This window comes from Sitophilus oryzae, unplaced genomic scaffold (genome assembly GCF_002938485.1).
Source record: "Sitophilus oryzae breed Bouriz unplaced genomic scaffold, Soryzae_2.0 scaffold_170_pilon_pilon, whole genome shotgun sequence".
Taxonomy (NCBI): domain Eukaryota; kingdom Metazoa; phylum Arthropoda; class Insecta; order Coleoptera; family Curculionidae; genus Sitophilus; species Sitophilus oryzae.
Genome location: NW_022146402.1, coordinates 409543 through 481631, shown reverse-complemented (window position 1 = coordinate 481631; position 72089 = coordinate 409543). Strand labels below are relative to the sequence as shown.

General features: G+C 32.4%; 3 protein-coding genes across 3 annotated transcripts; all 3 read left to right on the top strand.

Moving 5' to 3' along the window:
- Window positions 1-1229: 1229 nt before the first annotated feature.
- LOC115881255 lies at window positions 1230-2174 on the top strand. Its single transcript, XM_030898672.1, has one exon. It carries the CDS (start codon window positions 1230-1232, stop codon window positions 2172-2174), a length of 945 nt encoding a protein of 314 aa, XP_030754532.1.
- Window positions 2175-20065: 17891 nt separating this feature from the next.
- On the top strand, window positions 20066-47521 carry LOC115881236 (neutral alpha-glucosidase C-like). Its single transcript, XM_030898653.1, has 14 exons — window positions 20066-20213; window positions 21197-21313; window positions 23425-23649; window positions 30400-30553; window positions 32998-33215; window positions 33480-33666; window positions 36557-37129; window positions 39188-39445; window positions 44078-44327; window positions 44462-44619; window positions 44839-44949; window positions 46915-47036; window positions 47225-47298; window positions 47368-47521. The coding sequence occupies exons 1-14, from the start codon at window positions 20206-20208 to the stop codon at window positions 47460-47462; spliced, it is 2550 nt and encodes an 849-aa protein (XP_030754513.1). The 5' UTR covers window positions 20066-20205; the 3' UTR covers window positions 47463-47521.
- Window positions 47522-53861: 6340 nt separating this feature from the next.
- On the top strand, window positions 53862-54443 carry LOC115881254. Its single transcript, XM_030898671.1, has one exon. It carries the CDS (start codon window positions 53862-53864, stop codon window positions 54441-54443), a length of 582 nt encoding a protein of 193 aa, XP_030754531.1.
- Window positions 54444-72089: the final 17646 nt, after the last annotated feature.

Here is a 72089-nt window from a genome sequence, read left to right as displayed (position 1 = left end):
GACTATAACCACATGCGCAAACGGACGAAATTACTTCTAGGTTATGTTCATAGATAAAAGAAAATAATCTTCTATTAAGATAGATATGAAACTTAATAGTAAAATTTTGGGTCAAAGCGCCCCTGCGTGTTCTTAGTAGAGACTACTTTTAACCCAGCGCCTTCGCCTTTCCTGCTGTAAATATTTTTTATGTTTATATTTGATTTCAAAGGATTTAGTTTTAAAGTTACACTGATATATTAATATATCAGAGTAACTTTAATAAAACATAAGAATATATATATTTTACAGTTTATTAAATATACATTTTGACTACAAGGTAGAAAGTAAATCACAATATTTGATAAAACTTATCAGTATACCATTTTTACAGTTAATAAATAATAAAACTATTTCTGACAATGATATTTAAAATTTAGATAGATAGAATATTAAAAAACATACCGGTATTTGCAGACGCAGGCCCAAATTCAATAAAAACCAAAATTTTTCTTGCGAAAATCGGGCCTTTTTTCACAGAAAAGGTATTTTTTGATTTATCAACAATCATTGTCAAGTTGACAATATACAGGGTGTTTTCTAATTAGTCTAAAAAATTGTGGTGTGATTCCTCACGTGTTCTTAAAACAATTTTTATATAACCATTAGGTCTAAAGTACTTCCTTTCTGATCTACAGGGTGTTAAATTAAAAAAAATCGATTTTTTTGCTTAACATAAATGGTACACATGGTTTTTTTGCTTAACATAAATGGTACATATGGTTTTTTAAAGAAAATACATTTTTTTCTTGACTGGCCATCCTGTTTCAACAAAATTGATCTTTTGAGTTTTTCTTGTTCATCAAACGGTTGCCGAGAAAAAAATGAATATACTTATTAAGAGCCCGCCTTAAGCCGTTTCCTAACGATTTTTTATTTTTTAGATTAATTAGGAAACACCCTGTATATGCATATCACAGGCAACCAAATAAACTAGTAACCTCTAAAAATTATTTTTCCTACCACTAGCGACATACCGTGTTTTTAGTGAGTACTAAATTATTTTATCAAAATTTCATCATATAAGTTTCCAGGCAATGGTTATGTTCAATGCGTATTTTAACTTTCGCTGACATTTCCCCAGTATCGGACAGTCGCATTGCCCAGTACCGGACAAAAAATAATTGATCGTAATAGGCAGATTATAGCCGTCATTATTACTATTATTTGTTGTTTCAGGCATATTAATCATGCCAAATAAACAAAAGGGAAAGTGGGATGAAACGAGCATGAAAAAGGCTGTGGACCATGTACTGTCAGGGAAATATAGCATTAGGGAGGCAGCGTTCCACTTCTCTGTTCCTAAAAGTTCTTTAGGAGACAGGGTCGCGACTCTCCGAAAAGGAAATGCCGTTAAAATGACACCTGCATTAGGAAGATTTGAAAATACATTTAATGTTGACTTAGAAAATGAACTAGTGGGACACCTTAAGGATTTGGATAATCGTTTTTTACCAGTCAACAAAAAGGAATTTTTAACGTTAGCATATGATCTCGCTGAGCATTTCAAATTACAGCATCAATTTAGTAAAACAAAAAAGACAACAGGAAATAAATTTTATCGTGGGTTTATAAACCGGCATCCAGAATATTTGTTGCGTTCTGCCCAATCAACTAGCCTTCAGAGAGCGCAAGGATTTAACAAGCAACAAGTGGAGGCCTTTTTTGAGAAGCTGGAGAACCTGATGAAGAAATATTCCTTTTCCCCAAGTAGGATTTTTAACTGCGATGAAACCGGCGTGTCTGTGGTACATTCTAACGCACTAAAAGTTTTGTTATTAAAGGGAAAAAAACAGGTCAGCAAACTAACATCTGGTGAAAGAGGGAAAAATATAACTGTAATGCTTTGTATAAATGCTGCAGGAGACCAATTTATACCACCTTTATTTGTTTTTCCAAGGGAAAGAATGGATGTTAAACTTACGAAAGATGCACCGGTTGGAAGCATTTTTGTCGCTCATCCAACTGGATGGATAACCGCCCAAGGATTTTTAAAATTGTTAAATGCATTCGTGGATCGAGTTAATCCGACTGAGGAAAACCCAATTCTTTTAATATTGGACGGCCATAGCACACATAAAGATCTGCAAGTTGCATATAAAAATATGCAAAAGAACACCACGTTCACATCCTAATTTTCCCCCCTCACACGACACACAAAATGCAGTCTTTGGACAGAGCTATTATGAAACCGTTTAAAGGTGCATTTAATGCAGCATGTGAGGTCTGGATGAGCAAATACGGAAGACTAGGCTTAAAAATAACTGTCCAAGAAATCAGTGGTTTAGTTGGAATTGCATTTTCAAAAATTTGTAGAATGGAATTGGCACAATCTGCATTTCAATGTACAGGGATATATCCCTTAAACAAAAATATCTTTACAGAACTAGATTTTCTTCCTGCTTCAAACACTACGAAAATATTAGAAGCCGACAACCAAGAGAACCATGAACCTAAAAATCATTCACTAACCCCTTCTACTAGCTTAAACTTCGGATCTCTAAACCAGTCTTCATTTGACAAAATAGTTCCCTCCGTTTCCACAAGTAAATCAACGGAACTTCTAACTTCTTCTGGTGGTTTTACCGTAAGTTTGACGCCCCGATCTCCTAATAAAGAAACAAATATTTCATCTTCAACCATTGATGGGTTGATTCCCGCCATACCTGAAGTTAACAATGAAAAAAGTGGAAATCTCCACATTTACCGACAAAACAATGAACTTCTTTCAATCAGTCGACAATGAGGCAATTCCCTCCACATCAACAGCCTTCCAAAATGCCATCTGTTAGATTTTTCCAGTTACTGATGATCTACAGAGAAAAATAATTTCAAGGAAAAGGAAAGGAGAAAAAAGCGAAATATTAACTTCTACGCCATATAACAAAATGCTTGAAGACAAAGCAGAAGTAAAAGAGCAGGTTGAGTTAAAAAAACAGGAGAAAGCAAAGCAACAAAGTATAACAAAATAGAGTCGAAGAAACAATGAAAAACACAAAATCAATACCAAATCTGAAAAGTTTCTATCTGTTAAACGAACGCTAATAGACGAAGCTGAAGAAAAGAAAACAGACGAAAAGGCTTCTAACAAAACCGAGTGCATCATTTGCGGTGAAACTTTTGAGGAGGACTGGGTCCAATGTTCAAGATGTGATGGGTGGGCTCATGTAGAGTGTTCTTTCTGATAATGATAATATCCTTTAGTTTGTTTGTGACCATTGCATACATTAACTTATTAAGAAGTATGAATTCGTAAGAGTAGAATATTTCTTGTAATCTGTCCGTTTATCTGTTCTAATAAAAGCTTTGTAAATTTATTTATCTGGTTTAATATTCAAAATATATATTGTCCGGTACTGGGAACAGTTTTTTTTACAAAGTGATTAGCAGTACTGCCGTAAATTTATAATTTCACTGTCTATATGAATTCATATCGGTTTAAATTTACTACCATATATTAATTAAGTTTTCTTTTATCAGTGGCAGTCTAAGTTTTTGTAATCGACTTTTTTTCAAAAAAATAAAAGGGAAAGAGCTTAGGTGTCGGGCACTGGGACAATCTCCCCTATAACTTATGTATTTTTATTAGAATTGTATATTTTTATAACAATTTTAACTACCAACATTTATTCACAACGTAAAATAAAACAACAATTATTATCCTACATCATATTTTTATACGTTTTAAATAAAATTAGAACGGCATTGATAAACCGGAATTTAAGTCGGACATTTTAGGAGCCCGTCGCGGTCAATCTAAGATTTTTGATATGCTCCTTCCTTAATCTTTTATTCAAATAATAAAGTAAAAAAATATCGAGCATGCCATTTAAAAATCAAGTCATTTCCGGTGAAATATCAAATAATCGAAAACAATTGAATATGTCCATCGATTCTGATTTATGTCATGTACTAACATACCAAATCTTGTTTATTTATCTGAAAAAATAAAAAAATTATAGGAGCGAGCCAGTTTTGAGAAACACCAGGTATATACCCAACGCCACTCTCACTATATGGCCAGTCTGACCCTGGTTGTAACTTTGATTAATATGTTTTCCAACAATGCTCAATTTTAGTTGGTACCTGGAGCCATCGTGCTTATACTGCTTATTGAATCTAATACCACAAGATGTTTCGGGATTACCGAATAATATTTTTACCTGACACGAAATGCGTTACCCTATTGCGCAACACTACTCTTCCTTCGGAGTCGTAATGTTGCCGGCATCGCATTGAGTGTCAGGCAAAAGTATTAGGTAACCCCGAAACGTCCAGTTGTATTCAAAAGATTATACAACGAAATAAAGTACATATATCCTTCTTATCTTAACGATTTTTATTATAATAATTATTAAGAATTGACGGGATATTTTGTGGAACTGATAGAAATGACTTCTGAAGAAGAAGAAGAAGAAGAAAACATTTAGATTTCAAGCCGCATCAGCATCAAAGGCTATTTAGCGGCGTATCACCTGCTATTTTAGTTCTGTACAATATTTGACATTTTACTAAGCAACACGTTTATAGACAGATTGTATATGTTAACAGTACAGACATTGATTTTGTAAAAATAAAAAGTAAATGGTACCTGACAACATAGAATAAAACAATAAAACGTAAAAATATGTACAATTGAATTAGTAATTGGTTACTTTAAACCAAAATGTAGCTTTTTAGATACCTACCTATGTTTTAGATACCTATATTATTTTTATATATCATGATCTTTCCAGAAAATCAAGAAGTTTTGGTTGCTCACTTGTAGAAAAAATAACTGACATGTCTGACGAAAGATTGCATGCCTCTCTTAGGTTAATTAACTGACTACATTTGTACTGTTTGACAGTTAAAGGATTATTACATTTATCACATAGAGGCGGTGGTTGGCCCTTAAGCAAAAATTGATGAGAAAACTTACAATGTCCTAACATGAGTCTGTTAATTACTACGGCTTTGCGACGATCATAACTCGATGTGGAGAAACCACAGAAGAATGTCTTTTTGACATTCCAGAGTTTGTTAGGTTCCTCCAGAAGATCCCACTCCAATTGAACCAGGGATTTGCACAGTCATACTTGACTAGGTATTTCTCTGTGGACAAAAGCACAACCAGTGTGAACACTTGTTACTGAACCATCAGTATAAATTATGTTTTCAGGATTGTATTTGTATGATATTTGAGCAAATTTGATTCTCATAAATAAGCCAGGTACAGAGCGTTTGTCATGTACTAACAAAGATTTGCATACTACGGGAGGAGGAATAATCCGGAAATAATAATAATAGGCGGATTATTTGGAGGATTTCGATACATCCTTCTATATAGGAAAAATATACATATAATAGACTTGTATAATCATAGAAAGAAGACATTTTTTTATAATTTGTGGCTATTTTTCTTGCCTGTTTTATACTCCTCTAGTGTTTTTTAGGGTTCCCAAGTGGTAAAAACGTACCCAAAGGGTAAAAACGGAAACCCTATTGACTTCCCTGTCCGCCCGTCTGTCACAAAGATCTATCTTATAAACCGTTATAGCTAGACAGTGGAAATTTTTACAGATAATGTATCTATGTTGCCGCTATTAGAACAAATACTAAAAACAGAATTAAATAAATGTTTATAAATAAAAAAGTACTTTCACTAAACATTATCTTTTAAGTAAGAATTTTACATAGAATCTTTCAAGTCCTCGGTGGCCGCGTGGTTTAAAGCGTTAGGACTTTATGCTGCTATGACGTTGGAGCCGCAGGTTCGAATTCGTCAAGATGATTTTTTTTAATCGTTTTTTTTTATTTTCACATATTTTTATATATTTATTTTTACTTTTTACATATTTATTATTGATTAATACAATTTTTAGTAATGCGGTTCTTCATTTTTTTTAAAAAATTACTTATACGCGCATTCAAAATTTCAGCTAAATCGGAAAAAAAGTTTATAATAATATAGTGTCTAATGTTGTCTAGATAATGAATGGTACGGAACCCTTCGTGCGCGAGTCCGACTCGCACTTGATCAATTTTTTATAATACCTCTAATGCATGTAATCTGCGTTATGGTTAAGTATAATTTCATAGGAATACTGATAATAAAGCCTCGTTGTCTTCTAAGACTAACCTGTTGAATGTCATTAAGCGATAATTGTGAATGTGTTTCAAGTGATGCATTAAATATCTCTCGAACTTTAGTCATAGTACCGGTTTATTGTTTCCCTACAACGTGATGTGGCAAATTCGCAGTTAGTTCATTTGGTTTCATTATCTTTTCTCGCATGATCACTTGTGTAAAAATTATAATATGTACTTAATCTTTTTACAAATGATAATTTTTTATCAATATTTAGGAATCACTTCATAGCTATCAATTGAGAATTACTTAACTTGGAATTCTTGACAGTGAATGGAATTTTTCTATGAAATTACTTGCATGACCTCGTATGATACTTTAGGATTATTTCCTATTTAATTTTCTTAAGAAAAAAGTAGGTATGTGTTTTGATTATCGTCCAAACTGACCATAAAATGCCGAAAAAAAAAGAGTTGTTTTTAAATATACAGGGTGGCCCTTTAGTGCGTTAAATCCCGCCAGTGGCGGATCTAGGGTAAAATACGTCGTGGGCAAAGACAAAATTCGGCGGCCCCACAACATAAATAAAAACAAAACAGAAACAAAAGAACATAAATATTTAGTACTTATGTCTTAAAAACCATGCGCAGATCACGAAAATATCTGCTTACTACAAAATAATGCACGAAATTGCGCTTAAAATTTGACTTTTCTAGCCTTTACAGAAGCCATTTCATCTATCACTTTATTAAAGTTAATTTTTCGGCTATTTCATACTCTATACTTAATATTCCCAAGTCAGTCATTCTCTCCTGTGTCATAGTTGAACGCCTAATATCTTTAATTAATTTAAGTTTACTAAACGACCGCTCACATGACACAGAAGTGACTGGCATGGTCAGAAATATTCGCAGCGCGGTCTGCATGTTCGGATAATTCGGAATTCAGCAATATTTTTCTAGCATATTAAGAATATCTAAACAGCTAGCTGCTTCCAAGTTTGGAAGCAACAAGCTTGCGTGATTCTTGAAATTTTCCAGTTCAAGATACAGCTCTGTTGCATCCAAGTCGTTAGCATATTTAATTGCTAAATCTGCAGCATGTTTTTTTATTTCTTCTACTGGTAATGATGCCAGTGATTTTCCAGAAAGAAAATAAAAATCTTCGACAACACCTTCCATAGCATTAAACCTTCAGGAAATTTGCTCATTTATTTTATCCAATGATTCAAAAATTTGAATTTTGAGTTGTTGTTCTTGGGTTAATGTAGCATTCTCGTCATCAGCGTTTTCATCGAAAAATCTTTTTACTTTTCTTGTCCGTTTTTCTGGGAGAACAGGCACAATATTGCTTGCCTCTGCAAGGATCTTTGCTTCTTTAAAGCAATCGTCGACTTTGTCTCTAAAATCAGCTAAGAAACTCTGTAATGAATTAAGCAATTTAGATGCCTCGGCGATCGAAAGCGTTGGCCTCTTTAAAGCAGTGTTTACATTTTCGATGTTCCTTAAATTTTTTTCCCAAAATACCGGCGCGGCGGCTGGGGAGAAATATCATCTGAAATGTTAAGCCTTCTTTTTGTAATAGTGTTTACAAAAAATAATCTTTTTATTTCTGTTGCGAAATAACCAGGGTTTTTTCAAAACGTTTTCTATGGTGTTGGAACAATCCTTTTGTTTACCGAATTGTTTTTTGAAACTCCAATGAAAACCATCCTTTTTGTTACTTTATGTCAATCACATTGTATAAATAGAAAGTAAATATATTGCTTTAATTTGAACGCTTACATCTGGTCTATAACCTTGGATACATTGTTCCGTATTTTTAAATACATGCTAATCGTAGCCAAATAAATTGTGAAATATGAATAACTGATATCATAGCTTCGTTCCAACACAGAAATTTGTAAGGTTTTGGAACGGTAATTAGTATTGCCGGCATCGAACTTGTGCGCATGTGCATGTGGCACTTGGACAGTTCTGTTACGATACCAAAATTAAATGCGGAACGGTTTGTGAACCGATTCTTGAATAGCCCTTTGCAGGCAGCTGTAGCCTAACACTTAAATTCAATTCATAACCTTATTATTTCTTGTTATTATTATTGGTTAGATAGATTTTTATTAGATATTTATTATCTAAGGGATTCAGAATGAGTAATATATTAGGAAGTAAGTACGATATGATGAAAAAAATAGCATTATCTATGGCTATTAAACAAAGATCTCTGTCGTTTAATATGTAAAATTATATAGGGAATCTTATCGATTAACATTTCTAAGCCAACTGGACGCTATAAGACAACATCACTCACTTCAAAACAACTCACTATCATCTTCATCTCATCTTTTTCCTCAACCCGGATTCATCCACTCCTGGATATAGGTCTCTTCTATCTTTTTCCATGTCTCCCTGTTTTGTGATGTATTTATTCACCGCTTACTCACCTGCCACTTCCCTAATTTCATCCACCCAACGTTTCTGTGGACATTTTTTCAGATATTTTAAGAACCGTTATTCCGATTTGAATGAGATTTTGGGTGTCTATGTTATGTTACGTGCTCTAACATTTGACTTTCACAAAAATCAAGAAAAAGAACGGGAAGGGTGAAAACTACCTCCACCCCTACATCAATTTTAGTATAAATATTTTTCAACTCCACCGACGGTGGATATTTTTTTTCTTAAAAAGGTCCGTCTAAAAAAACGCCATCGTCCATACTTCATGAGGAAAAAAATATTCTTTCAAAGTTGACTTTCAAAAAATGTTTTTTGTCACATCAAGCTATGGAGGCGTATAAAATCTATTATGCTCTAATAATCTAGTTGGCGTAAATATGGAATTTTATGTTAGTATCACAAATTGTATTCAATAATAAGCTTTATAAAAAGCTTAAAAAAATAATTTAAATTAACAACCTAATTAACGTTCGGACTTATTTTTGATTCATGCCCTCTAACGGACAAACAAAGCACTTTTGTATAAATGTAAATTATGTGCAATTAATTTATTTTGATCCAAAAAATACGTAGTTGTTTTATGTTCACAGAATATTGGAACTTCCTGTATATTTTGTAGGTCTGCTTTGAACAAAAAAAATTCTCCAAAAAAAAATTCCCAAAAAATACACGATGTCGCGATGTAGCGTTTTTTTACAAGAGTCACAAAATGTAGTAAATACTAGAGGGACCATTTTACAAAAATAAAATCTTGTCAGTGGATTTAGAAAATATTTATACTAAAATTTATATAGGAGTGAGGGTATTTTTTTATAAATAACATTTTGACTGTTTATCTTAAAACATTTTCTTTTCTAGTTTATGGCGTTTTAATTTATAGTACTTTTATATTAAGTCCTTTCTTTTACTTTATATTATAGGATAAGCTGTAGTTTGTTGGAATTTCAATATTTTTTAACAATCTTTCGCATCCTTTTTAGGCACTTAATACTTAATGTAGAGAATATCAAGGCGGACTCTGACGACTCGTGTACTTGACAAACATTTGTTATTGGCATATACTTGCCATGTTGTGTGAGTGGTTTACTTGTGCGATTATTTGTCATTCGTCGCGCCGCGTGAGCGCCAAGCTTGTTGACTACAAATCCAAAAAATGTTTATAAAGATAGTATACTTGCCAAGTACACAAATATTGGTGTACTTGCCAAGTACACGAGTCGTCAGAGTCCGCCTTGACTCGGGTACTTGGCAAGTACAACAATATTTTCGTACTTGGCAAGTATACTATCTTTGTAAACAACATCTTTTTGCAACAAGCTCGTGGTTCACGCGGCTCGGCGAGTGACAAATGGTTGCACAAGATAACCACTCATACAACATGGCAAGTATATCCCAATAACAAATGTTTACGTGAGTGTACACGAGTCCGTCTTTAAAAAAATAGTCTCATGCACACTCAAATATTAAACAAATATATGTCAATATGTGACTATATAGTTTTCAAGTAAAAAGTACTTAACCAAATTATTAATTTAAAGTAAAGTATCTCCTTATGATAATATTGATATTATTTTGAATAATTAACGTAAATGATATCAGTACTTCACTGAATCATATTCAAATTTAATAGAATTTTTTTATCTAAGTAGTAGTTTTATAAGATTAAGTTTTCCTATATTTTACTTAGTTTATCTATCTTTGTCAGGAAATAGCTCAGGAATTGAGCTGGTCAGTTCATATTTATTTTTTATTACGATGTTAATATGATATAAAAAATTCAACGTAATAACAATATCTTTTTAACTACTGGTATAGGAAGTAAATACTTTAATATTATTTTTTAAATATTAAAAATCCGATTGTTTAAACATAGTTTTGTGTTGTTATAAATGTCCATTCAGAAAAGGTACTACTTGTACAAACATTTGTTATTGGTATATACTTGCCATGTCGTGTGAGCGGTTTACTTGTGCAAATATTTGTCAATCGTCGCGCCACGTCAGCGCCAAGCTTGTTTTAAAAAAAATTTTGTTTACAAAAATAGTATACTTGCCAAGTACGCAAATATTGGCGTACTTGCCAAGTACACGAGTCGTCAGAATCCGCCTTAATATTAACGCAATTATTGTGTTTATTCTTAATGCGGATTCTGACGACTCGTGTACTTAGCGAATACGTCAATATTTGCGTACTTGGCAAATATACTATCTTTGTAAACTACATTTTTTTGCAACTAGCTTGGCGCTCACGCTGGGCGACGGGTGATAATTGCACAAGTAAACCGTTTACAAGACATGGCAAGTATATGCCAATAACAAATGATTGTACAAGTACACGAGTCGTAAGAGTCCGCCTTAATAAAAATATATTTCGCAGAACTTGGCTTCTTTTATAAAGTCTAGTTTAATATCAATATTTGATATTAAAATTAATACTTTTGTTTTAGCAAATTATTACCTAGAAAAGATATATGGAAAAACAAAACTAGATCATTTTTTTGATTTTGGCGTCTTGTCAAAGTTATAGACGAACAATATCATCATAACTCATATCAAGACGGGAAGACTTGTGAAGAAAGTGAAATGAATTTATTATCATTATAATACATGGCCCGGCAATAATGCGTCGTACATCTGTAGTTCTTAGAATAAAAACTTGGGAATTTTGTTTAAGTGCAAATCTAAAGTACTAGTACGTATTAAAAACAAATTTTAACTTCTATAGAGTGGCCTAAAAAGTGTGAGTAGATTGATAGGTTTTCTTTAAATGGGACACACTGTATATCATTGCATTTTTGGCTTCCTTTCAGATTACTTTACATAATCCTAAGATGACTAAATATATTTCAACAGTTTCAGTGATATTAATAATTAAATAATAATATATATTTTTCAGACTTTCTTAAAAAATATATTAAAAATATAGGAACTGTCTTGAAATTTAAACGGTTTTTTGTATTTAGAGTTTATCACATAGCATTTTCCACAGTTAATCTTCGTATTTTTACCGTTGAAAGAGTTAATTTTTAGTTAAAATATCTTCATAATATGGCAACAATATGTAGTAAATTAAATTTACAAAAAAAAGAAAACCCAGAAAACCTTCAGTGGTTCACAAAATTTTAGCGAAAAATCATTTTTTTTATTATTATTAAAGTAAAATCTCTCGGTTATTTTGGACTTATTTGAAAAACGGTAAACAGAAAATATGTATCTTTTATAGAGCTCTGCCCTTATCGAGCCCTAAAAATATTTGAACTTATTTAAGACTCACCCTGTTTAGTTTTAAAGTACTAGAATAATTTAAAAATTATAATTTTAGGAAAAATATCTTTATGTGATAGCAACTTAATATTTTTTGAACAATAATTAGTAAAATCGATATCAGCACTTGAGTGAAGAACAAAAAATATAGAGTTATTGCACAAGAATAATGTTGCAATACCGACCAATGCACAGGGTGTCCCATTTTAGAGTGTTTTATAATGTTTTTAGGTTATGAATACAAAGATGCGGTTTTCACACCACTATACTATTTTTTTATGAAATTAATGTTGCTTTACATAGATTTCTCCTAGCCCCCTTGGTTTCTAAAATACAGCGCGAATTTGAAAATGTTGCATTTTTCGACCGTCTTCGTATCTCGGTTAAATTATAACTCATCGAAAAGTTAAAAAAGAACTGAGTTCCATAGAGTTTTTCACGTAGAACTCAGTAACTAGTTCTCAGGGAGCTCTCAGTCTTGAAATATGACTCAAACTTATATTTTTTAAATGGAATGTCCTGTATATCATTTTTTTATTTTATTTGTCTAGATATAAGTTTTCTAAAAATACAGTATGCTCTATATTTATTTTCATAAATAAGGTAAAAAAATTGGCGCCGGGGGGCACGTATAGCTGCCTATACTAAAATATGTTAATAAAAAGTTGGTAGGCAGTTCTTTTTGTTTCAAAGTAAGGGAATTTTTCCAATTTTGGTCCGCGGTTATTTCGCCTATCCGCCACCTGGGGTCGCGTCCGATGGGAGTTTGGAGTTCTCCACACGGATTTTCTCAAAAACGGACTACGGAAACACGGAATATATCAAAAACTGCGACTTTGACTGATTTTGATGTTATTACAAATTTTGTTGCAAATATTATTCCTAATCTTAAATTGAAAACCGCGTTTCGCTAGCTAGTGTAATTTTGGAGTTACGATTTTTTAAAATTTTTAACCCCCTCCTATACCCCCTTACCAACCCCCACTCCCACCAAAAACTAATGGCCAGATTCTAGGATGCCACAGTATTTTTGTGCCAAATTTGGTTAAAATCGGTTTAGCGGTTTTTGAGTTATCGTGTTACAGACGGACACACACCATGAAAATATTTTGTATTTAGGTCATTTAATATAGTCTATGAAATGAATAACTTTGAATTTTGACCGTTATTTTTTACCAACATGGTAAATATAAAATTCCTCTGTCAAAAAAGTTACTGATATTCTTTAAATTGAGTGCCTGAACGAATCAGATAGGTAACTCTTTTTACTTTCGTGAAATAGAAAAGGAAAATAATAAAACAAGTGACAGTTCTTCCTCTTCTTACAAAAATCAACAGAATTGTCAAAAGTAAAATGTCATCAGCTTTTGACATTTCTAAATATCAGACCAATAATGCCGTCTCTAATAGAACAGCCTCGGAGCGAGATTTATGACGTCACGCTAGTTAGATACTACGGATTAATAAATATGTTGTAGAATACATGGAAAACATAATAATTCCTCGTATTTTTGGTTTGTATTTTAAAAATGATATAGTTTACATGAAATATACATAATATACAGTTAATAAATACAATATATATATATACCTATTTATAGTAATAAATAACTTTGGCAAATAAATTATGAACCATACAAATGCATCAAATGTTTTACAATATACAAATAATGAATAGGTACATAAGATAATGGGTAAAATGTAAAATATATTTTAAATTTTGGGGTTTGAAAATCGATCTAATTTAACAAAAAACATTCAATATCTACTAATAGTGATGTATTATTATTTGCATTCAAAAATGTATATGTATATTTTGCAAGTATCAATGTTCGAAAAATTATATTTGCAAATAATACAATATCATAGAAAAAAGGCTGCAGCGATGGCTATAAAATAAAGATCGCTGTCATTTTGTATGTAAAATTATTCTAAAATTTTGTATTTTCTTGGGATTTAGGTTCGGGAAAAACGCTGATTAAGTTTTTCATTTGTTTTTCATTATTTTTTTTGGTTAAAAAACGTTTCGGCTAACATCATAGCCTTCATCAGTGTTGTGTCATATGAAAAAAATAGTGTCGAATATAATCCAAAAATTACATATAAAATATTCACACCACATAAGGTTTACTGCAATTAATTAACTAATATAAACTTGTCAAAAGATGACCACGTATTTTTTAAATTATTATTCTTAACACTAAAACTATCTACATTGACTATGGAATACGATTTCAGCCATAGTAAGTAGTAGATATTGAATGTTGTTTGTTAAATTAGATCAATTTTCAAACCCCAAAATTTAAAATATATTTTACATTTTACCCATTATCTTATGTACCTATTCATTATTTGTATATTGTAAAACATTTGCTGCATTTGTATGGTTCATAGTTTATTTGGTTTATTTGCGAAAGTTATTTATTACTATAAATAGGTATATATATTGTATTTACTAACTGTATATTATGTATATTTCATGTAAACTATATAATTTTTAAAATACATACCAAAAATACGAGGAATTATTATGTTTTCCATGTATTCTACAACATATTTATTAATCCGTAGTATTTAACTAGCGTGACATCATAAATCTCGCTTCGAGGCTGTTTTATTAGAGACGGCATTGCGTCAGCATGGCCGCAAGTTGCTAACCTAATAAAATTAACACTAGAGAAGCCCGCGGGAACTGTCAAATTTATAGTTATTCGTTTCACAGACTATACCCAAATAACTCATTTTGAGTGAAATTAAAAAAACTTTTTTTGCCGGTCTTAAATAATAAAAATGCAATATTTAGTAGCGATGGGAAAAACCAATTAATTTCGATAATCGAGTACTCGAGTATAAAGCGATTGCAATAATCGAGTGATCACTTTAGCGAAATATCGCTCGTATTTAAAAGTACCGTTTTTTTGTCCGTCACATGTTGTAAGTACTCGTTAACGCCAAGCGCCAAACAGTAAGCTGCGTGCGCAGGACACATATTCTTTCGGCTTTCGGTAATGAACGGCAAGTAGTAAGCGCCGAGCGATTCGCTGTTCGCATGATCGCTTGGTTTAGTTTATTTCGAAGCATTGTCGATGTAGGTCGTAAAATTTTGTCCCTCAGATACGCAACGGATAATATACCGGGTGCGTCTCAAAAGTGGCTCACCCCTATAACTTTTTTAATTTTTCAGCTAAAACAACGAGATTTGGTATGTTAGTATATCACATAAATTAGGACTGATTGACATATTCAATTGTTTTCGGTCACTTCCGGTTTCACCGGAAATGACTACAACTTTTGATTTTTAAATCGCACTCTCGGTATTTTTTTACTTTATTCGGTAGAAAATGACACTCTGAATAGAATGACATATCACATGTCAACTTTTGACATTTTCGCATATGATATATTTGAAATTGAATTTGAATTTGTAACATGTGGTTCATAAAGACAATTTAACTCGAAGTACCAAGTGTGTGGTATCAAATTATTCGTAAAAAAATCTTTTTTGAAATATGCTAATGAGCCACCCTGGTTCCATTTAAAAAAAATTGAGATATGATCAAAAATACGATTTGGGCATCTTTTAACCGGCCAGGGCAAGACACTAAAAACATTCGACGATCAAATATATTTTTCCAAGGCTTCTTGATTAGAAATTAGTGTTTTTAACACAGTCATGGCACTCTAGATTGAAATTTGAAATACAATTTGTTTTTAAGCGAATATGTCAAAAGTTGACATATGATACGTCATTCTATTTAGAATGTCATTTTCTATCGGATAAAGTAAAAAAATACCGAGGGTGCCATTTAGAAATCAAAAATTGTAGTCATTTCCGGTGAAACAGGAAGTGACAGAAAACAATTGAATACGTCAGTCAATCCTAATTTATGTCATATACTAACATACCAAATCTAATTTTTTTTATCTAAAAAAATAAAAAAGTTATACACTTTTGAGACGGATCCGGTATATACGGCGTCGTATAAATTTGCTACCTGTAATGTATGTAGAAAATTCGCTCGGCTTTTTATCGAGTATGTCACATTAAAATCGGATTTCAATTTATTTCATTCTAGGATCGCTTGCGTTCGTCGCTTGGTACTCGTCACTTGCATCGTTCGTTCATAATCGAGCGATGTCGGTTATTTCAATAATCGAGTACTCGAGCAAATATTCGCTCGAGTTATCCTATCACTAATATTTAGCTTTTTAATATAGGCGGTCGGTTTAAATTAGATAATCAAAATAATCAAATAACTAATTCGACGTCAAATTTTGGTTATTGATTATTCTACGCTAGTTTCTATGTGTAGAATTAGTGTACAAGTGTATCAAAAATATCAACAATTCTAATAATTGGTAGGGTCTTTTTCGATGAAAACACGACGGAAAGCAAAATTATCTGTTTAAATCAAATAAAATAAAATAATAATACTCTACTAATGAATTCGGGCATTGCAGATTATGGGTGGTCCAAGCAACATAACATAAAAGGGTATGGAAATTTCAACAATATGGTAACCAATCATAAAACGCTCTAATTCTTGGTGGACCACTTCATGCTTGTCTGCACCCAACCAAAGACCCAACTAGTTCACGGGTGAATGCTCGGATCTAGTATATTAGCTCAGTAGTTTTAGGATTTAGATTAGTTCACACTTGATGAAGGTCAGTGATACTTCTGAGTGAAACGTTGTGTAAGCAAAATAAAGAATAATCGCCACCCTGACTATATGGCCAGTCCGACCCTGAACCAGAAGCACAAGAACATGATCATATCAATCAGCTGTTTTTACAAAAAAAAAACCTTGAACACTGTATTTACATTTTTCCTAATCTTCTTTTTCGGGTTCCATCTCCTAATGGAGGTTGGAAATCATCATGGCAACTCTAACTTTGTTAACGGCTGCTCTGAATAACTGGTTTGAAGTCATTCCAAACCATCCTCTCAAATTCTTGAGCCATGATGTTCTTCTTCTTCCTTGGCTCATTCTGCCCTTTATCTTTCCTTCTATTATGTTCTGCAGCAGGGCATATTTAGGTCCTCTCATTATGTGTTCAAAGTACTCAAGTTTTCTCTTTTTAAGGGTGTTAATCACCTCTTCGTCCTTCTGGATTCTGCGTCGCAGTTCTACATTTGTAACCTTGTCAGTCCATGCAATCCTCAGCATACGCCGATAACACCATCTTTCGAATGCCTCAAGTTTCTCCATTTTGGCCTTTTTAAGTGTCCAAGCCTCTGAACCATAGAGTAGAGTTGCAAATATGTAACCCCTTAGCATTCTTAATCTAAGCTTTAAGTTGATGTCTCCACTGCAGGGACATTTTTTGAGTTTTAAAAAGGATGCTCTGGCTATTTCTATTCGAGCTTTTATTTCTGCTGATTGATCCAAGTTTTCGGTCAACCAACTGCCTAGATTTATATTTTTGTACCCTCTCCATAGGTGTATATCATCTATTAGAACATTGACTTGGACATTTTCTCTCTTAGTGATTATCATAAATTTAGTTTCCTTAGGGTTCATTTCTATTTTTCCTAATAAACAGTCTTAAACAAGGGCAACTGTAAATCAAGGGACAAAGGAGACCCCCAAGTCACTTATTTTGTCAGGTGTAAGTACTAATTTTTTAACAAGTATACCACGTAACGAGTTTGTTTGTCAATACAATTTGAAGATTATTTACAAGGCTCAGCTAAAGATAATAATTATCAATAAGTCTACAGAGTCAAGAAGGTATTGGTCTCCAAAACATTAAAAATGTTAATGTGTTAATTTAAAAAGTTTTTTGAAAATATATATTCGATGTTATTTTATTATTTATAATAACTAAGTTTTGTTTAAAACTAATAATCCATGAAACTTATAAAGAGGCATTGTACTGTCACCTTTATTCTTAATTACTTAATGATATTTTTCTGTAAATTAAGACTTGGTAAATTAAAAATAAAAAATGGTATGGTTACTTGAGAATACAGTGGATCCTTGAAATTGGTAGACAATAATAAATTATGAATTAAAATATCTTGTTGGACTGACAATGAAATCAATTTTGAAATTACTATAACGTTTACATTCGGTTAGTCCAACGAAGACAATGTCAGTCCAAATTACAGTCGATTATTTTGTAACAATTGTAATAGTATATTACATTAAAGTAATAGTAAAAACTTAAAATGAAAATAATAAATACTCGGCACTCCTCGGGTCGTATCTAGGGTTCCCAACTTGAGCATCGGCGATTCCGGGACAATTATTTTTTAGCTTTTAAATAATTGAAGCAAGACATTAAATATTAGAAAATAAAATATATTATGTGTGTAGTACATACATTTTTTTAGTTTCCAGGTCCCGGCCAAGGCAAAACTTTTGCCGGGACAAACTTTCTGATTCCTGGTTAATCTCGGCTAAACCGGGACGGTTGGGAACCCTAGTCGTATCCCTAGTGTCACGACCGACCCGTCCAAGCACAACTGCAACTGCGTACTGCCTGACCAGCCGACTAGCCGGCAGTGAATCTCTAGTACGAAGGCAAATCGGGTAAACGAACCTTCGTCAGAAGTGTCTAGTTCTAGCAGTCAACTATTAAGCTTGACCAATCAGGTTGGTTAGCGTGGTTATTTGGAGTGTGTTAATTCATTTGTGTTTGTCAAAAACTCTAACGTGATTGGTCGGGCTTAACAGTTGCCTGCTAGGGCTAGACACAAGTCCTTCGTCCGGCAACTTGCTATGTTACTAGTAGCCTGGTCTTCTCTGTATATGCTTCATCAGGCATTTACTTGAAAGATTGTTCAAACTGTACCATCAACATTTATAACAAATGTTTCATGTTTTTATAATTATTATCAATAGAACAGTTTATTTGTATTTAGTAGGTATTTAGTGCAAAATAAATGTTTTACAAATTTTTTTTTTCTTTAGTAGTAGTCATCTAAACAAGGAGTGCGGTAATGAAAATGCGTGAGTTAAGAAGCTCTTAACTCACTCAAAATGCGTGAGTTAAGAGCAGTTGAGAGTATTCTATTATAATTGTTTCGTTTAAAGAAAATCCTTACCATGACAAATATTCAAACTTTGTAATATCAATAATTAAATTTTACGTGCTAAATTTCTAAAATTAACATAATAACGAAATTCTTGAAATGAGACTATAATAATAGAGTTATTAATTTTTAAATAGCTCTAATACGAAACCGGAAGGTTTAACTATAGGCACATAAAATACCGTTCAAAAGCAATTTTATTAGCCTTTTGATTTTTTAAATAATATACATAGTGTTGATTTTAAAGTAACAAAGATTTGAGCAGTTTTACAACAAACGGAATTAAATAATATTTTGCTCTCCCTGTGTAATATCCTCGGTAATATCCAATATCCAATATGTTTCGTATTAATTATTTTACTAATGCTTATTGACCGTGAAGCCATGTAATGCTTATTCACGATCATGTTTTTGTCAATTTTACACATGTTTTATTTTTATAGGTTAGTAAAATAGAAAAATGTTAAAAAAGAGACGATGAAAAATGTAATAATATACTGAGTGTTCCGTTTAAAATAAGAAAAATGCAACTACTTTTCAAATGATGCGGCAAAACTGTAATGCCGAAAATACTTAAAAAATATGGGGAAGTTGCCCTTATGTAAAAATTCAAATTTTCTAACAAATTCTATCACCGGTTAGATCCGGTATCCATAAACGTCCATTGCCGTGAATCACCCTATATATTTTACCTAAATTTCAAATTAATACGATAAAAATCACTGAAATAGCAGTCCACCCAATGATTTAGTTATCACCCGGTATATCCACTAAATAAATACACTTATTTTAGCAGTTTCACATGTCATGACCACGATCTTGTCCTTGGCCTGTGTCTGCAATTGCAAAGCTTATATAGTTGATTATTTAATATGTTAGATATTATTGTGTTTATTTGCTGTGGTATACTTATTCATTTAAGGTTGTTTTTTTGTTTTACACTATTCGGTTTCTTGTATAAACACATTATTATCCATTCTTATCGCATTGCATTTTTCTTGATCACTGGTTTGCAAGTTAGTATACCCAATAAAAAGTAATTTTCATTTTGTGTTTTATTAAAAAAAAAAGAAATCATATACATTGTGTAAAACAACTATTGACTTATTATTGTCCAAAAAAGAATGTTTCATTTAAACAGAGCATGGCACTTAAAAGCAATACGATTATTCAGATGAAATAATACAGGTAGTAACCTCCTTGAGTGTTTTGTTTTTGTTTATCGGGTTCAAGTAGGTTTATCGCTGATTAAATACACCCCAGTATAAAATGGGAAGACATTTGTAAGCCGGACGTCAAGTGAGCATTAGTTGTTGTTGTTACCTTGTGCCTAACATGCTAAGGTAAGGAAAATTTCGCAATTTTGTAGTTTTTATTATATAGTTTTAACCCATTAGAATACAAAAAAACTCTTATTTTACTTAATATGTCAATTTTAACAATATTAATTTTGATATTTTTTTTTATTTTTAATTTCAATTTTTAAAGGATTACATGCATTGCATATTTTATTTATTATGATTTTGATTAATTTTGTTCCACAAATAAATATACATACAGTATGTCTCTGGATTGTCTTTACAAGAGGAAAAACATTTTTATTATTGCCATTTGAGAAAAGGCATTCTTCATAAAAATGTCTGCTTCTTCTAAAATGGTTAATTCCGTTTATATTTTTCCAGATTACCATACCCTTTTAGAGAAAATTAAGAAAAAACATCCTAAAAAACAAAAAGCGTTTTTATGGTAATATCAATTCGATTTCATTATTTGTTAGATGGTTATTATTAATTTTGATTAACGCCTTTGCTGTTGTTAAAGCATCAAATTTTCCGATAACTCTCATCACTCTTTCCGTAGCATTAAACTAAATAAATTTTGTGCTTCTTGAACATTTTAAAACATCCAAAAATATTACGTTAATTAAAATTCTATGAATAACAATTTATCAAAGAATGAAAACCCTACCCTAGATCATGTATACTTATGAAAACCAAGTTATATTATATCATAGAAACGCGTTTTGATATTTAGGATTTTCAAAAATTCTACTATATTTTCATGTTTTTCTTAATTTTCTCTACAACGGTAAGGAAATTTCGAAAAGTATAAACGGGATTATCCATTTTAGAACAAGCAAAACGTTTTATGAAGAATGCATTTTTCTGAAAATGTCAACAATAAAAAAGTTTTTCCTCCTATAAAGACAGTCCGGGGACATACTGTAGATCTAAGTATATTTTTCTGTTATGTAAATTGTTTTATTTATTAATTTGTTACTTACTAATCTAAAATAGATAGTTTAATTATGTTTTTAATATTGTAGGTACGCATTAGCAGTGGTAGCAGGCCTATTTTTGGCCTCTACTGTGACAGTAGTCGTAGCTGACAGAAATCTTGACATACCTTTTCCATTCAACTGTTCTACAAAGACACTTTGCTCGTAAGTATATGATTATATATATTTCATAGAAAAAATAGTCATTTATGTATCGGTAATTATAAGGTGTCAACTATCGTCTACAAAGTTTCTGTCACTGACAATCATTATCCGAGGTTATTCACATCTTATAATTCCCGTGGTACATAGATAATTTTATTTCTTACTGAATTTAGTATATTTTCCCCATTTTAAAACGACACAAATATTGCAGTTATTAATCTTCGGTATATTTTTATTAACGCTGGTATTACGAACTTTGTTTATTGCCAGGTTACTATTGTATTAAATGACCTGTTTATAAAAGATGGTTATTTTCTTTTATCTGTGTTTATAAATTGACGGTTATTGTCAATCGAGTTCAGTTTTTGTCAAAAAAAGCCTTTCGCATGAATTTGGCACACGTTCGAGTACGTTTTCATTAAAAAATTAAAAAGGAGAAAACATAAAAAAAATGAAGAAGCACGGCAAGCGTTATTTCCAATCAAAAGTGAATTATTCTTTACCAATTTATTTAACAAAAGAAATATAAAAAATACCTTCAGTAAAATACCTTCGTAAAAAAATAAAGTCTTGGTATGCACCACTGAAAATTACAAAATATTTTAGGTATTTTTTAAGATTATTTAATTCAATAGCTGTTGGTTTATTGAATAAGTTTTACATTAAAAAACGGCGTCAAAGTGATATTTCTAATGACGATCGTTCGGTTGAAAATTTTCCTCTTAGACCTCTAGATATCAATTATTAAATGTTGACATACATTTTTTTTAAACTAATACTATTGTTTAAAAAAGTTTCATTGTTAAATGTTTTTTAGTTGGCTCAAATAAAACAATTTTCAAATTTTTTTTTTGCAATTTTCCTAAATAAACCATTCCTACTCGATACACATTATATTTTTTCTATATTAAAACATAATTTTAATTCCAGTTTATGTGTCAATTTAATTAAAGTCCAATTCAGTGATGAGGTGTTTTGGTGTTTCCTCATTTTCCCCACAGAATCTGTATTCGCCGTTATTTCTTAGCTACAATCTACTGAGGTGTTATTTAGGAGACAGGGTCCTGTTAAAAACCGCGACAATGCGAATATTGTTCTTAAACCAAGACTTAAATCAACCAAAAACTTAAATCAAGAAAAATCTTTGATTTTTCTCGGTCGTAAGTTCTGAGAAATTTCTTTGAGTGTCTTAGACGGTTGGAGGATTCACACTCCAGGTTACGGATGGAGTTTTCCAGGTTCTTGAATTCAGTTTTAAGTTGCTTTTCACTTGAAAAACAGAACGGTTCTGGTAGAGTTAGTGGAGTGTTTGCTCATTTTCTAGCTAGATCGTTTGCTTGTTCATTGCCTATTATCCCTTGATGAGCCGGCACTTAGAGTACGAGGACTTTATTATCTTTGCCCAATTTGTCCAGCTTCTATATGCATTCTTTGATCAACTTTGAATTGATGGTTACTGACTTGATCGCTTTTAGTGCTGCGTGACTATCGGGTAAGATGGCTATTTCCTGCTTTCGATAGTTCCTATCTAAGATAAATTGTACGCATGTTTCAATAGCCTAGATTTCTGCCTGGGGTAGGTACCCATTAGTTCGGAGTATTTAGTTTTCGAACCAAAAACTCTTATCTTTGTAACCGCTTTGGTTTTGGAAGCATCAATATACCACGTTATGATATGGACTTTTACATGTTGAGCAAACGTTTCTCTCTTCCAATCCTCTTATTGCCCAATGCTACAGTGAGGTGTTTCTCAAAGTTGTATATTCCTGGCAAGTCATCCACCGGGAGCTCTAGGAGTGGAATTTTCTTTTTGAGGGTGTTTCAAGCCCATGATCTAACAATTCTCATTAGTACTGCTTCCGCCCAAAAAAAAATAAATACTTAAACATATCTTCCAATACTCAAACATAATCCACATTTGAGTGCATCAGATTGAAAAGTTTTAGAAATTAATTTTAATGTTCTTTATATTCAAATCCAAATTAATTATTCAATAATATTATTAATAATTAAATTAATTATTCAATACTAATTATTCAAATCAAAATAAATTTAACGAAATATAATAAAATTGTGTTAACAATAACATTTATATATAATTTTGTTTACAGGGATTTGAGAATAAAACTTCCCAACGAAAATGAAGAATATAACGCAGTATACCTTGGACTGACTGATGGAGCACTGAACTTCAATTTGTCGAATAAAGCCGGCAACGAGTTGATTTTGTTCCTTGGTGGAATCGAAAACAACAGGTTCCGTGTCATTGTTGAAGAACCAGATCGTCACAGATACAAATTGGAACATTCTCTTGAAAAGGAACCTACAACCACTCCGTAAGCGTCTTTTTTAAATCAGTTTAAAACATTCGAAAATAATATATTCCAAAGCTATAGTAATCTATCCAGCAGCAGAATACATGATAGACAGAAAACATAAAAAAATGACAGATATACACAACGATTTCTTGAGTTGATAGACTATTGAGCACGAAAAACCGACACCTTAAAATTTTGAAGTATTTTAAAGTTTAATATACAGGGTGGTCCGAACTGTATTCCGGAAACTTCAGCGGCATATTCTGCAGATAAAAATAAGTAAAAAAGTTCGTATAAATGTATGTCCTAAAATGCTTAGTTTCGGAGATGCAGGGTGTAGAAGTTTCATTTTTATTTTGATTTTTTCCATATAATTTCTGCAGCAACGTCAATATTTGGATGAAGATTGGTGTCTGGGAGTTTTTTGACACGAGAAATTTGATTTTCATGTCAATATGACTCCTACTAGTAGAGGGCGCCACCTACATATTTTTTTACTGGTTTGAAGAGTAATAACTTTTCGTCCGTACCTGTCAACTACCGAGTAAAAAATATACATTTACGACATTTTTTACGTAAAAAATGTCTCTTGGTAAAAATTGCTACCAGTATTGTTTTTCGAAATATTTGGAATCGAAGTTATCGATACCTTAATATATTTATATTAATTTATTTATAACATAAATTAAACATGTTGACTAAATAGTTATTAGACTGAGATCATAAATTTGAAAGTATTTGTGCCAGAAACTATGTTATCATCATTTTTTTGCAGAAAAATTTATGATTAATTTAAAAAAATAAAAATTTTCCAAACTTATTATTTCAGTGAAATAACTATCTACTCAACGTGTTTATTTTTCGTCAATATACAGGGTCCGGCAATAGTGCGTCGGGCATCTGTAGCTCCTAGAATAAAAAACTTGGGAATTTTGTTTAAGTGAAAACCTAAAGTATGAATGAGGATGTATTTCGGAAAAATATTTTAACTTCTATAGGGTGGCTCAAAAAAGTGTGAGTGCATCGGGATGATTTTTTTTAAATGGAACACCCTGTATATTATTGCATTTTTGGCTTTCTTTCAGATCACTTTACATAATCCTAAGATATGAGTAAATCTATTTCTATAGTTTCAGAGATATTAAAAAATAAATCAAAAATATATATTTTTCAATCCTTCTTAAAAAAATATATTAAAAATACAAGAACTGTTCTGAACTCAAAACTGTATTAGATATTTACTTTAGATAGTCTGTTCTTACTTTGTTATAAATATGGTAATCGTAAATCACACAGGATGTTCAACATTTTACGCCAAACTTTCAAAAATATAAAATAACTTTTCTTCGTTTTTTTAAATGGAACACCCTGTATATTATTTTTTTATTTGATGGAGAATTAAAAAATGAACATTTTTTGTATTTAAAGTATTTTAAAATTTTTAATACTTTTCCGGATTTCATATGGCGCTTTCAATGGTAAAATACGAGGGAAAAATCATTGGGTGGCTTTGATAAAAATTTACTGTGGAAAATGCCATATGAGATACAACTTGGAATATCTGCAAAACCGTTAAAAATTTTGAAATACTCTAAATACAAAAAAATGTTCATTTTTTAATTTTCCATCTATTGAAAAAATAATATACAGGGTATTCCATTTAAAAAAATAAAGAAAAATTATTTTATATTTTAGAAACTTTGGCGTAGAATTTTAAACATCCTGTATGATTTACGATTTCCATATTTATAACAAAGTAAGTACAGACCATCTAAAGTAAATATCTATTATAGTTTTGATTTCAGGACAGTTCTTGTATTATTAATTAATTTTTTAAGAAAGGCTGAAAAATATATAATTTTTATTTATTTATTAATATCTCTGAAATTATCGAAATATATTTACTCATGTCTTAGGATTATGTAAAGTGATCTGAAAGGAAGCCAAAAATGCAATAATATACAGGGTGTTCCATTTAAAAAAAAATCATCCCGATCCACTCACACTTTTTTTAAGCCACTCTATAGAAGTCAAAATATTTTCCTGAAATACATCCTAGTACATACTTTAGGTTTGCACTTAAACAAAATTCCCAAGTTTTTTATTTTATGAGCTACAGATGCCCGACGCACTATTGCCGGACCCTGTATAATGACATGTATTGACTATTTCCATTCTAAATATCTTGAGAACGGTTGGTCGTAGCGATTTTTACAAAGAGATATTTTTTACGTAAAAAATCACAGAGATGTATATTTTTTCCCTCGGTAGTTTTATACAAGTACGAACAAAAAGTTATTACGCTTCAAAACAGTTAAAGCACATGTAGGTGGCGCCCTCTACCTGTAGGAGTCATATTGACATCAAAATCAAATTTCTCATGTTAAAAAACTCCTAGACACCTATTTTCATCCAAATATTGACGTTACTTCAAAAATTACTTGGAAAAAATCGAAATAAAAATGAAACTTCTACACCCTGTATCTCTGAAACTAAGCATTTTAGGACATACATTTATAAGAACTTTTTTACTTATTTTTATCTGCAGAATATGCTGTCGAAGTTTCCGGAATACAGTTCGGACCACCCTGTAATTTGTTTTAGTTGGCAAATCAAAATCGGATGATTTTTTAAGCAATATGTGGTTAAATCATTTGCTTTTCAGTATATCTTTCTAAATTAAAACTTACGTTTCCATCTGTCAATTACACGAGGGAACACCAAATGTTGATATTTTGGTGAAAGTTTGCAACACCCTGTGGAATATGATAGACAGACAGCAAGGAATTTAAAAAGCTTTTTGTGATCTGGATACATCCTTTCTCAATAGTTTTTTTTTGCTTCATCTCAATAGCTTTATTTTTTGTTGGAGATACTCGCTTTTGAGGAAGATGCTAACCTTTCTTCGTAATTTTTACATTAAAACTATGCCTTTGCTTTTGGTCCCAGTCAACAGACCTAGTAAGCTGTGTGTTGTTATGTACGTTCATGTACGTTCCTTAGGTGCAATTCATTATAAATTTGAAAAGCTGGCAAACGGCGGTTTCTTAGCGATAACCTTACAATAAGCCGATTGTCTTAATTCGAAGTTCTCATACGAAGGTTCCTGGACGTCTAGCATATGAACTTGTTTCGAGGAAGTAACTGCACCGCACTTCGTGCACGCCTAAATCTGTTAGACATAATTTTGATCTTTATCATCTTGAATTAAAGCAACTATAGCGGATACAAGTTTTGGCCTTACAACTATCTCTGCTAGAGCAACTGCCCAACAGCCAACAAACAATAATAATATGATTTTTCAATAACAGTGACATTACATAAATTATAAACATTAATTCATAGGTTTGTTGACTGGGACCAAAAGCAAAAGCAGGGTTTAAATGTAAAAATTACGAAAAAGTGTTAGTGTCTTCTTTAAAAGTGAATATCTCCAAAAAAATGAAGCTATTGAAAATGCTATAAAAATACTCTATCGAGAAAAGATGTACTTAGATGATAAACTGGCTTTCAAATGCCTTGCTTTTTTAACATATTCCACAGCGTGTTCCAAACTCTGGGTTCCAAACTCCCATGGTAACTTTCATTTTTAATTTAGAAAGTGATAAGTACTATATAAACTATATAACTTTATAATTAAAAAGTAAAATAATTTAGCTATAAATTGCTTAAAAAATCTTCAAAATCGACCTACTAGAACAAAATATAAACTCATCGGCAAAAAAAACCGGCCACTAATAACTAGCTACTAACTAACAATTTCAAAGTTGGATTTCTCGCGAACCACTCATTAGATTTTGATGATTTTTCTTTTTAATTCTAAATTAATTCCTTCTTAACGGATGCTATGTTAGAAATTTTTATTCCGAATTTATTTTGAGCATATACAGGGCACAACAATAAGACGAAGTTTTTTGCCCGAACTTTGTAACACCCTGTAGGGTGCAGCATAGTAGCGGCTCGTGACCATTAGAACTGATGAGGCGACGCAAACGCGGACGAAAACAAAAAGACGGGGGAGGGGGGTCTAAGCTGCAACAAGTTTATTTTTTTTCCTCAGATATAATATGTTTGAAGGTTTAACCTATAAAAAATGTCATAAGAACTTTTTTTGTTTTTATGTGTTTATTTTCTTTTTGTTTTTTTTAAGCAGCTAAGCAACAATAAGCTAGAGATTTTTTGGCTCCTCAGATATAATAAGTTTCTAAGCATAACTTATTAAAAAAGTCATCATCGGAACTGTTTCTTTATTTTTTTGTTATATTAGGTATTAGATAACTAGTCTAATGATCGTAATATAACAGCTCTAATTTGAGGTTTTCGTTCGGTTAGTAAGACGAAATTTGTCACATCAAGCTCTACGACGCACGACGCGACGACATAAATAAGAAACAAACAGGTAAAAAATAGTTAAAAAATGTAATTGTATAAGAATTATTCCTTGTAGGTTAAGTTTATTCGTCTGTCTTTAAGAATACCAAATTTATCAATTATGTCATCATAAAACTTCCCTTCGTTCTCACTAAGGGTAACCAACAGCTCCTTTTCAATTGAAAATAAAGACAAAGCTGAAAGTCTATCTTGTAACATTGTATTTCTTAAGTAAGATTTTATCCGTCTTAGACAAGAAAAATCCCGCTCGGCTTGAACACTTGTAATCGGGATCGTTAATTTGTCTTTTTATCATTTGTTATAACACTTATCTGGGGAGTAGCTCTGTTTCCCTATAAGACCTCTCGCTTTTCATCCTCCTGTCTTCTGGAAAATGGGGTTTCTAGAAGGGACATCACAATGTCATGTACATGATTCATTTTAAAGTCTGATTATTACAAAATAAATTACTAAACTCTAAAAAATTACGGCTAGATCACACTACTTGCTACTCACAAAACAAACCGACCGAACAGACGTGACGTTTAGTAATTCCCTGAAATATCTAAAGTTAATTATTTTGACCAGTATTGCGTGGATGCCAAGAGTTCATATTATTCAAATTTATTCTATACTCTCTTTGATATACGATATTATTTCCATAATTATTGATGGGGTCGTAAAGATCACTTAATATATTAATTTCAATTACAAAGAGCATTATAATATCGCATTATCCAGCCATATCAAGCACGAACTATTTTTGAACTTAACAATCAAGTTTGTAAAGAATGGATTTTTTTCATTAATCTGGCAACAGCGTTGTACTTAAGCGATTTGGCTGTCGCCTCTGCAGCAGCTAATTTCACGCTTTCCCTCCGCTTCCCCGACCCACTGATTTCAATGTGTGACGTTTTAGTTCATTGATAAAAAAAGGTCGGCAGAGGCGGCAAAAATTACGCCTCAGTAACGTAGACCGAAAAGATGCATTGTAGTCCAGTTAAAACAGAAACGATATGGGGCGATCGGTTGGTTTAGACCGGTCGAAAAGTAAAAAGCTTGGTATATTTTAATAAAATTATTCAATATTAATATTGCTATAATATAAATATACGATTAGCTGGAAATAAATTTCGCTTGGTATATTTTAATAAAATTATTCAATATTAATATTGCTATAATATAAATATACGATTAGCTGGAAATAAATTTGTGTACTACTAAAGGCTAGAATTTCGAGGTGAGGCGGCGCCTCAGTTGCCTCACCTGACGGGCCGCCACTGGTGCAGCAGCTGTAGTAGCTATTGCTAAATCAAATCACATTGTACCCTCATTTCCTGAGTATTTTATTTTTTTAATCACGATATTATTTCTGTTTGTATTGGAGATACGCTGCTTTAAAACGAACGTCTCGGAAAAATGCTTCATAGGCAGAAAGTTTTATCTGTAAATAATCACGGCAACATAGGCGAAAACAGATTTATGAGTATTTGCAATATGACAACAACGGTTGTCAAATTAAAAAATGCCATTATCTGTGACAGATGTTGCTCGTATTGTGACTTTAATTGAGGATGGCCGAAGTCAACGTTATGAGTCCGATACCCTAGGTATACCTCGAGGGGTATTAGGCCGGTAATACTCCCTGGGTATTAGGCGAGTGGGTTCCGGAATAAAACGGAAGACAAATGCAATTAACGACCGCTTTATTGTCCTGAATACTTTACGAAATCGTAGAATTACAGCGCTTCAGAATCAACATCTGCTATAAGCCGTGCGTAGAACTCAAGTTAGTGAGAGAAAAATCCGTCGAATATTAAAAGAAAACAGCTTGTCTCCAAGGAGGTCTGTCACAGGACCCCAGCTACTTTCAAGACATCGTTGAGCACGTCTTCAGTTTGTGCGTTTACATGTGAATTCGGATATTGAGCAATAGACTAAAGCTTTTTTCGAGGCGTTTGTTTTAAAGCAGCCTATCTCCAATACAAACAGAGATAATGTCGTGATTAAAAAAACAAAATGCTCAGAAATGATGAGGCTACAATGTGATTTGATTTAGCAATAGCTGCTACAGCTGCTGCACCCTCCAGGTGTTACAAAGTTCGGGCAAAAAACTTCGTCTTATTGTTGTGCCCTGTATATGCTCAAAATAAGTTCGGAATATAAATTTCTGACGTAGCATCCATTAAAAAGGAATTAATTTAGAATTCAAAAGAAACATCATCAAAATCTAATGAGTGGTTCGCGAGAAATCCAACTTTGAAATTGGGACTAGTTTTTAGTGGCCGGATTTTTTTGCCGGTGAGTGTATTAAATTTTAAAATACATCAAAATTTTAAGGTGCCCGTTTTTCGTGCCGGTGAGGGTAGGAGATAATAATAAAAGATGATATTTCAGACTAACCGTGGACTCAGTTGAAGATTCAGCTGTGACAGCTTCAGATGGTAATGGAAATAAAGCGATTGTCCGTTTAACTCCATTGAGTATCGAATTCTACCATAATGACGTATTGGAATCCGTTTTTGAGGGCAACAGAATCATTTTCCAGAATGTAAGTGATTAAAAATGAGAATTGACTTAAATAAAAATAAGTCCCAAAAATCAATATGCATTTTTGTATCATTATTTTACAAAATTTTCATAATTTTACATTATTTTAATAAATTAGAGTATTAGCACGTTCTTTTAATAATCTTCAGATTTTTACTCAGTTTCTTATTAGTGAGCAGAAATGGAAATACCGGGTGTCTCAAAAGTGGCTCACCCCTATAACTTTTTTTTAATTTTGTATGTTAGTATATGGCACAAATTTGGATTGATTGACGTATTCAATTGTTTTCGGTCACTTCCTGTTTCACCGGAAATTAGTATAACTTTTGATTTTTAAATGGTACCGTAATTATTTTGTTACTTTATTTGATAAAAAATGACACTCTGAATATAATGACATATCATATGTCAACTTTTGACATTTTCTCTTAAAGCAAAATTGTATTTTAAGTTTCAATCTAGAGTGCCTTGACTGTGTTAAAAACACTATTTTTTAATCAAGGAGACTTGGAAAAATATATTTGATCGTTTAATGTTATATACATATCTCAATTTTTTCAAATGGAACGAGGGTGGCTCATTAGTATATTTAGAAAAAGCATTTTTTACGAATAATTTGGTACCACACACTTGGTATTTCTGTCAACTTATCGTTATGAATCGCATGTTGCAATTTCAAATAAACCATATTTGAAATGATATCTCATTCTATTCAGAGTGTCATTTTCTATCGAATAAAGTAACAAAATAATTACGGTACCATTTAAAAATCAAAAGTTATACTAATTTCCGGTGAAACAGGAAGTGACCGAAAACAATTGAATACGTCAACCAATCCAAATTTGTGCCATATACTAACATACCAAATCTCGACTTTTTATCTGAAAAAATAAAAAAGTTATAGGGGTGAGCCACTATTTTAAGACGCACCCGGTATAGTGTATATATTTTTTTCATATTTACTTTATATGGCTGACTGAATTTACTTTATGGCTACTTTATGACTGAATTATTGTTTTGTTAATTAATCTAGTTTTAAGGATATTTATTTAAATAAATACTTATACTGTGCATTCATTATACAGGGTTCGGCAGTAATGCGTCGGGCATCTGTAGCTCCTAGAATAAGGAACTTGAGAATTTTCTTTAAGTGCAGAAATGAAGTATGTACGAGGATGTATTTTAGGAAAATATTTTAACTTCTATAGGGTGGCTCAAAAAAGTGTGAGTGGATCGAGATAAAAAAAGTAAATATATTTCGATAGTTTCAGAGATATTAATAAATAAATAAAAAAATATATTTTTTAATCTTTCTTAAAAAATATTACATATACAAGAACTGTCCTGAAATCAAACTATATTAGATATTAATTTTAGATGGTATATTCTTACTTTGCTATGAATATCGCAACCTTAAATCATACAAGGTGTTTAAAATTCCACGCCAAACTTTCTAAAATATAAAATAATTTTTCTTTGCTTTTTTTTAATGGAACACCCTGTATGTTATTTTATTATTAGACGGAGAATTCAAAAATGAACATTTTTTGTATTTAAGGTATATCGCAGGTTGCAGATACACGCAGTATTATTTCATTTTATGACTCTTTTAACGGCGAAATACGAGATCAAAAATCATTGGGTGGCTTTCATCAAAATTTACTGTGGAAACTGCCATATGAAATATAAAACCGCGAATATCTGCAAACCTTTAAAAAATTTGAAATGCTCAAAATACAAAAAAATGTAATTTTTTCAATTCTCCATCTATTAAAAAAATAATATACAGGGTGTTTCATAAAAAAAAACGAAGAAAAATTATTTTACATTTTAATAAGTTTGTCGTTGAATTTTGAACATCCTGTATGATTTACGATTACCATTATTTATAGCAAAGTAAGTACATACCATCTAAAGTAAATTTGTACCTAATATAGTTTTGATTTCTGGGACAGTTCAGTTATTTCATTCAGAGCACAGGACAGTTCTGGTTTTTTTAATAATTTTTTAAGAAATTCTGAAAAATATACATTTTTTATTTATTTATTAATATCACTTAAACTATCGAAATATATTTAATCATATCTTAGGATTTTACATAATCCTAACGTCCGAGAGATAAGTGATCCGAAAGGAAGCCAAAAATGCAATAATATACAGGGAGTTCCATTTAAAAAAAGCCATTTACCCTTTTTTGAGCCACCCTATAAAAGTTAAAATATTATCCTGAAATACATTCTAGCACATACTTCAGGTTTGCACTTCCCTAGTTTTTATACTAGGATGGTGGTGTTGAATGACTGGCCGGAGCAGATTTTTTGCAGATATTATTTTTCTCTCTTAAAGAAGATTATTTGAATGCAATTCCGAAAATCACAATCCATTACATATTCAAGAAAAAAATGGGATACAGTATATGTATTAAATTATTATTTTTTGTTACAGACTGAAGATAACCAAGATTTCACGTTCTCCGTCAGATTCGTTGATGCTGATCGTCTGTTGGGTCTACACGAGCACGCTGCTGACCTAGCTTTAAAACACACAGTAGATTTACGTACCGATCCTTACAGACTTAGAAATACCGATTATGGTACTACAAGATACGACCTGAACTCAACGGAATCGATGTACGGATCCGTTCCAGTCATTTATGGTTTTGGGTAAGAATATCTTTTGATATACATTCTAAATAACATAATAGATAAATTTCCTTTAGTGTTTTTAAGTCTTGTTTTCAAGTTCTTCACTTTTTTTCTTTCCTTTTGTTTTTTTGCTTTTTTGATTATTTTATTAATTTATTTTATTTTTAATATTTCTCATTTTTTTTTCGATTTTCTCTCTTGGTGTGGAATTGCAAAACTCTCTTAAGAACCGCATAACATTGGGTTTATGTAATATAATTAACAAAAATATATGTATTTTAGAGCTAACACTTCTGGAATCTTTGTTCACAATGCCGCTGAAATGTTTATTGATATAGATAACAACAGAAAATCCGCTTATTTTATGGTTAACGGAGGTACTTTGGACGTATTTTTCTTGTTGGGACCTTCCTTAAAAGAGAGTGTCAGACAATACATAGATTTGACTGGAAAACCCCATTTGCCTCAAGTAAGTGTTCAGTAACATAGATTATTATTTATAAGTATTGTAGATTATAAATAAAACTTCTGAAGTTTTATGATCTAGTTTGTCTTGGACGTTGAAAACATTATATTCCCGATCAAATTATAATGAAATTTGCTATTAGAATTATTTAAAATCTTCCAAACTTGGTTTATCGTAAACTTAATAACAATTCGAACAACACAAAACTCTGTATGTGGGACCACGAATACAAATGTTTTATTGACTATTCATCATCATTATCATCATCAAAATTTTCAGCTTATTCAACCATTTCATATATTTAGATACTCTCTTCGTAAATGGGCCAAAATGGGCCCATTGCTGTCTATTGTTAGCTATGCGGGCCCAAGTTATCCCTGCTAATTTCCTAATATCGTGGTCCCATCTCAGGTTCGGTCTTCTTTTAGGTTTCTTAATTCCTCGTGGGTGCCATGCTGTAATTTTTGTGGTCCATCTGTTATCCGTTTTTCTTTCCAGGTATCCTGCCCATTCCCCTTGAGATATTTGATTCTGTTGATAACATTTATTACCTGGGTCTTTTGCGCTATCCACTTTATTCTTTTACGGTCTTTCTTGGTTATTCCCAGCATATTTCGTTCCATTGACCGTTGTGCGACCTGCAGTTTCCTTATAATGTCCGTTTTAAGTGTCCAGGTTTCGCATGCATAGATCATGAATGGTAGTATACATTGGTCGAATGTTTCTTTCTTTAGATAAAGTGCCAGAATTCCTTCCATAAATACCCCATGCTAACTTAATTCTTCTGTTGATTTCTGATAGTAGAGATCCTAGTAGTCATTATTTAATTTAGCTGAAATTACCACTTTTGAAGTATTGAACCAAATTACTAATTGAAGCAAACCAGATACTTTTTGCTATATTTTGGTGTATATTTTGTGGAAGAGAAAGTGACCAAGTCCATTAGTAACAAATGTTTTATTTATGTGTATTTTTTTCGTTTTTTACATATGTATTTTAACAATTGTGTAATGTCACATTGTGGAGTTTATGAACAAAAAAATGGAGTCGGTTTTTTTTTGTAAAAATATATGGCGTTTTAAATATTATATTTAAAAAAAAATGAAACACACGAAAATTTGGACTTGGTCGCTATCTCTTGTATACCGACGATTTATCTTTTCCTGTTGTCAGTAGTAAACTATGACTACACAACAGGTTGGTAAAAAAACATAATTGTGCAGTGGATCATACAGGGTGGCGCCTCTCATACGCCGCGGAGGCTCCACGGAGAACGACAGTGTGTATTGAAATGAAATTTTGTGAGCACTTTTTAAAAATATAGAGAGTTCTACAGAATTTACCCGGTACAACCTCATATGTAGTTAAATTAACTATTGTACTTTGAATCAAATTAAAAATTGATCCAAAAATTTATACAGGGTGGGATAAAATTAATATTGAACATTGGTCACCTTTAAAAGCATGTTACTCTTTTATTTTAAATGGAACACCCAGTATATTATTCCGATATTCCATGGAGAATTCATGTCTCTTCAAAATACTATTAAGGCTTGACCCTCAAACAAAAATTTTCCTAGATATTTTCATTTACATGATTTGATCTGAGTAGATCTTTATTATTTGATAAAATCTAGGTGGTTGTGATATGTCTGACATTACTTCAACATAGCTGTCTAATTAGTCCAACTTTAACAACTAGTTATCATTTTGTGTCAGTTAAAACAAAAAAAAATTCTCAGAAATTTGCCGAAAATGCAAACTTATCCTACATCAGAAAGAATTAATATGATTCTATTAGTTGGCGAATGCAGTGTGCCAAACCTAACAGAATACTTAGATGCTCCTGATTTTATCTAGTCTGTTTTTTTTTATGGGGATATGTTAAAGAGAGTGTTTACAAAACTCGACCAACTATTGTCGACAACATAAGAGAAATTATTGTAGCTGCTTTTCGAGGTAGAACTCCACATATGTCTTTTAAAATGAAAATATCCTTTTGAAAAGACAATGATTTTATGCAGTTAACAAGAAAGGAAGCATTTTGAGCATTTGATTCCAATCTAGTTAATTTTTGTCACATAATTATAGGTTTATATCTAGTTTTAATTCTGTAATAATTAAAATATGTTTTAAACGTGGATCTTTTTTACCGTTGAGTATTTTACTCTACATTCTTTAATTTTTGTTAAAGTAACAAAAGGTATATCACAGCCCACCCTAGATTTTTCAAATAATAAAGATCTAGTGACGCAAAATCATGAAAATTAAAATATCTACGAAAATCTTTGCCTGAGGGGTACGCAACCTTAATAATACTTTGAAGATATATAAATTCCCCATTGAACACCGGGATATTATACTGGGTGTTCCATTTAAAATAAAGGAGTAACTTGTTTTTACAAGTGAGTAATGTTCCATATTAATTTTCTCTCACCCTGTATAATTTTTCGGGTCAAATTTCAATTTGGTTTAACATAGATAGATAGATAGATAGATAGATAGATAGATAGATAGATAGATCATGGTTACTGTAATTAAATATCAGACTCTACAAGGTCAACTAAAATTTAGGTAGCTGTTATCGAAATTTAAAATTTACTCTTCATTTTCACAAAATGTTAAATATTGTCAAAATTCCTAGAATCCGAAATCAATTAATATAGAGGGTGTTCCATTAGAAAAAAAAACACAACTTTGATGTGTAACTTTTTTTAAGGACATCCTGTATAATTCTATATATTCTTATTAAAATTTTTCAGTTAACCTACATATGCTGCCAAAATTTCATTTCGATATAAACTACCATTCTCCTTGGAGCTTCCGCGGCGTATGAGAGGCGGCACCCTGTATATTATTATAAATAATTATTATAATTTTTTCTATAATATAGATCTGGGCTTTGGGTTACCACCAATGCAGATGGGCCTACAACACCACCGAAGACGTTAAAGACACCATCGGCAACTTCGACAAATACGAATTTCCACTGGACGTGCTCTGGCTGGACATCGAATACACCTCAGAACGTAGATGGTTCACCTGGAACGCCACCAGCTTCCCCGATCCCGTCGACCTATTGAACTGGGTCGATTCCCAAGGCCACCGTAAACTGGTCCCCATTTCCGATCCCCATATCAAGATCGACCTCAACTACTCCATCTACACCGATTTGCTGAACAACAGCTACTTCGTCAATAGTCCGAACGGATCTGCGTTCGAGTCTGAATGCTGGCCTGGTGAAACCAGCTGGATCGATTATTTGAACCCCGGTGCAAGGGATTACTATGCCAATTTGCACTTGTACTCTAACTTCCCGTCCACGCCGGCTCTTGGCGGTTTCTGGAACGACATGAACGAGCCTACTTTGTTTGATAATCTGTACGAAAGGTCGTTGCCTTATGATACTTTGCATTATGGTAACGTTAAACATAGGGATGTGCACAATATCTATGGTTTGCTTCAGGTGAGATACTTTAATAATATTATTAATTAATTTAGAGTAAGGATCTATATTCAGTTTTTAATTTTAACATTATTCACTACTTCATTCTTTGCCTTTAATGGCAGTTTAGACTATCAGTTAATTTGTGCAAACTGAACTTCAACAGTCACAAACTGTCTTTGAACAGCACCGGCTGTAATGCAAAAAAAAATCTAGCTGTGAGCAGCAATTAAAAAGAAAATAATAGGTATTTGCAACGAGAGATGCAGAATTTTATAGCAATTTAAACTATATTTAACAACATCAACAGATTTAAACTATATCCAATCACAATAAAAATAAATAGCGAACCAAGACTTGAGATTTTCCTACAGGTGTTCGACATGTCGACAGTTTTCTGTTATGGACAGACGAGACCGTTTTTCAACATTTCTCGCGGAATTCATTAACTCAGTGAAGGTGAAAAATACCTTACCGTTAATTACTTCTAATTGTCTAGATTATACGGGCAATTTTAAAATAAAAGAACCTTTATTCTTCTCTAAACATAAAAATCCATAGGCGCTAAATCCGAACGCCTAGACGGCCAACGGCTGAGATTTCGGTTAGATATTCAATTATTCTCGAAATTGGCCATAAAAATTTGAAGCGGTGACTCGTCTTGCTGGAAAAATATGTTTTCGAGTTCCATGGGACAGATCATCAATAAGGGGTCCAAAGGCTACTAGTTAAAAGTGGCAAAATTTTAAAAATTCTGTATTTCGAAGGGGATTATAACAAAATATCAAGTGTGTTATATTTTTGGAAAGGTAATTTTAAGAGTTCTTCTCAGTTAATTAGTAGTAGTAGCTATTGAGCTAGACTGCGCCGGGTCGAGGCACTGAAATTTTCGTACATGTTTACTTTTTTCTTCTATGTATTTGTTTTCTTTTCTTTCAACAAAGGCATTTATTAATATTATTAATTAATTAAATATCTCCAGGGCCGGGCGTTCCAAATCAAAAATACATATAACTAAAATATAGATTATTAATTTTAAAAGAATTATACTTAAACCATTTAATTATCTATATCTTTAATTTGATTTTCTATGGTTTTTAAAAAATAAATGTTTTCATAAAAATACAACATTTTTCATAGCAAAAGAGTTACAGCGATTTTTTAAAAATGCAGATTTTTGAAAAACACCCTGTAAAAGGGTGTTTCCCTTTAAAAGCGTCCAATTTAACCCACCTTGTGCACCAGTGTGATAAATTTTAATAATAAATTTCATTAAATAAATAATTTATTAATTTTGTTTTTATTTCAATTTTATGAATTGTTATTATTAAAATTGCTTTTATCTCATCGAGATCGAAATGGACAAAATAACAAGATACAACTTTTAATCAGCAATAAATTTCCTACACACTTTTGCTAATAAGACGAAAAACGTCAGTGGCGCATATGTTTTTTTAGAAAAATATTCCAGTGATAACCCTAGTGACGCAACTAGATACCAACTTTTAGGGTGATTCAAGTCTTTTGGGGGGGGCTTAGGTATTGATATGAGGTAAACCCAAGTTTATACGATCCGCACCAGACATCTGGGGGTCTCAGGCCCCCTTGCTCACCACCCCCTAGTTGCGCCACTGGATAACCCATATGCACGTCCCTGGTAAATCTGTCGGACATTTTTTTTTAGAATTAAAATAAGTAGTACTCATAGTAAATTTTACCCTTCAAATTTCATTCGAATCGCTAAAAACACTTGGAAGAAAATTAAAATAAATCGAAAAAAAAATGAAAACTTTAGCCTCCTGTAGCCTCAAAACAAAGCAGAATCGGACCCAAGTTGCTATGAAAAATAAATCTTATTTTTACGTGAGGATTCTCCCCACGAGAGGTGGCACATGGTTTTTGAAACACACTGTATTTCTGAAAACTTATTTTTAAAAGGTGTGCTACTATTATCTACATACATATTTGGCAATAAAGATTGAAGTACATGGTATTTGTTGTTGCATGATTAATCTGAATAAAATTAGTTACGTCTGTGATATTCATTTTTGCTAGAATTTAATAAATTTTGTTTTGTAGACTTTGTCAACTCACCAAGGTCTTATTGCTCGTGACGAGGGAAAACTCAGACCTTTCATTCTCTCCCGTTCGTACTTCGCTGGATCCCAAAGGTACGCTAATAAATGGAGCGGTGATAACTGGGGTTACTTCGAAGATTTGAGATACAGCGTACCTATGGCCTTAACCTCCAACTTGGTAGGAGTAGCCTTCTACGGAGCTGATATTCCCGGATTCTTCGGAACCGCCACCGAGGAATTGCTCATCAAATGGTACCAGGTACGATTACTACACTTATTATTTAGTTTCCTAATTTAGGTATTTTTAGTGATGGGCAAAACTGTTACTTTTAGAAAACAGTTGAAACTGTTATAGTTATTTATAAAAAACAGCTTAAAATACCAGCTTAAAAATAACAGGTTTCTTTATTTGTTTGCTAAATATCTGAAAGAGTATGAGGCGGTCACCGCCAGGTGTATTAACGCAGTTGCAAGTTGCAACAATGACGTGCTCGGTGGTAGTATTTCCAGGGTGTCAAAACATTTCTAAATATCGAGCAGTTTAAGCAGAATCGTGGTTAATCAATTACTCAACTTTTTGGAACACCCTGTATGATTTTTTAAAAAATTTCAAAATATGTAAAAAACAAAATAAATTATGCGTGTCCAAGCGTTTTCCCGAAAGACTAAGCGTTTTTGAAATAAGAAATATTGTAATATTTGAGAGGCGTTTTCACCCTCTTGGAATTTGAGATTCGGGAAACCCCTCCTTATCGAACCTCTACACCCCACAGTCAATCCGTTTGCCAAAAATCAGCTTTAAACGTCAAGCAGTTTAAGCAGAATCGTAATTACTCAATGGTCATATTTTACGAAACACCCTGTATATTTTTTTAAAAATCTTAAAATACGTAAAACAACAAAGTAAAATATACGTGTTTAAGAGTTATTTCGAAAAACTCACCGGTTTTTAAATAAAAAATATTCTAATGTTTGAGGGTGGTTTCACCCCTTAGAATTCGAGTTTGGAAAAATCCCTTCTTATCGAACCTCTACACCCTAAAGTCAATCCGTTTTCCAAAAATCAGCTTTTTATGTGAAGGGCTTTAAGCAGAATCGTGATTAATCAATGACCAGATTTTTCAAAACACCCTGTATACATTTTTAAAAAATCTTAAAATATTATTCTGAAAATTTTTCAGAATAACTAAATACCTAAATATTGAAACTTAATAACGTACTGAAACATACAGCGCCATAATATCTCGACCTCCGCCCGTTATGCTCGTAACAGGTTGAAAAACACTGTATCTAAAACAACTGATGCGTTATTCTCCAACCCGTTGCGAGCCTCCATCGACAATCGACCGATGCAGCAGCGTTCCTTTCCCACTCCTGTTATCTCGACCGCCAGGCGTTATACCCGCAACTGTTTCAAAAAAGCTGCTTCTTTTATATCCTATTATTTTTAAGCTGTTGCAAGCCCAACACGACCATCGACGGCATCGACCGATGCAGCTACGTTCGCTATAATGCATACCCCACTCCGTTGTCCATTGTATCTCGCCGCCTGTATCGATGGTTGTCGAAATAACATGTTTTCCATCCATACTAGTTGTTTTTTGGAATTGCTTCGAGCAGCATCGAATTTCGTGGCGGTGCAGAGCGCCGACTTCGTTTCATGAACGGTCGATCTCTGCGTGCCGGTATTTTATATCTGTTATTTTTTAAAGGTAGTAATGGTTGCGTTATGTTATTTGTTATAAAATAGATAGTTAAATAACAACCCATCACTAGTATTTATACTCTATCAGCAGCATAGTGTCTTGGGTCTGTATTTACATGTCTAGGAGTGAATCATTCATTTTCATTCTTTGATAGAATGTTATAGATGGAATTTTAATTAACGTCATATTTTTTGCTGTTTTAAACTGTTGAAAAAGTATAAAATTTATTTGGTTTGGTGTTACGAAAAAGGTGATTATAAATGTTGTGTTTTTTTAACTAAAATAGCAAAAAATAGCAATGACGAAACAAGATTAATACTAACCATCTAGCAAAGAATTAAAACTAAATGACATTACCACAGAAACGCCTTTTAATTTTTAAAGGTGGAAAAATTCAACCATATTTTCATGTTTTTCTTAATTCCTTCTAAACGGTATCGAAATTTTGAAAAGTATAAATAGGATAAACCATTGTAGAACAAGCAATTTTCTTAAGTAGAATGCATTTTTCTCCTTTTTCCAGACCAGAATGCAATCCTCTTGTAAAGATAATTCAGGGACATACTGAAGTATTGCGGAGATGGATGGTATACCGGGTGCGTTTCAAAAGAAGCTCACCTCTATAACTTTTTCATTTTTTAAGATAGAAAAAAGAGATTTGGTATGTTGGTATATGACATAAATTAGGATTGATTGACGTATTCAGTTGTTTTTGGTCACTTCCTGTTTCACGGGAAATAATGACAACTTTTGATTTTGAAATGCACCCTCGGTATATTTCTACTTTATTCGAGAATGACACTCTAAATAGAATGACATATCAAATGTCAATTTATGACATTTTCGCCTAAAAGAATATCGTATTTTATATTTATTTTGTATAATATGTTTCGTATCTTGTCCTGGCCGATTAAAACCGAGGGGTAAACCGCGATCCAAAATTGTGTACACTACACTGGTCATTGGCTCTTAATTGGCACATTGGTCTTTCAGAATTTTCACTATTTCCTCCAAAAAATTGTCATAATTGGTCTTAAATGGTCTTTTGAATTGGTACCTACTATTTTCCCATTTCCCCCAAGAATTGTCATAATTGGCCTTCCATTGGTCATTTGAATTAGCACCATTTCCCCATTTCCTCCAAATAATTGTCATAATTCAGATATTCTGTAGTATGTATGTCCTCCCCCACTCCTATCTATGGACAATTCGTGCAGTCTAGCACATTCTCTCCCCATCTCATATCTCTGGGTAAATGTCAACGAATTGTCAAAAAAGATTGGTTCAATAATAATTTTGTATAGAATATTATTATTATTACTATTAGGTATTATAGATAAATACGAGAGTCCTGATATTTTCATTTCTGTCCTGCATCTTCTGACATATGCACTACAAGTTAAATTTTGATCACTTATTGCATAAGCTTGAGCATAAGTCACCTATTATTTTATACCGTAGGTATCGATATTAAATTTTGAACTTAATAATACCTACAAGAGTTCTTACCGTATTACTATGTAGCTTAATAATCTCTAATACACGCTTTACACATCATAACATACCAACTATTTAGCACCGAGAGAAAAGCAAAACCAAAACAAAACGGATAGAAGAAAACAGTGAAAATACGTGCTGCATCGTACGAATTATATTCGTTTACAATACGCCGGTGCTGGTCGCGGTTGCCAGATTTTATCCAACCTTTGACACCAAAATCCTCTCTCTCGACGTGAATTGCCAAAGCGTCAAATTCTTTTTAAGCTTACAGCTATTTTACCGGAGCGAAAGTTATGGCAAAAATAATAACAAAAAGTATTCCAAAATTAATTTGAATATTTTGTTAGTAAAATATGATTTTTTTGAGGTTTTTGAGGTAGGTCTTTTGCTGCGCTTTCAAAATATTCTTCAGGATTTTTGTAGTTAAAATATAAAACGCAACTAAGACTCAGTAAAACAACCTCAAAACATTTTAGCGACCAGATTTTTGAAACAATTACTTAATGATTTCACCATAATTTTTGTTCGTGTCAATCGGACCTTACGAGTTTAAGGTATTTAACGGAAACCATTATTTGGTATTCACGCCACTGTAAATAACTTCAATAAATAATTATTTTTCTTGTGCTAACGTCAACTAATCATTAAAAATATCCTAAATGGCGTTTAAGGGTCCAATCTGGCAACCCTGTCGTCGACTCGGCTAGATTTGCGGAGTCGATAGCGCCTAGTTTTTACTAACATAATTTTACATTAGCCTTTAATTGGTTCATAATTGGTCCCTAATTTTCCCTTAATTGGCTTCATTGGCTTTGCAAAATTTGTCAATTTCCCCTTAATTGGTTTCATTGGCTCTGCAAAATTGGTCAATTTCCCCCATTTGCTAGCATTGTCACTTAATCGGCACCATTAGTCCACACAATTGGTCTGCATTGGTTTGGGGTTGTACACCGCATTGGTCTCGCGGTTTACCCCTCGATTAAAACATGCCCAAATCGTATTTTTAATCATATCTCAATTTTTTCAAATGGAACATGGGTGGCTCATTAGCATATTTAGAAAAAAGCATTTTTTTACGAATAATTTGGTACCACACACTGAGTATTTCGAGGAAATTATCGGTATGCGTGTATGCGAAAATGTCAAAAGTTGACATATGATATGTCATTCTATTCAGAATGTCATTTCTTATCGAATAAGGTAGAAAAATACCGGTACCATTTAAAAATCAAAAGTTGTACCCATTATCGGTGAAATTGGAAGTGACCGAAAACAGTTGAATACGTCAATCAATCCCAATTTATGTCATATACTAACACATCAAATCTCGTTTTTTATCTGAAAAAATATAAAAGTTATAAGTGTGGGCCACTTCTGAGACGCACCCGGTATATAGCTTTGTTATCGTACTTATAAATAAATACAGAGAACGCCTCTTGAACGTCATTCACAGTTTATTGTTAAATCGTTAACAGCCGTGAATTGCTACTTTTATGTCACTGTAAAAATATCAAACAGGTAATTACGTTTTACCCATCTCTATCTAAAACCAATGACGCTTAGAAATATACGGATAAAAATGAACAAAGGGAAATTAATTATTTTTTTCATAACTTTCAAAACAAAGATATATAGGAACAAAATATATAGAGAATATGAACTATATCTTACTGTCTTCCTTTCAGATTGGAATCTGGCTTCCATTCTTCAGAGCCCACGCTGCTCTTGGCTCGCCCAGACGTGAACCTTTCCGTTTCCCTAACGAGACCCAGGTAATCCTTCGTGAAACCATCGGGCTACGTTACAAGCACTTGCCTTACTGGTACACATTATTCTACGAACATACCAGAACTGGAGACCCAATCGTACGTCCCCTGCTTTACGAATATCCTGAGGACAAAACTGGATACGACCTTACTGATGAACTTTTGATTGGTAAGTGTAGTAGTCTAACTAGTAATAGAAATTCTTTAGAAAGTCAAATAGAAAAACGAAGAAAATTTGCATAACATTCAAATCCGCCGAAGAAAAAAGTTAGAGAAAACTATGTTATGTTTTTTAACTTTCAGGTAGCGATATTCTGGCTGCTTCTGTATATGAATCCAATGCTACTTCAGTATCTGTTTACTTCCCTGGAAAGGACCAATCTTGGTATCAAGTTACTGGAGATTCACCTGTTGTTTTTGAAAGCGGTAACTTTAGCGATGTCCCAGTTGATCTAACATTCGTAAGTTATTTAAATTATATTAAAAATTATTTGTATGAAACTAACAAACGATAAGACATTTCAAAAGAAAAAGATATGTCTATTTTAATTTTTTTTATATCTCATTAGTCAAATTTATGTGGGACGGTCGATATTTGATATAAATATTAGATAATTACTGTGTATTATAGGATTATAGATATTTTGGTAAAACTATTATAATTTATATTATTTTTGTAGACTCCAGTATTCTACAGATCCGGAAGTATCATAACAAGGAAGCCCAATGTACAAAGATCTACTGCAGATATTAAGGATGATCCTAATGAGCTTCATGTTGTACCAGATAAGGTAAGATATGATTTTAAATGAAATTATTGTTGCTTTAAAACTGTTATAAATTTTTCGTCATACTATATTGTTATATTATTATAACATAAGCAAAATCAGAATGGAAAAGATGCATATAACGTCCGCCGGACGTTATCATAACGGCCGGCGGCCGTTAAGTTTCTAAGGTAATCGTAACGTCTGTCACCTGCAACAATGACTATTTATTGTCAGTTGGACTTTTCAAAAATTGGGAAAATAGACCATAGCGAGATGTCGCGAGAAATTCCGTTGGAAATACAGGAGGAAGCGGCTGCGGCTACTCAAAATTTACTTCCGACTATAACCAGAGAGAGATATCAGCAGGAATATGACAATTTTTTGAAGTGGCGGCAGGATAGAAGTATAAACAGCGTAAATGAAGCGGTATTGCTGGCTTATGCTAAAAGAATGTCTGAAATGTATTCTCCTACATCACTGTGGACAAAGATATCCATGCTGAAGCTTGCGTTGAGAGTATATGAAAACATCGACATATCAAGGTAAAAGCCATTATATTCTTCGATATTTAATCATACTCATCTAAATTATATTTGTTCATAGATTTGGTAAACTGTTCATGTTTCTGAGGCGCAAAAACGAAGGTTATTCACCAAAAAAAGCCAAAGTTCTGTCGGAGAATGACATATATAATTTTCTACTGGATGCCGATGATTACACCTGGTTACTCGAAAAAATTGTATTGGTGCTTGGTATTCTTGGAGCTTGTAGGCGCAGCGAGCTTTGGTCACTCACAGTTGATGATTTCGAAGATTCGGAGAAAAATATTCTTGTCTCATTAAGAAATACTAAAAATAAAGAAAGATAGGAAATTTCTTATTCCAAAAACGGGCCTTCCGTTTGATGCCTATGGTTTATACAAAAATACATCAACCTGCGTCCTCGTAACTTTGACAATCCAAAATTTTTCATTGGTTACAAGAAAGGCAAGTGTGTTAAGCAAATCGTCGGTATACATACCATCGGGGAGCGTACCGCAGAAAATTGCAAAATTTTTGAACTTGGAGAATCCAGAACGTTATACAGGGCATTCATTTCGTAGATCATCAGCAACCATGCTCGCCGAAAATGGTGGTGATTTACTATCGCTAAAGGAGCTAGGAGGATGGGAGTCTTCAACAGTGGCAGAAACTTACATAGAAAAATCAGTTTCCAAAAGAATGAAAATAACAAATCAACTTTTCATGATAGCTCCAAAAATAATGTGTCTTTAGTGGATACAAATATTTGCCATTCTTCAGTAGCATCATCTTCTTCTATAAAATCTGTAAATCCCTGGGAAGGATTACAGATTTCTAAGAACAACAAGTGCACTTTTAATTTCCATGTTCATTATCATGAAAAATGAATTTTAGTATAAGACATTATGTATTTTTTATCAATAAAATTTGTTATTAAATAGTAGTGTTTATTGCTCTAAAAAATCTGCAGTATGACGAAAAATCTAGAACGCAACACGGCCGATAACAAATAACGGCCTTGGCTGCTTATGATCCTCGGCTATCGCCTCGGATCACAAACTTCAGCCCGGCCGTTATTTGTTGTTTATCGGCCTTATTACGTTAATAACTATAACGGTATTTTACGTTAAAAATAGATCTGTTTTCATTTAAACGAAAATACCTCTTGTTTTTTAATAATAATGCAATTACCGATCTACAAAGTGCGTTTCGTTTGAAGCTAAATGCTTTAGTATACAAATTGGCAATTCTAGAACTGTAAATTAGTTTTCAGCCTGATTGCGATTAGAAATCCAATCGGATAGTTATTTGATAATTAATGTTGGAATAATAAAGTTCCTCTTTTATTAAAAGTCTATAAATATCTATCTATAATTTAGCAGGTGGTTTTATAAATTGTCATTTAATTTCTAATTTTTATTTTTCATCTGTTTCTAGAAAAAAATTGATATTTTTTTTGTTTTAGAATGGAAATGCTACCGGCAGAGTCTACATTGACGACTTCGAAAGTTTCAACTATGTAAACGAGAAACAATACTTATACGCCAATCTCGACTATGATTCTGCTTCTAAGTCTGTGAAAGTAACGTAAGTACAACAAATAGCATGAGCACTGTTTGGTTTTGAATTAGGGTGGGACAAAAACAATTCAAAAGTCAGTACCATTATCTGCTTTACCTTATATTTTATTTTATTTTATTACCTCAATTTTTATTAATTAATAAATAATTATTTTTACTGTTTCATTTATAATGTACTATTTTTTTCTATTCTAGCTCTATTGATTCAGACAGTGACTCATCCAACTTTACGCTCAGCGTTCAAACAGTATACCTATACAACAAAAAGGGTAAGTGCCAATAACAAAACAAAAAATAGTTTTTCGAGATCTTTAATAATATATTTCTTTCTATTTTAGACGATGGTACTTACAGCGTTGACAAAATTGACCAAACCAAAGACGGAGTTCCTCTGGTAGATATTGATCTTTCAACACATTCACTCCTTTTGTAAATGTATTGATAATGCTGTGGTATAGATAAGTTTTGAATAATAAAAATTAAAATATATTATTAAGCTGTTTTATTTAAAAATTCCTCGAAAAAAAATAAGGTTCTAGAATGTCAAAGTTAAATAAGTGAAGATGAGAACTGAACGGTGTTGTTCTTTAAATGATTTCCTTGATTTAATTAAGCACAATGTTGCTTAATAATTGTGTGATTATCACGGTGTTTTCTGTGGGGTGTTTTCTATGGGAAAACACCAGAACATCTCATCACGTGCGCCGAGACGACAACCATTCGTGCGATAAACTTTAGTATAGTCTATAAAATGAATAACTTTGAATTTTGGCCGTTATTTTTTACCAACACGGCAAATATAAAATCACTCTATCAAAAAAGTTACTGATATTCTTTAAATTGAGTGCCTGAACGAATCAGATAGGTAACTCTTTTTACTTTCATGAAATAGAAAAGGAAAATAATAAAACAAGTGACAGTTCTTCCTCTTCTTGCAAAAATCAACTCGAAATGACATAATTGTCAAAAGTAAAATGTCATCAGCTTTTGACATTTCTAAATATCAGACCAATGCCGTTTCTAATAGAACAGCCTCGAAGCGAGATTTATGACGTCACGCTAGTTAGACACCACGGATTAATAAATATGTTGTAGAATACATGGAAAACATAATTATTCCTCGTATTTTTGGTTTGTATTTTAAAAACGATATAGTTTACATGAAATATTCATATATACCTATTTATAGTAATAAATACTTTGGCAAATAAACTATGAACCATACAAATGCAGCAAATGTTTTACAATATAGAAATAATGAATAGGTACATAAGATATTGGGTAAAATGTAAAATATATTTTAAATTTGGGAGTTTGAAAATGGATCTAATTTAACAAAAAAACATTCAACATCTACTAATAGTGATGTATTATTATTTACATTCACAAAATTTATATGCATATTTTGCAAGTATCTCTGTTGGATTCTATCCCTTCCTCCCCTCCTTTACCCGAAAAACCTTAGTGGGTACGTAGCCGTAGTCGAGTACGGAGAGAGACAAGATCGGCCGAGTACACAGTGTACACCTCCAAGCGCGCGCTATCCTCAAGTGTTTTGTTCAAGCAAAAAATCAACAGGTACGAGTCCAGAACGGGAATAAAGGTGAGTGCCCACAGTCCTGATACATTAACTCACCTTAATGAACTGAGCCCCTTAATTCTCGCCCGTAACATTGGTCCTTCGAGCCGGATCCCTTTCTGAACTACATACATATTTTACTTATACTCAATTAAATTGATTATCATAATTAATTTCTCAAAATTATCTAAATATCATTAATATTTTTGTAATATATTATTTTAAATATATTCAATAAAATAAATTCTCGAACAAAATCTATATTTATCTTCTCTTTAACGCAGTAAAAAAAGGTAGTACATTTTTTGTCACTGGTTCCACTGGCCAGGAATTTGCCACCGACCGATCGATTTTTAAATTGCCGTACCGGTGTTAAAAGCGATATCTAGCGCTGTTTCGCGATACTGGTCCGGATATTTCTTTTTCACGCTCAAATTTATCGATACGCATTTAGTCTCAACTCTACTCTGTTCTCTCTCTTAATAATTTAATTTTTAATTAATAAATAATAATTATTATTATAATATATAATTAATTTTAATTAAAAAAAATAATAATTATTTTCTCTCTCTCTCTCTCTCTCACACACACACACATACACTCTCTCAGTGAATTATTCTATTTCTCTCTTACTCTCTTAGTTAATTACTCTCTCTCTCTTTCTCAGTTAATTATTATATTCTATAATATTTTATTTTCTCACCTTATAAGGTAAAAATATAATAATTATTTTCTCATATAATATTCTATTGTAGAATATATCATTCTCTCTCTCTCTCTCTCTCTCTCAGTTAATTATTATATTCTATAATATTTTATTTTCTCACCTTATAAGGTAAAAATATAATAATTATTTTCTCATATAATATTCTATTGTAGAATATATCATTCTCTCTCTCTCTCTCTCTCAGTTAATTATTATATTCTATAATATTTTATTTTCTCACATTATAGCATTCCATTTTTCTCTTACGCTCTAATTAATTATTATACTCATTTTCGCTATGTCTGCAGACGCTCGCAAATTAAAAACTCTTATAGCTCAACGCTCTGTAGAACTTACTAAAATCCGCTGATGAAGCTCTTGAAGATCCAAATTTTCACCCTAACTTTAGATGTAGAGCAAAACACTTAGAAGATATTTATAAAACTTTTGATAAGATTCATAATAATATAATTTTATTAGTTTCCGCACAGGATAATGGCGATATTGATCCTCATGTCAAAATTCAAACTGAATTTAATGATTATTATTTTCACATTGAAGCATTATTCACAAATTTATTTCCGCAAACGAAATCGGAGCTGGATACAACACAATTACAAAACACTACTGCTCAATGTTCAGTAAAACTTCCTAAAATTGAGGTACCCCATTTTGATGGTGAATTTAAACATTGGCAAACATTTATCGATATGTTTGATTCTCTTATACACTGTAACTCGTCTCTTAGTGATATATCGAAATACAACTATCTAGTGAGTTTCTTACGAGGTCCTCCTTTAGCTTTGGTATCTAGTACTCCACTTGCCAATCAAAATTATAATATAGCATATCAAGCCTTAAAAAATAAGTACGATAAGAAACGTTTGATTGCAAAAGCTCACTGGCAGGCTCTAGAAAATATTAAGCCCATCTCTAACGAAAATAATCATGAAGCTCTAAGAAATATGATTGATATTTATACTCGTAATATTACAATTTTAAATAACTTGGGTTTTCCCACAGAGAGCTGGAGTTTTGTGCTATTTAATATGATTTATGATAGACTTCCAGAAATTTTGCAAACTAATTTTGAACTGGAATGTGGCTCTGTTTTATCACAAGATATGCTATACCTCAAATCATACGATACACTCATTGAATTTTTAGAAAAACAATGTTCAGCTAAAGATACAATCTCTCTAACTAAATCGTTTTCTCATTTTAATAAAAATAGTAATTATGACAAAACTAAAACGAAGTATTCACAAAAAAGTTATAAAAATAAACCTACCTCTTCCTTTGTTGTCAACACTCAGTTGAAACAAAATTTAACTTGTCAAGTTTGTAACAAGGATCATTTTATTTATAACTGTCCAGATTTTATTGCTTTTACTCCAAAACAGAGATATGATTTAATTAAATCCCGAAGTTGGTGCTCAAACTGTCTCGGCACTAGACATTCTTCTAAGAGTTGTAATTCTCGTTCCTCATGCCGAACTTGTGGCAAAAAACATCATTCGCTTTTACATTTCGAAGGTCAAATAACAACTCCTGTAAACGTTCCTCCATCCACTTCATCGCAAACTCTTCCAGTTCTGCAAGCAAGCAGCTCTATCTCAGAAGTTGTATCTACAAATTTATTTGCAAAACATAAGAATAAAGCTCTTCTTTCTACAGCATTAATCAATGTTCAAGATGCGTGGGGTAATTTTCATGTAATACGCGCTGTAATTGACAGTGGAAGTGAAAGTCACTTTATTTCAAAATCTTGTTTTAATAAATTAGGTTTATCTAAATTTTTCCTCCCCATCCAATTGTGTGGCATCGGGAAAAATATTTCCAAAGGTTCTCACGGTGTTAGATGCAACATTAAACCTATTGGAAAGTCTGATCCGATCTACTCCTTGGAGTTTATTATATTAAACGAAATTAGTGATAATTTACCGATTAATTCTCTTCCCGTTGAACAGTTCTCAAAGTTTTCTCAATTGCCCTTAGCTGATCCCAACTTTCACCTCTCTAAACCCGTAGATATACTTTTGGGTGCAGATATTTATGGTTTCTTGATAACAGGAAACAAACTCCTCTCAGATCCAGATCAACCCGTCGCTTTAGAAACTATATTTGGATGGATAATTACAGGAAGAGTTAAAACATCTAGTGTTTCACTCTCTGTAAACTCATACTTTCTTACCTCTTATGCTTCCTTGGATCAATCACTTCAAAGATTCTGGGAGTTAGAGGAGTTCCACAATCCTCGACGCTTTCTTCAGATGAAAAGCTTGCCGAAGAACACTTTGTAAAACATTTTCACGCACTCTTTCTGGACATTATAAAGTATCTTTACCATTTTAAAACTTTGGAACCGATCTTTGAAGGTTCTAGAGATGTCGCCCTTCGTAGATTTTTCTCCCTCGAAAAACGATTGCTTTTGAAACCCTCAACTTTATTCTCAATATTCTAATTACATGCGCGAATATTTAGATTCTCAATATATGGTTGCCGTGCAAAATCCTTCTCCCAACGCTTATTCTTATTATCTGCCTCATCATTGCGTAATCCGACCAGATAGTCTCACGACCAAACTTAGAGTTGTCTTTGATGCTTCCGCTCGAGATTACACAAATAAATCTTTGAATGACACTCTCTTAACTGGGCCAAAATTACAGTCAGATATTTTATCTATTTTACTTCGATTTAGATCTCATTTGATTGTATTTGCTAGCGATATTAAACAAATGTTTTGTCAAATTCTTGTTAATGAAAATCATACTGAATACCTCAAAATTTTATGGCGATTTAACGCTAATGAGCCCATTCAAGAATACAAACTTACTCGCGTTACTTTTGGTTTAAGCTGTAGCCCATTTTTAGCCATTCGAGTTATAAAACAAATTGCTTTAGAAAATTTAGTAAAATATCCCCGAAGCATCAAAGATTTTAGATATGGATACGTATGTCGATGATATTATATCTGGTTGCGATTCTCTTCTCTTGCTATAAAAATTCAACGCGATCTCATTTCTATACTGGAACACAGCGGTTTTGAACTTAGAAAATGGACTTCGAATAGCTCAGATTTTCTTTCTCAGTTATCTCCAAATGAATGCAAAATGGATTCTTCTCTCTCTTTAAATATAAATTCTCTTTCTTCCTCTAAAGTTCTAGGACTAAACTGGAATCCCTCTACAGATGAATTTTTCTTTGATTCACCAGTGTTGTCCTTGACAAACAAAATTTGTAACAAACGCAATATTCTTTCACAACTCGCAAGCATATTCGATCCTTGTGGCATGTTAGTTCCTCTCACTCTTCACCTAAAACTGATTATACAAGATTTGTGGAAGTTAGGTATAAATTGGGATGATCCTGCTCCCAATAACATTGCTACATCTTGGCATCAACTCGTTCAAGAATTACCTTGTATTTTCTCTCTCAAAGTTCCTCGATATTTTCTCACTCTCAAATATTTATCCCTGGAAGTACATGGTTTTTGTGATGCTAGTGAAAAAGGCTATTGCAGTAATTTATTTTAGGATAATTCTTCCAGATAACTCTGTAAAAACAAATTTTGTCTGCGCTAAAGGCAAAGTAGCTCCACTCAAAAAGATCTCAATTCCAAGACTGGAACTCTGTGCAGCCTTACTTCTGACCAGGTTAATTGATTTCGTTAGAACTTCTCTTTCTAATAAACTTATTAATGTTAGTACGATTGCATGGTCCGACTCGATGGTTGTTTTGCATTGGCTTAAAAGTGACCCATATAAGTGGAACACCTTTGTAAGCAATCGAGTTTCCCAAATTCAAGAGAAATTACCTCCTTCTTGTTGGCGTCATGTAGTCTCCAAAGACAACCCCGCTGATCCAGGTTCTCGTGGTCTTCAACCTAGCGAGTTACTCGACAATGCCTTATGGTGGGCGGGACCTCCATGGCTAAGCCAACCGGAATCTTATTGGCCGCAATCAATTTTACTTTCCCTGAAATTGAAGAAGAACAACGAAAAGCTATATTGACATGTACTTCACAGCCCTCATTGTTTGATACTCTCTTTGAAAAGTTCTCTTCTTTCTCTAAAATTATAAATATTGTCACGTTTTGCAGACGCTTTCTCTATAATACTCGACATTCTAAATCTCGTAAAACCTCTCCTCTCTCGAAATTTGAAATAAATGAAACTCTAGAATGTATTATTAAATGTGTTCAATCACAATATTATGCTAGGGAAATTCTCTTAATAAATAATCGCAAATCTCTACCTAAATACTTAAGAAAATTGACCCCCTTTCTCGACACCAATGGAATTCTTAGAGTTGGTGGTCGCCTGCGCAATGCTTCTCTAAATTTCTCTCAAAAACATCCCGCACTCTTACCCAATAATCATAAATTTACTACTCTACTCATAGAATATACTCATAAACTCTATTTGCATCCCGGTCCCCAAACTCTTCACTATATTCTCGCTCAACAATACTGGATTGTTTCTGCTAGAAAAACAATTCGTAGTGTTCTCTTTAAATGTCCTCAATGCTTTCGCGCTAATCCAGTAATGCCTCAGCCTCCTATTATGGGAGATATTCCTGCTGTAAGACTTTCTCAAGTAAAACCTTTCTCTGAAGTTGGATGCGACTATGGTGGTCCATTCTCTTTATTAAGATATCGTGCACGAGGTGCTAAGTCCTGTAAAGCCTATATTTGCTTATTTGTGTGCATGGCCACGAAAGCTTTGCACTTAGAACTGGTTTCCGACCTTTCCTCCGAGACTTTTCTGGGTGCACTGCGTCGATTCATTTCTCGTAGAGGTCGCTGCAATCATATTTATTCCGATTGTGGAACGAACTTTGTCGGAGCTTCTAGAGAACTGATTAATATGCTAAAATCCGCCGCTGAGCAAGAACAAATTTCCTGGCACTTCAATCCTCCAAGCGCGCCTCATTTTGGTGGCCTGTGGGAAGCAGGAATAAAGTCTGTAAAAACTCACATTAAAAGGGTCATTGGTGATCAATTGCTCACGTATGAGGAATTTTATACGCTACTGGTTCAAATAGAAGCAGTGCTTAATTCTCGTCCATTGTGTCCACAAAGCTCTGATCCAAATGATTTGTCAGTTCTTACTCCAGGACATTTTTAACCCTAGAGCCGTTAAACGCCCCTCCGGAAGATGATCTTTCCGGGATAAAATTAAATCATCTCTCGCTGGCAGTTGATATCACGCTTGCACCAAAGCTTTGGAGCCGATGGTCTAAAGAATACCTTCAAACACTTTTACAAAGAGCTAAATGGAATGACTCTACTATTCCAATAGAAATAAACTCGGTTGTTTTAATAAAGATGATAATCTTATTCCGCTCAAATGGAGCATTGGAAGAGTCTTAGAGATTCACCCGGGCCATGATCGTGTTACACGCGTGGTTACTTTAAAAACAGCAAAAGGCATTCTTAAAAGACCAGTGACAAAGATATGCCCACTGCCTTACTGCAAATCTCATAATTAAAATTTACTCTCTAAAAAAAAACATAATCGCAAAAAAAACATAATCTCATTATAAACATAATTAACATCTCTTATTTAATTACTTTTCTCTACTCTATAACAAATGTAAACTCTCTTAATATTTAATTAAATTACACTCATGCATTAACCCCAATAATGCATTTTTCTAAATTTCCTCTAAATTTAACTTCATAAATTTCACTCTTACTTTCTTTTAAACATAACGCATTTTTTCACTTTTTTTTTTATTTTACTTTACTATTCTCAAACGAAAATGGAAAATATTTCATTTTGGTGGGCGGTATGTTGGATTCTATCCCTTCCTCCCCTCCTTTACCCGAAAAACCTTAGTGGGTACGTAGCCGTAGTCGAGTACGGAGAGAGACAAGATCGGCCGAGTACACAGTGTACACCTCCAAGCGCGCGCTATCCTCAAGTGTTTTGTTCAAGCAAAAAATCAACAGGTACGAGTCCAGAACGGGAATAAAGGTGAGTGCCCACAGTCCTGATACATTAACTCACCTTAATGAACTGAGCCCCTTAATTCTCGCCCGTAACAATCTCAATGTTCGAAAAATCATATTTTCAAATAATACAATATCATAGAACAAAAGGCGTCAGCGATGGCTATGAAATAAAGATCGCTGTTATTTTATATGTAAAATTATTCTAAAATTTTTGATTTTCTTGAGATTTAGGTTCGGGAAAAACGCTTTTTTTCATTTGGTTTCGGCTAACATTATAGCCTTCATCAGTGTTGTATCATATGAAAAAAATAGTGTCGAATATAATGCAAAAAAATTACATATAAAATATACTAAATATATATGTTACTGTAAATGTCCGAAATGCGGTAAAACCTAGGATTTACCAAGAGCAAGTGGTAGTAAAAACCAACCAACCCCACCAAATAACCACCTAACCAATGCATTAACACCCCCCAAATAACCAGGCTAACCTAATTAGTTAATGCTTTTGATAAATCCTAGGTTTAGCGTGCTTATCCTAGGTTTTTTGCCGCATTTCGGACATTTACAGTAACATATATATTTATTAATTAATACATATTTATTAATCCGTAGTATCTAACTAGCGTGACGTCATAAATCTCGCTCCAAGGCTGTTCTATTAGAGACGGCATTGCGTCAGCATGGTCGCAAGTTGCTAACCTAATAAAATTAACACTAGAAAAGCCCGCGGGAACTGTCAAATTCGAAGTTATTTGTTTCACAGACTATACAACTGATATCAGAGATGGATAGCTAACCTCTGTAAAAGCGTCTCAGACACCGGTTATTATCAAAGCCCTGGGACTGTATGATAAGTTATAATGCAAGAAAGGGGGCACAATATATCTATAAGGCCGTGGTGATTAACTTTCTCCCTCCTATATAGAAAATACAGTCTACATATGGCTTCAATAGGTACCTACAGCCTTTGATTAGTTTTCTTACCCTTTCCATCACATTATCTGCTTTTAGCTTAGCTTAGCGCAACAAACATTTCATACAAAACATTAAGTCCAGTATTGCGAACCATGTTTGGCCAAAACAGCACATTGAATCTCATTGGAAAAAGCGTAAATTTAACCCTTAAGTACTAACACCCCGTCTCACAGACGCAACGGACTAGCTATTAAACTAGCTAATTATCATACAACTATGTAATTTCAATACGCATCAAAACAAGTTTAAGACTGGCAGGGCAATTTGCGAAAGTGTGTAGTTTTCGGAATATTTTAGTTCAAACTGTCGATGCCGAGTGTTAGCGTTAACGTAAGTTTTTTTCTTAATTTGTGGAATGAATTAAGTACCTAGTAGCTCAAAACATGTGAAGTATGGCGAGCAAAATTACAAGGATACTCTTCTAAAGTGGTTTGAAGGGACTGGCAGCGATAATAGCAAAATAGTTAACATAGAATCCGAATGTGGCGAAAATTTTGCTATAGAGCGATCATAATTCTGAATTCGAATTCGAAGGCAAAAAAACGGGTTTTAACTAATATCTAATAGTATGTAGCTATGTATGTTTTGTTATAGATGATGAAAATATGGATGTGAACGATCAGTAGACTAATATCGAAGAAAGTGAAGAGAAAAATTTGTTTGAAATGCGCAAAAAAGTGTATAGGAAACAAGCCCATCTTTAGGCATTGTCATTTTTTTATTATTTATACTTTCTTTTGCTATTTTTTTGTGCTTAGTAGATATATTTTTATATACTAAATATAATAATAAATATATTTTTTTTCATTTTCCTTTCGTTTTTTTCCCATCTCGATGAGAAACAAAGAAATGTCAAAAATCCAAAACTAGTACTTTTATTTCAAAAATATAAAACATGTTTACATAATATAAGCATTAGATATTTTTTTCCTATAGTTTTAATGTTAATGATTCACTCCAATTAAAAAAATCTGTTAGACACAAACAAAATATGTATTTTTTTAATGTGTCTCTCAGACGGTCTGTTAATAAAGGCGCGACTATTTCAATATGTTAGTTCCTACTTAAGGGTTAAGGAAGCCGTTTTTATTGCAAATAGTAACTACATTTTTAGCAATCCTAGTACGGAAATATCTACGAGATGGCAACCACTGCTAAAACGCACCAATGCAGGCATTCTAAGTGGACAACCGCACGGTTGATTGTACCCAACTTCTTCACGAGTGAATGCCTGGCTGTAGTATAAAAGCACTAAACACAATATATACCTCAGCCTCGATGTATTAGATACCCCAATAACAGAACAGGAAATAAAGGCTTCCATAAAACAGCTTAAAAACAACAAATCAGCTAGCTGTGACGCGATTGCGACGGAAATCTATAAGTGTGTAAGCAAAGAACTTATTGGTCATCTTAATACTCTCTTCGATGTCATCAGAGAATAGGTACATTAAAGAAATGCTAACTTCATGTTAAAAAATGGAAACAGACGCCACCTGGTGTCGCCTGGCAGTACTAGCTAAATTGAGGGGAATTGGAGGGGCGGGCCTTAAAAAAGGGGAAATTTTTAAAAAATATATTTTTATAAGTATCACTGATTTACTGTTTAAAGTTAATGAACATATTTTTTATTACTTTAATATAATTTAATGTATTAAAAATATGTCTATTAACTTTACACAGCAAATCAATGATATTATTAAAGGCTTATTATTTTCAGAGAAAATTCATAGTAAATAAATTACACATTAGTAAACAATATCATTTATTTTTTAGAGCTGCGATTTATATTACAATAATATTGAAATATATATATTTTTTTAACAATGAAAACGAATATCCCGGAACCTGAAAAAGAAAGATGATCAATTAATGACTTAAATTAGTTCAAAATATATTTTGCAAATAACTAGTGAATTGGAAAGATAAACATACTATTAAAAAGACATTTTAGTAGTATATTATCATCTATTTACTGATAATACATAAGTATATAATAGGTAAATAAGGGCACTATGATACAACTACCTGTATCATGATAACACACTAATATCACAAAAATATATACTAATTTAAATTCCTTTAATGATCTAATGAAACACTATCTAGCCTCAATGCATGCCATTCCAAAGGCAAAAAAAACTGTTATGCCAAATAAATATAAGCTGAATAAAACATAAACCAAGCCAATGTGCATAAATAACCAAAAAATGCATCAAAAAATACTTTTATCAGATCATACCCTTGGATATATTTTGTATTTTATATATCGCACATCCCGTTCAAAAGTTTACTAACTCAAAATAGAGAATATAGAGAACATTGTCAGGAGGAGTAAAAGAAAATTTAAGTTAAGGCAATATGCTCCTTTTTGCATATTAATGGCCAAATAATATAATGTTGATTTAATAAAATTTTACTGGCATCCTTCTGAGGTATAAATCAGATTAAAAGGACATTGTTTTTGTAATAATTGTTTGTTTTGTAAACATTTTTTGAAGACAATACAGTTTTGAACGGGCTGTGCGATATAAACAAGGATCTTACTATTATTTGAGGTAAGAAAGTATTTAAATAATATAAAACATAATCAAAATCATTTTTCATCATAAATTATAGAGGTACTTACGTGTTTTGATATTATTATCAGGAAATAATACGTTTAGTTAAACAGGTACGCTGCCAGGCAAGTTCTATCGGCGGGTCTTTGCAAAGTTGAAATCTAAAAATACAAAAATACGTTTACATCTTAGTTGTATTTACGAATAAAGTATTTGTGTGTAATTTCTGACTTACCAGTTAACTGAATAATCGCATTAAATACATCCAAATGGTAATTTAATATTGTAAAAAGCAAAATTGTTTTAAATCACTTGCCAGGACAGCCCGGCCAGCTTCTTTGTTGGCAAAATGGCCGCGGTATCATGATTTAAGCAATGTGAGTGACAAAGAAAGCCAATGCCTGGCAGATGTTGCTTTCTTTGTCGTTGGTCCTGGCACGTTTAAATTTGACTGTTGCCTGTTTTCCCATACAAGTGACACCCCCGTGGATGTCATATGGGAAAGCGGAGAGGTACTTCAGGACACTAACGTCTAGCCGGGCGGAGAACTTGGCTCCCGAAGCAAACCCGAAGTAAAAACATCTGCAATAATCACGGACATCCGTCTTTTCATTTCGGCAAACATTTCGGCAGTGCGTTTTGCAGTGTTTAGTCGGTATGTCGGGACTTGGTTATTATCATTTATAACCGATAACCGGCCTATTCAAAGTAACCGGCATAACCGGCGATATCCCTAACCCCATTATTTACTTATTTGTTGTTTTGTGTTTAGTTTTTTACTACCAATTATTTTTTTTTGACTATAATTTTTTGTTGTTTATTTGCAGATGTTTTAAATGAAGTTCCTTCTGAAGTTGAAGAATTATGTATTGATTCGGGTGTAGGTGAAAATGATTCCTCTGTAATTATTAAACAACTTTCTAAAAAACAAAAAGCAACAATATCAGTTCAAGATAGGCAGAAGAACCTACTACAACAATATCATGACATAATAAATAGCTGCGATTCACATGAAAAGTTGGACGCACTACAAAAAAATGTAAATTCTTTAACCGCTGTATTGGCCGCGATAGATCATAATAATGAAAGCAGCCAACGTTTCCAGCCCTCTGATAAGATCATTATGGCTAACGAAAATATCATACCTCAAAGGAAATTTTGGCCCACAAAAAAGAAATCAAAGAAATCCAATTCTGTCATCAAAAAACCCACTTCAGACGAATCAAACATCATAGCAATTCAGATTTTGTCAAATAATATATAAATTAATATATATTTTTTTATTAATAAGATGTAATGTTTTTTAAATAGTTTGTTTCAGCGGCTTTGTGAATGTGATACGTCATTGATTTTGGAAGAATAAAAATTGCATCTTTTGTCATCTTTTGTTTCATTAAAAAGTAACAAACTATTGCAAAAATCACAATTTTATTTTATCTTTACTAATAAAACATAAATGTAAATATTCTAAAAATATTTCGAAGTTAGTGGAACCTCCGCTTAGGTATACCAGAAGTTACCTAAAACTTGCTAATTTTAAATGGGATACCATTTAATAATTTTTAAAACAAAAATTTTATACTATTTATATAGAATTGACTAAAAAACTAAACAAAAATTAGAATATCATAACAAACGATGAGGTACATAAAATAATAAATGAGGCTCTAAAATTCATTAAACTTTATTATTATAAAGTTCAATAACGATTTCTATCTTCAATAAACGATAATAGATAAACAATGGACGAACATTATATTCGAATTTAGCGCCATATTAGGTGGATGACGAAAACGCCGTTCGGTAAAATTCGGGAGCCAAGTTTCCCGCCCGGCTAGACGTTAGTCTTCAGGACTTTTGCAACGCGAATATAGTGAATATATTTAAGAACAACGGAAGTGCATCAGACTGAGGAAACTACCGGGGAATTTCAGTACTGGCTGTCGGAGGAAAAATTCTTGCTAAAATTATGTAAAACCGCCTGCACTCACATATAGAAAAAATCGTCCCAGAATCGCAAACGGGTTTTCCCACGAACCGCGGCACCTACTACAGGAAAAAGTAAAAGAGCAGCAGTGTAAACTTTATGTTGCATTCATCGATCTATCAAAAGCCTTCGACTCTGTGAACAGAGATGCATTTTGGGCAATTATGAAAAAGTTTGGAACACCCAACAAATTTCTTACAGTGTGTAAAAGCCTCTATATCAAAAAGTCAAGAGTGTCACATCATGGATCACTGAGCGATCCCTTTCTAACAAATACAGGAGTTAGGCAGAGGTTATAAGTCTTAGCATCTCTCCTATTCAACATATTTATGGCAGCGCTCTCCATTACAGTGGACAGCAAATTGCAGGAAAGAGGATTGGGCATTAGATTCAGGTACGACGGCGACGGTGGTCTGTTCAACATAACAAGACTCAGGGCAAAAACACGTACACAATTCATCACAGAACTTTAATACGCTAATGACTCCACTCTAGTTGCAAAAACGTTACAGCAAATTACAAGAAATGTTGAATACCTGGGCATACGAGGCTTTGGGCCTTGAAGCTGAACATCGACAAAACTAAAATAATGTGTACTCCCCCAGAAGATTACAATAATGCTATAAAAATCGGAGAAGAACTATTGGAATATGTAGCCGAATTCAATTACCTCGGCAGTTTGATTTCGAAAAAGGCCAATATCCACTCTGAAATTCAGCACAGAATTAGCAGCGCCTCAAGAGCATTATGGAAATTAAAAGACAGGTTTTTCTACAATCATGATTTGAGCACAAACACGAAACTGCAGTGTACCGAGAAATAACAATCTCTATCATGTTATATGGAAGCGAAACCTAGATGCCGTACCGCCGACACATGAACATTGGGGTAACTACAGGGGAGCCCGGGGGTGCCGGGCCTCCCCCAGGTACTGCTGGGCACCTCCCAGAGAAATCCTGAATTATGACTCTTGGCTACATATTAATTTTTATTTGCTTGTGATCCAGTAAAAATGACGTTTTCTAGTTTTGTTTAGTTAATATTATTTTATTGTGTTCAAAAAATGTGTTAATTTTTATTTTTTTTTAGAAAATTGGTAAGTATTTAAGTAATCTACGGGAACACGGTTTGGTAACCAAGTCTATGAAATTAATTGATAGAGAAATTCATGTAAACGTTTTATTCAAAAAATGTTTTTTTTAAAATTATTTTTCATTAAAAAAAAGCCCTAGGTCCCCCCTGAGGTTGAGCCCAGGGCTCCCCTGGGGTTGAGCAATGGGCTCAACCCCATTTAACATGCAGAATGACTGGGAAGAAGCAGCGCACAATGGAACGCAATGAAGAAGAATTGTAAACTCAGTTAACAGCGACAACCAAAAAGTACAGAGGCAACAAAGCAATGAGGTTTTTGAATGTCCGGAGTGCGGTAGAGAGACAAACAGAAAAGCTCATGAAAAAAAAGCCAAACCAAACCAAATACTCGTCAGCGAGTAATGGCAGTATGTATGTATGTAGTATAAAAGCTCATTAGTTTTAGGATTTAGATTAGTTTATACACTTGATAAAGAATCTTCTGTCCAAAATATTATGTTAATAAAAAAGCCCGAAATTCTTTTAGTTTCAATACTGAATCATTGTTTACTACAAAGCTCGTAATTGTTATGTAGAAGGCAGTAATTCTTGGGTCCTTTTTAGTATTGAGACAAATGAGACTGGCCAGTGTCAGTGATTGTCAATACATACATATTATGACCGTTTGCGTGGCATACTGAAAACTTTCATTAGCGGAGCAGAAGAATTAAATACTTTTTAAATAAAAAATTACAGTTTCAAATCATAAAATAAATTACCTTATATACTTATATAAGAAAATAAAACTAATAAAACAATAACATTTGACCAAACAATTAAATAAGAGAGATTATTTTACAAATCTATTGATTTAGTCATCAATCATTGATTTTAAATTAAGGCAAGCACGACTCGATAACTTTGTTCGTTATTTAGATCACGTATACGTCGCTTACGAGATTATACTCTTTAGTATGGCGGATTGAATTTCAACTATATAAAGACAATAAAATTCTTCCTGTACTCGACTGACATTATTTTTTTGAAATTTATGAGTTTAATATATTTAGTATTTTAAATCTAGATATCAAGCATTCACTAAAGAAAATCTTAAGTTAAAACGAAAAAAATATAGCCAAATAACAACAAAATATGATATATAAAACTGCGTCTAATAACATAATGGATGTACTTAAACAGCCATTAAACGGTAGCCTGCTAAAATGCCGTTAATAGATATTGTCACGTCGTTCATGTCGCCGGAAAGTAATGCCTGACGTGTGTTAAGTTAGCACAACCACTTTAAAAAAATGTATGAAACTATGTGGAATAATTGCCGTAAATTAGCTGTAAATTTGCCGTGAAAACTAAAAATTTGCCGCTCTTCGCTAAGTATGTTAAATCGATGTTTGTGCTAAGTTAATATTAAGTTAGCACAACCACCATTGGAAATCAGTGAAAGAATATAGTTAGGAATTTTATAGTATAGCAGGAATTTGCCGTTTTTGCCGTTCTTAGATACAATTAAAAAAAATATCCTCCGATCATTCTCTATCCCCCTGCAACAAAAAATGTAATAGCGTCAAGGTCATATATTAAGTTAGCACAACCATTCCAGTAAACGTTAAGTAAAATGTCTGAAATTAGGTGGAATAATTGCCGTAAATTAGCCGTAAATACACCATGCAAACGAAAAATTTGCCGCTCTATTATTTGTTTACAAAATCGATAATTAACGTAAACAATAACGTTAAATTAGCGCGATTTTTCTTAAAATTCACTAAATGGGATCAATAATAACTTTTTAGTACAAAAGGAATATACCGTAAATAAGCCGTGAAATCGAAAAATTTGCCGCTCTATTATTTCTTTATAAAATCTACAGGGTGATTCAGGCTTCCGAAAAAGTTCTATGTTAGAGTTTTTGGTTTGTGAATTTCATTTCATTTTTTTATATAATATGGGGGCAATGGTAACGCACATTTTGAAAATATTTTGTCAGCATACAGAGCGATTCAAACATATTTTCAAACCAAAGTTATATATTTTTAAATGGGATACTATATATTTTTTTAAGCTGAGTGGATTTGCCACTAAATTTCTGTTTCAAAATACCCCAATTTCATATACTATACCTAATGGTTTTTGAAATATAAGCGTTTTCAAACTAAGTTTATTGCTTATTTAAAGTTCTCTGAATATTCTAAATTCGAAGAATTTAAAAAAACATTAACAGGAAGTACTGAATAATAGTGTCTTCTTCAAAATTCGGTCTACCAGAATTTGCAATCTTGTTTGATATATACAAGGTGAGTCAAAACTAAATGTTGTATTTTCATCTACTATTTTAAATGGAACACCCTGTATTTTGTGTCATAATCGAAATAAAAGAAGCGGCACATTTTTTGATTTCACGGCTTGTTTACGGCATATTCCTGTTGTACTATAAAGTCATTATTGATACCATTTAGTGAATTTTAAGAAAAATCGCGCTAATTTAACGTTATCGATTACGTTAATTAAAAATATATCGATTTTATAAACAAATAATAGAGCGGCAAATTTTTCGATTGCATGGTGTATTTACGGCTAATTTACGGCAATTGTTCCACCTAATTTCAGACGTGTGTAAAGTTAACACAACCACTTTAATTCACGTGTGTAAAGTTAACACAACCACTTTAAAAAAATGTATGAAACTATGTGGAATAATTGCCGTAAATTAGCTGTAAATTTGCCGTGAAAACTAAAAATTTGCCGCTCTTCGCTAAGTATGTTAAATCGATGTTTGTGCTAAGTTAATATTAAGTTAGCACAACCACCATTGGAAATCAGTGAAAGAATATAGTTAGGAATTTTATAGTATAGCAGGAATTTGCCGTTTTTTGCCGTTCTTAGATACAATTAAAAAAAATATCCTCCGATCATTCTCTATCCCCCTGCAACAAAAAATGTAATAGCGTCAAGGTCATATATTAAGTTAGCACAACCATTCCAGTAAACGTTAAGTAAAATGTCTGAAATTAGGTGGAATAATTGCCGTAAATTAGCCGTAAATACACCATGCAAACGAAAAATTTGCCGCTCTATTATTTGTTTACAAAATCGATAATTAACGTAAACAATAACGTTAAATTAGCGCGATTTTTCTTAAAATTCACTAAATGGGATCAATAATAACTTTTTAGTACAAAAGGAATATACCGTAAATAAGCCGTGAAATCGAAAAATTTGCCGCTCTATTATTTCTTTATAAAATCTACAGGGTGATTCAGGCTTCCGAAAAAGTTCTATGTTAGAGTTTTTGGTTTGTGAATTTCATTTCATTTTTTTATATAATATGGGGGCAATGGTAACGCACATTTTGAAAATATTTTTGTCAGCATACAGAGCGATTCAAACATATTTTCAAACCAAAGTTGTATATTTTTAAATGGGATACTATATATTTTTTAAGCTGAGTGGATTTGCCACTAAATTTCTGTTTCAAAATACCCCAATTTCATATACTATACCTAATGGTTTTTGAAATATAAGCGTTTTCAAACTAAGTTTATTGCTTATTTAAAGTTCTCTGAATATTCTAAATTCGAAGAATTTAAAAAAACATTAACAGGAAGTACTGAATAATAGTGTCTTCTTCAAAATTCGGTCTACCAGAATTTGCAATCTTGTTTGATATATACAGGGTGAGTCAAAACTAAATGTTGTATTTTCATCTACTATTTTAAATGGAACACCCTGTATTTTGTGTCATAATCGAAATAAAAGAAGCGGCACATTTTTTTTATTTCACGGCTTGTTTACGGCATATTCCTGTTGTACTATAAAGTCATTATTGATACCATTTAGTGAATTTTAAGAAAAATCGCGCTAATTTAACGTTATCGATTACGTTAATTAAAAATATATCGATTTTATAAACAAATAATAGAGCGGCAAATTTTTCGATTGCATGGTGTATTTACGGCTAATTTACGGCAATTGTTCCACCTAATTTCAGACGTGTGTAAAGTTAACACAACCACTTTAATTCACGTGTGTAAAGTTAACACAACCACTTTAAAAAAATGTATGAAACTATGCGGAAAAATTGCCGTAAATTAGCCGTAAATTTGCCGTGAAAACGAAAAATTTGCCGCTCTTCGCTAAGTATGTTAAATCGATGGTTGTGCTAAGTTAATATTAAGTTAGCACAACCACCATTAGAAATCAGTGAAAGAACATAGTTAGGAATTTTGTAGTACAACAGGAATATGCCGTAAACAAGCCGTGAAATCAAGAAATTTGCCGCTCTTTTATTTCGATTATGACACAAAATACAGGGTGTTACAGCATTTAAAAAAGTTTTGACTCACCTTGTATATATCAAACAAGATTGCAAATTCTGGTAGAGCGAATTTTGAAGAAAACACTATTATTCAGTACTTCCTGTTAATTTTTTTTTAAATTCTTCGAATTTAGAATTTTCAGAGAACTTTAAATAAGCAATAAATTTAGTTTAAAAACCCTTATATTTCAAAAACCATTAGGTATAGTATATGAAATTGGGGTATTTTGAAACAGAAATTTAGTGGCAAATCCACTCAGCTAAAAAAATATATAGTATCCCATTTAAAAATATACAACTTTGGTTTGAAAATATGTTTGAATCACTCTGTATGCTGACAAAAATATTTTCAAAATGTGCGTTACCATTGCCCCCATATTATATAAAAAAATGAAATGAAATTCACAAACCAAAAATCTAACATAGAGCTTTTTCGGAAGCCTGAATCACCCTGTAGATTTTATAAAGAAATAATAGAGCGGCAAATTTTTCGATTTCACGGCTTATTTACGGTATATTCCTTTTGTACTAAAAAGTTATTATTGATCGCATTTAGTAAATTTTAAGAAAAATCGCGCTAATTTAACGTTATTGTTTACGTTAATTATCGATTTTGTAAACAAATAATAGAGCGGCAAATTTTTCGTTTGCATGGTGTATTTACGGCTAATTTACGGCAATTGTTCCACCTAATTTCAGACATTTTACTTAATGTTTACTGGAATGGTTGTGCTAACTTAATATGTGACCTTGACGATATTACATTTTTTGTTGCAGGGGTATAGAGAATGATCGGAGGATATTTTTTTTAATTGTATCTAAGAACGGCAAAAAACCCGCAAATTCCTGCTCTACTATAAAATTCCTAACTATGTTCGTTCACTGATTTCCAATGGTGGTTGTGCACGGCAAATTTACGGCTAATTTACGGCAATTATTCCACATAGTTTCATACATTTTTTTTAAGTGGTTGTGCTAACTTAACACACGTTAATGCCTGGCCTTAAGCATTCTGCAAGAGCACCTGTGGGTCAGTGGCTGAGGCTATCGCTTCGTAAGCGGATGGTCCGGGGTTGAAATCTCACGCCGACCAAAACTTTTTTATATGTTTTTTTGCTTATCGCGTGATCTTATTGCATTGGTTTCACTCTTTTTGGTTGGATTGGTTTAGTTATTTGGCGGGTTGGTTAGCGTGGTTATTTGGAGGGTGCTAATTCATTGGTTAGTTGGTTATTTGGTGGGGTTGGTTGATTTTTACTAATTTATATTTGTTTTTTATATTTTTTATCAGTGTCGAGGTTAGTTGCGTTGGTTAAGTTGGTTATTTGGTGGGGTGGGTAGCGTTGGTTAGTCCTTATAAAATTCCTATATTTCATAAAGCCGTCAAGTGCGTCACATCAACGACGTCATACCTATTAACGGCATTTTAGTAAGCTACCGTTTAACGGCAGTTTAAGTACAGCCTAACATAATACATACTTATAGAATTAGTAAACGTACAATAAAAATATACTAAGTGACATTGAAAATGCAACATCTATGAAGAGTGCTGTAATTTTCACTAAGGTTTGACAACATGTTCGCCTTCCAATAAGAAGTTAGTGATTAGAGTTTATATCCGAAACGTCTCGTATAAAAACTGAGATAATCTACCTTAATGTTAATAATGTGTTGAAGCTCTTCTGTTTCCTATACACTCGTGAAGTCGTCGCAGCATCGATTGGATAAGGTTCACCATCACCTTCACAGAAAAAAAGCTAAATTCGCTTAAATATTATTAATCTTGAACCAACGAGAAGCTAGTTTCCCCATTCCGCAAATCTAGTTATACTTCTTTTCAAGAAAACCTTATCCTTAGAAGCTAAGAAAATTTATCTTTTATTTAAGATTTATCTAGTATGGAAATTAAGATTATATTTCCATATATTTTCATCATTTCTTATTTGAAAATTAGCAAATTATTAAGTATAGAAATTTTTTGTGTACATGTAATAATTACTTTATTCAAGTGTAATATCACCTACTATGAAATAAAGCCTCTTCTTACTTTTAGGTTAGTTACTATCTTTATAAGAGTTTTTTTAAAAAGATATTAGTAAGTTTTGCATATAAAATATTATATTTTCTAAAAAAGTATACTTAGTCTTTATTGAACTTTACTTTTTATTGTTTCAAATCCCTTTAGTCCTACTTTAAGTATATAGTGATTTCTAATCGAGTATATCGTAATGTCTAATGAAGTGGTGCTTAATCTACGGCACGAGACGCGCCGACTAGCCGGGTAGTTTATAATTTTTTTTTGTTATCGTTTGTGCTTGTGATATGTGAAAAAGGTCCTCCTTCTTCAGGCATGGGAGATGACGGATTTGATCCCAAAATTTCAAGGTAAGTTTAGCAAAAATCCTACATTATTTGATGACATTGGTTGGAGGTTAGAGGGACTCCATTTTAATATGCATTATTTCTTATACACTGGTGGTAAACTAGGTATGTACGCGTTTGGAAGAATTCAATTATGTTTTAACAATTTTTATTATTGTTTCTCGTTTTTAATTAGCGATGCTGCTGTTCAATATCTACCTATATTGAGAAATTACACAGTTTTATTGTATTTTCTTATTACGAAAAGCATATAATTTGGTAGGTAATGTTTGGCTGATCTAATTTAAAGAGTATTAACCATGTTCGGGTTTACTCTGGTTATTCTAGACAAACCCGATTTTAGGATAAACTAAATTTTCCTAGGCTAAATCAGAGTATCCAAAGAGACGCGGGTTTGAAAAACTATTATGCCGCGCTTAAAGACTTTAGATAAGTAAAACATTTACCAAAACAAGAGTTTCTAACAAGATCGAACCCGAACCACCGAAAGCATAGGGAACACGCTACCTTTTGTGAAAACTATAGTTTTTCGAACCCGCTTAATATTCGGCCTAGGAAAGAGTAGTTTATCCTAAAATCGGGTTTGTTCGGTAACATACATGAATATAATAGAGTTGGGACATGCTAAAAAATTTAATTTCCATTTACAATAGGTATGGAATATTGAAATATCACTAGAAGAACCCCGAATATGGTTAATACTTTTTAAATTAGATTAGCCAAACATCACCTACCAAATTATATGCTTTTCGTAATAAGAAAATACAATAAAACTGTGTAATTTCCCAATATAGGTAGATATTGAACAGCGGCATCGCTAATTAAAAACGAGAAACGATAATAAAAATTGTTTAAACATAATTGAATCATTCCAAACGCGTACATACCTAGTTTACCACCAGTGTATAAGAAAACAGCACATAAACAGAATAATCTGATAATTGTGTCAAAAAAACTATGTAAAATTTCAAACTGGCACAAACAAATTTTAAACAGCCACAGCTCAATAGTTTGGGACACTGTGTATACCTACTTTTTCCAGATTTCAAATAAAATTTTATTTTTCGCATAAGAAACATACATCACAACCGTGATTTGTTATAATATATAAAATTATTTCAAATTAACGTTGGTATTTAACTGAAATATTTCAACAAATATCCGGAATATTGATTTTCGGTCAGGACCGTGTTGCGTGTGCGCCATGAATGCCATTGCCAGTGAAATGCATTCTTCCTTTCCATGGAGGCAAGTTAGTTTTTAATAGATTACGTTATAACACCGCTTTAGCTTTAGGTTTATACGAAATGAAATGTTTCTTCCACAAAAATCTCTTAGTGTGAATAAAATATGTGGTTTATAAGATATAATCGCTAGAAACTTATTTGGTAAGTATATGTATTACATAAAATCTTATATATTATGTAGTTTTGAGGCAAAATACTATTTTAAGCTTTTTAGACGAAAGTTTTGGTTACTTCTTCATTTCTTTTTTGATTAAGTTGATTAGATTTATGTATTAACACATCTTAGTGAAATTTTAGCTAGTTTTAGCCATAGTATGTGTTTTAACCGCTTCACACACACACGCTTTTTGAAAACTGTATAAATAGTTATTTATATCACAATATTATAAAAAATACATATAGATATATGTGCAAGTTGCTTCATGTGAAAAAGTTGAAATACACTTTTCTCATTTAAGCTTAATAATTAAAATTTGCTGAGGCCTATTTATAAAATAGCCAGCAAACTATTTTTGAAGCAGATTAAAATCTTGGACTTGATTTTTTATTGGTGCATTAGTTTTCAGAACACTCTATATATATCTCTACGTATACCGGGTGCGTCTCAAAAGTGGCTCACCCCTATAACTCTTTTTTTTTCAGATAAAAAACGAGATTTGGTATGTTAGAATATGACATAAATTAGGATTGATTGACGTATTCAATTGTTTTCGGTCACTTCCTGTTTTACCGGAAATGACTACAACTTTTTATTTTTAAATAATTTCTCGGTATGTTTTTACTTTATTCGATAGAAAATATCACTCTGAATAGAATGATATGTCATATGTCACTTTTGACATTTTCGCAAATGGTTTATTTAAAATTGCAACATGCTGTTCATAACGACAATTTGACTCGAAATACCAAGTGTGTGGTATGAAATTATTCGCAAAAAATGCTTTTTCCAAATATGCTAATGAGCCATTTGAAAAAAATGAGATATGATTAAAAATACGATTTGAGCATTTTCTAACTGGTCAGGAAAACAAACTAAAAACATTAGATGTTCAAATCTATTTTTCCAAGGCTCCTTGATTAAGAATTAGAGTTTTTAACATAGCCATGGCACTACAGAGTGAACTTTAAAATACGATTTTTTATTAAGCGATAATATCAAAAGTTGACATATGTCATTCTATTCAGAATGTCATTTTCTATCGAATAAAGTAAAAAAATACCGAGGGTACTATTTAAAAATCAAAAGTTGTAGAAATTTCCGGTGAAACAGGAAGTGACCAAAAACAACCGAATACGGCAATGAATTTTAATTTATGTCATATACTAACATACCAAATCTCTTTTTTTTATCTGAAAAAATGAAAAAGTTATAGGGGTGAGCCACTTTTGAGACGCACCCGGTATACATAGATATAATATGGCTATATGTAGAAATGTACTATACAGAGTGCGACTTAAATAGTGTAAATATTTTCAGGGCTGGTAGATAAAAGGAACATACCGATTGATAAAAAAACGGCTTCCAGTTGGCTGGGAAATGACGATCGATGACATTCTCCATATAATTTCACATACAAAATGACAGCAATTTTAATTTCATAGCCATCGCTGACGCCGTTTTTTATCATATTCTATTTCCTCTTTAGCGTTCTTTCCAAATTTAAATACTTAGTCTAAGAAAATTAAAAAATATATAAAAAAATGCTTAAATTTTGAGAACCACTGGATCTATTCTGTGTTTTATTTCTTGTAAATTTAATCCACTACCGATGTTGTCATGAAGACGTTATTTTTTTAACTAAAAATTAAAAAAAATATAATAATATAATTTGTTCAAAAAAAATAAAAAATAAAAAAATTACTAAAAAGACCTCAGCAAGAACTACATAAGAGAAAAATATTTGCATTTATTTAAAATTCACCCGGTATAATATAAAAAGTGTGCTACAATTGGAGATTTGTGTAAATTGGACTGGATATTAATATTAATTGTAATTAACACCCATACTTATAATAACACTGCATACTGATAGACGATTTTTGTAATCAATAATTTAATTAATTTTTTAATTAATATGTTTATTAGAGTTGGGGTTGGAACCTTTGGTGTTACAACTGAAAAATAAAACACTAATTCCCCACAATACACCAAAACACTTAACTTTCGCATTGAATGCGCGTTTTGCTAACTATGTTAGCATCATCAGCAGATGATTAAAACGGTTTAAAACTTCAATTCTAATCACCTGCTGATAATGCT

Excerpts from the sequence above, each read along its gene's own strand:
- LOC115881255 (XM_030898672.1), top strand. The coding sequence starts at position 1,230 with ATGCCAAATAAACAAAAGGGAAAGTGGGATGAAACGAGCATGAAAAAG.
- LOC115881236 (XM_030898653.1), top strand. Across the intron at positions 33,216-33,479 it reads CCAGTCATTTATGGTTTTGG|AGCTAACACTTCTGGAATCT; the intron begins GTAAGAATATCT and ends TATGTATTTTAG. Across the intron at positions 37,130-39,187 it reads ATATCTATGGTTTGCTTCAG|ACTTTGTCAACTCACCAAGG; the intron begins GTGAGATACTTT and ends TTTGTTTTGTAG.
- LOC115881254 (XM_030898671.1), top strand. The coding sequence starts at position 53,862 with ATGCCTCAGCCTCCTATTATGGGAGATATTCCTGCTGTAAGACTTTCT.